A 72,089-nucleotide genomic window follows, 5' to 3' on the forward strand; every position below is an offset into this window, starting at 1 on the left:
GCATAAGCCCCGCCCCCGTCACAAGCATAAGCCACGCCCCTGTAACAGTTACAAGGCCACGCCCCCAAAACAGGCACAAGCCCGTCCATATGACAAGCGCAGGCCACGCCCCCGTCACAGGCATAAGCCCCGCCCCCTGTCACACACATAAGCCACGCCCCCGTTACAGGCACAGGCCACGCCCCATGTGACAACCACAGGCCAGGCCACCGTGGGTTGTCGGTATCCCTTCTGTAGATGAATAAATGATGAACATAACTACTACATATTTAATTAAGTGAAATTGTAGTGTGCCAAAGTGGAAGCATATTAATAAATCCTGTCATAGGCACAAGCCCCACCCATGTGACAAGCAAAGGCCACGCCCCTGTCACAGGCATAAGCCACGCCCCCAAATCAAGCCATGCCCCTATGACAGGGACAAGGCCACACCCCCATCACAGGCATAAGCCCAGCCCCCTGTCACAGGAATAAGCCACACCCCTGCCCTTGTGACAGGCACAGGCAACGCCCCTATGACAGTTACAAGGCCAAGCCCTGCCCATATGACAGGGACCACGCCCCTGTCATGGGCACAAGCCCCGCCCCAAAACAAGCCCCACCCATTTGACAAGCACAGACCACGCCCCCGTCACAGGCATAAGCCCAGCCCCCTGTCACAGGAATAAGCCACATCCCCGTCATGGGCACAAGCCCCGCCCATGTGACAAGCAAAGGCCACGCCCACAAAACAAGCCCCACCCTTGTGACAGGCACAAGCCAAGCCCCTATGACAGGTACAAGGCCAAGCCCCCGTCACAGGCATAAGCCGCGCCCCCAAAACAGGCACAAGCCCCGCCCATGTGACAAGCGCAGGCTATGCCCCCGTGACAGGTACAAGGCCACGCCTTATCACCCGTTTCACAAAGCAGGTTCAACAAACTGTGGGTCTAACCCTGAACTCTGAGTTAATCTACTCTGAGATAGGAAACTCTGATTTTTCGGTTCCAGAACAGCTGATCAGAGTAGGTTCAGCCATAGTTAAGTGCGTGCACACTGACTATGAAAAGCCAGCATTAATGGAGCCCCGATACCACGATTCACCATGGCAACGGTACACAAAAAGAGGTCCTCCTACGTCACACCAGTGGAGCTCGAAATCCTCATGTGGACGTTCAGCAAATACGAGCATGTTTTTAGAAAAATAAAGTAACATGGCTGCAGCTGCAAAAGAGAGAGAAGCGGCATGGGAAGAAACTGCTGCTCGAGTAAATTTGCAAGTTTGAACTGGCCTATTTATTTAATACTTAATCACGACCGGAAGCTAAAATTTATATTAATGTAGGAGCATCCAGCGGGAGAAAAAAACGTACATGGAAGCACTTAAAAATAAAATACCAGAACATCATCAGGCTCAGGCAGAACAGGCTAATGGCTGAACCTCACTTCAATCATATTTTAAATATTAAACTCATGAAATATCATTCAGTGGCTGTTTTAATGTGCATTAGCTTTATCCCTAACATGATGCTGACTTCACATATATTATAATTCATGTTGATTAAACTGAATTGTGTTAAAAAAAAAAAAAATTCCAATAACTTACGGCGTCTTATTTGAGTGCTCTCGGCAGTGGTGGTGGAAAATCTAAAAATGATGACTTTGACACAGATTTGTCTTTTTATTTTTTTTATCATAATTAGAAAAGACTTTTGCAAAGGGGTCAGAGCAGCACAGAGACGCAACGTTTCTTCTTTTAATTTGGTAACCGCTCAAACACACGTGTGAGACGGGCTGAATGAATGAGGAAGTCGAATGAGGGTTTTATATTCTAGAGGGAGGAGACAGAGCGAAACTCTGAGCTTCCTGAAGAAAACCTGCTCGCGACCAGGCTAGGTTCACAGACACAGTTACCATAGTAACCAACTCAGAGTTAAAGTTACCTCTCTTTCTGAAACGGAAAACCCGAGGTTTCCCTCATTTCAGGGTTAACAAACTCTGGGTTTTCACTAAACCCGCTTTCTGAAACGGACCCCTGCTCTTTTGTAAAGTGTCTCGAGATAACTCTGGTTAAGATTTGGCGCTATACTAATAATATTTGATTGATTGATTGATTTGATATTTTCTGAGTGAACCGCTGGGGTGTTGTACTATCACTCTGAAGTGAAATGAGTGTGTATCTGAAATCAAAGGAAAGGGGCTTATTTTTTAACATTTTAGAAGGCTTTAATTTTGAAATTACACATCAGAATCATCGTGACAAGTCAGATTCATTCTAATACGTATTTAATTCAATGTAATAATCTCAAAGATTTTCATGTAAATAAATGTCTGTTAAGTCAATATCTATCGCCGAACGAGGTAACACAATGGTGTTTGAGCCTATGGCCCACTGATGAAAGCCTTTACATTTGCAGTATATAAAGTATTATCACGGACTGGTGCTGTGTTCGAAATGCTATACTATACCAGTACATACTGATTTGGCCAAAATGTAGTATGAAGTATGCAATATGCAAACAAAAGCAAAATGTGTAGTATGCCAAAAATACCCGGATGCCGTACTGATTCGGAGAAAATCTCCAGTATGCATCGGACCAGTCTACCTCGCCTGCTGTATCCCACAATGCAGAGCGCTGGAACCAGTGGTGTGTAGTCTACGTGATACGCAGGTATACGCCGTATACCCACTAGGAAAGGTCCCAGATTTCCGTATACCCACTTAAAATGCTCAAGGATACGTAACAACACGTTTTAATTCATAAAATTCACTTTGTGCACTCTGTCTGTGTTACGATCATGTCTTTTGGACTATATGGGTTTCCGTCTACCGTGACATGACGTCACCTTACGTTATCAAGGAAATAACACAGTTGCTTGGCAGTGATTTCTCTGGCTCGTCAGTAGCTATGTAGCGTTTCACGTCCAAAATCAGCTAACCTTAATGTGTAGAATCACCACAGAGATGTGAAATGAAAGCAAACTCAGAAAACACTCTTTCAGTGTTTTCGTAAGTCCGCTGGCCCTGAAGCCACTGCCGCTCTGGGTGAAACTGCTAACGTTATGGAAAGTACTGACAGGGAGCTTGATACCTGTTGATTGATTGTTGCTGATACCTAGGGCTGATGCTACCGTAACGTTAAGTGAAAGTGATAGTGATGCTATTGTCATACCTGGTGAGTGGGAGTCGCATTTAAGCTATACTAACGTTACTGTAACAGCAGGGGATTGTTTGGTATATTGAGTTGCATCTAGAGCTAGCTAACTTCACTCATGTTTAGTTGGTTGATGAATGAATGCGGGAGAAGGGAGGAGATGCTGCTGCTGTTGTTGTTAGTGTGTGTGTGTGTGTGTGTGCGCGTGTGTGTGTTTGTGTCAACAGAATGCAATGTTTTGATGATACACAGTGATATAAGTTACAGGATATGCCCTTGTTCCTTTTAGATTTAAACTTGACCTGGCCAGCCCTGTGGAGAGAGAGTAAATCTCAGGAATGTAAAAGCATCCTTGGTTAGAGTGGAGAAACAGAAAGTTAGGTAAATATCAGCCAACATGCAAAGCTGGTATAAAAAATTGAAATTAATAAAGTCAATTACTATATGCAAATGAGAGTACAGTTAATTCATGGTCATCTTAAAGGTGCATTAATTTCAGACATTTACACAATTCAATTATGATATGTTAGATATCAATAGTTGTCAGAGCTATTGAAAGAGTGAAACATTTGTCTTCTTTTGTCTGCTTTTCATGCATTTGTTAGCCATGGTGTGAATATTTATTGTTAGTACTGCCATAAAACTGCCTGTTAAATCTTGTTAAGGTCTAAACTCTGTTTATAATAAATTGACATGTTGATAACACATATCCAGTCTTTCAGAATGCTCTCAATTATGTGTGGATGCATACTGTATGCGTTTAATAAGCATGGTGGGGGGTCGCTTCGGGACGGATGTGTATGAGGCTGGGCGGGGAAAAATCCACTACAATATTGTAGTATATCCACTACAATAAACTAGATTACACCACTAGCTGGAACGTCATAGCGGGAGTTGAAATGATGGACAGCAGCAGCATTCCAGCAGAAGAGGGCGCAATAGTTAAATAAGCGCCGGTAATTATTTACTTCCGGCTGGCGTAGCATACTGCAAAATGAATTTGAAAAGCTCCTCTATACTACATACTATCGCCGAATGTTGTATGCAGTATATAGCATGTAGTATATAATATGTGGTAGGTAGTATAGGGTATGGCATTTCGAACACAGCCAGAGAGGGTAGGCGGAGCTAAGCGGTTGAATTTCCAGTTTCTAACGTTGCGAGTAAACAGTAATCTACTATGGCTGAACAAACAAAGAAAATATCGATGATTACAGATAAATTTCAAAAATAAGTGAAAATCCAAAGACAAGAAACAAATTCAACGCTCAGATGAAGGCAAACAGTCTAAAAAAGAAAGCGACCGTCAGCCAGGAAAATCAAGAGTTACAACCGTGACAAAGGGATCCAACCATAGACATCTTCTTCTTCTTCTCTGAGATTATGGTGGATTGCAACTAAAGTTAAAAGGTGCATAAAGCCACTTAATATACTAGAGTGTAATACATCATGGGCTGATACTGTAATTCAATCCAGTATGTACAAATCTTAACCTTGCCACTGCCACTTCCTCTTTTCTGCACTTCCCTTTATATGACTTAACCTTAATTGATTTTTGTATGTTATAATAGTGCCTCCCTTTGACATCCATGTCCCACTTCTTCTGCCATGAGTCCCTCACTGACATTCTTATTACTGATTTGGCCTCACCTTTTCCAAAAGGAACTTTCAATATTTTATCTTCATCTAATTTCAATGCTCCCTTTGCAATCATATCTGCTCTTTCATTACCCTCCAACCAAGCGTGAGCAAGGACCCAGCAATACTCTACATTAGTTCCAATCCTTTGCAGTCTCAGCATTATTGTACATATTTCCATCAGTAAATCATCTCTTATTGTTTCTTTAGAATTCAGGCTACTGAGTGCTGCAGTAGAATCTGAAGAGATGAAGACTCTCTCTGGCCTTACCTCTTCTGCCCATTGTAATCCTAAAATAATAGCAACTATTTCTGCTGTATACACAGACAAGCAATCATTATTTTATATATACAAACTCTGGTATAAACACTCCTGATCCTACATGTGCACTTCCTGGATCTTTAGATCCATCAGTAAATATTTGCATATAGTTATAATATTTACTTTTAATATACTTTTGAACAATGTATCCAACGTTAACCATATTTCTTTCACTCCACACCTTCTTCTGCTCTACAAGTTTCATGTCCACGTTTGGCACTGGAAATATCCATGGAGGAACATTACCCCACAGTGTACTTGTTCCATACTCTAGTCTATTCAAACCATATTCTTCTGCCGTTTTATTTATCTTCCAACAAAATCCTTTACCTTTGGGTGGTTGTGAATATTCCCAACAATTACACAGCACCTTTGTTGTAGGTAGTTCCTCTCCAGCTCCCTTTAACTTAACCCAATATGCCAGCGACAACTTTGTACGTCTGATATAGAATGGTAGTTCGTCAGTTTCCACCAGCATTGCATTTGTAGTAGTTGCTTTAATCACACCAATACTCATTCTAAGAGCTCTAAACTGTATTTTTTCTTATTTTTCCAATACTCTTGGCTGCTGCTCCATACACCACACATCCATAATCAATACAAGATCGAATGAATGCCTTATATATATCCAGTAGTGACTGTCTATCTGCTCCCCATTCATAATCACAAACGGATCTCATGAGAATCAGTACTTTTTGTTTCAACCTGCTTAACATGATTCCTCCAGACACATCCAGCAAACCACAAACCTAAATATTTGAACTGTTATACTCTTTCCATATTTTGTCCGTATAACTTAAGTTGTATATGCTCTACACATAATCCTCTTTGTTCTAACCAGGAACTATGACCTTTTCCAACCGTTTACTTAAATGAGATGTAAGTGCTATAGGCCTGTAATTTCCTGCATTAGCTGGGTCTTTGCCAGGCTTACTAAAGGGTAGTACAAGCACTTTTCCAACTGCCAGGCATTACACCTTCTTTCCATATCTTATTAAATAGGTTTAATATAATTTCCATGACTTCATCTGGTAGTTGTCTAAACATTGCATAGCACATAGCACTGTATATCCACTTCCCTCTAAGGCCATTTTCAACTCAAACAATGTAAAGTCAATGTCTAATGCTAACCCCTCACTGTCCGTCTTCTTTGTTATGTCAGCATTGGCTCTTAAAATGTCTGAATTTTGTTGCTTATGTATTTCATCTAGGTGATTGCCACTGTGAACACTTTTTTCCCAATAGATCCGCTTTTTCCTTATTTGTAACTGCCATATTCTCTCCATCTATCAATACTGGGATTTTAAGGATTTCCTTTTTCCACTCACCTTTTTAATCATAGCCCAAATGTCACCCAACTGCCTCCATGAATTCTTCTTAGATCACTTAATTATTCTCCGTGCCACAGCTCTCTTCCTTTGATAATCTATCAAACTACCTTGACTCAAATGCTTTCTCAAAGCATTGAATGCACAATTTCTTTCTTTAATTTCCATTTTTGCATTCATCATTCCACCATGGAAGCATTTTCTTTTTCTCATTCACTGTGCTATTGGGAATGCATGTTGATGCAGCACTAATAATCATGGAATTCACTGCTCCTGTACAGCTATCAACAACACCCTCTATCACTATTCTTTCAGTAGACTCAATGCAACATTCTTTTAATTTTCCCCAGTCATCTTTAAAAAAACACCATCTTTGTATTACATTACATATCAAAATTCACAGAGCATATTATCCGAAAGTGATCACTCCCTATATTGTTGTCATTCTTTATATTCCATTAAATAGCTAATATTTCCGGATACTAAGGTAAGAGATCTAAGCATGAAACTGTATTTCTTGTAACATTCACTCTGGTACCTCTTCCATCATTAAGGCGAAAAAGCGCTCTCTCCTCAATTAATTATTCTGCTACTTCTCCATTTGTGTCTGTATGATCACTTCCCCATATCGTATTTTGAGCATAATACTCCATATTTCTCTTCTATCAACACTTGCTGAGATCTCCTGAAATAGTTACATTGACAACTTCATGCAAGAGTTACAAAAATTGACTAATTGAATGTTTCCTCTGGGCTACACATTTCTATCACATTCATATTCATCTGGGACATTTCATCTTCTGCATGCAATAGTATCCTTCATGAATGTTACACATCCTCCACCTTGTTGCCAGATCTATCACATCTGATTGAGGTGTATCCTGACAGGAAAAAGTCCAAGTGAGGTCTTAGCCAAGTTTCTGAAAGCAACAAAGCGGATTTTATCCACAATCTGTATATTTTCATTAATCTTTTCTATACATGTATTTATTTAATTTTGTCTCAGACTTGAGGTAGGAGAAATAACCTCCATTGTTTGTCTATTCTCATATTCTCTTATGCTGCTTACCACATTTGTTACACTGGACCTGGCAAGCTCACTTTCCTTAACTTCTTTAGCTGCGTCAGCATATGATACCTGACGCGTTACTTTATATTTCTGCACCTCTCTAGCTTGTCTTTGAACAGGGCATCTTCCAGAAGCAGCACTATATTCACCGCCGCAGTTGCAACATCTGATTTTTGCATCTTGTCCACATTTTCCATAGTCATGTTCTCCCCCACATCTGCACGTCTCTGCTTTCCTTTACATTGATCTGCTGTATGTCCTATTCTTTGACACTTAAAGCATCGTAGTGGTGCTGGGATAAATTATCTGACATCATAACTCGAATAACCCAGTCTAACTCGCTTGGGCATAACATTTTCAAATTCAAGGACTACTGATAAACCGTCTGTTTTTACCCCTCTCCTATGCGTTTGTAGTCTTGTAGCTTTAACCACCTTTCCTCATTTCACTTCCTGGATTGACCCATCCATCTTCAATGCCAAAGGTGCATCATAGATAACACCTCTAAGCTTTTCTGCATTCCCTGGGATATGAGTGCTGATCCTTTCTCCATTCAGCGTTTCTGCACTGAGAAACTTGTCTCTTTGCTGTTTATCTGTGGCACAAATCAACAGCCTCCTGGTGCTTAAATATTTAGCAAATTTGATCTTTCCCATTTCATTCTCAATTGCTTTTGTTAATTTCAATGGGTGGTGATGTACTCCTTCTTTTTTTAACGTTACCATCACTTTCCACTCCGTTTGTTCAACCTCCTTCCTAATCCCAATATTTGCAGCTTTCACTTTTTTTGGCCATGTCGCCCATCTCCGAAACGGAGTTTGAGCTTCCTGAGCTGTCATTCCTATCTTTTCTCGTTCTACCTACCTCCCTCCGGCCCATGCTATCGCTATCACCGTCCGTACTATCACCCATGATAGATACAGTCACGGTATAGTTGTTGCTAAATCCAGCCAATTTTCCTTTTATTCGATTTCTCACACTTACAAACTACAGCCGCCTCCCGAGCCCCAACCATAGACGTCTGGTTATCGTTCTGCTTAAATAGGGAAATGTCCTCCTGCAATGATCGTATGTCGCCGTTAGGTGGCATGCATCAGTTCAAACCAGTTCTTTCACTATCACTTGTTTTTATCTTTTATTGATATTTACTCGGGTAGGTATCTTCACAAGCCTTTTTTGGCTTCTCCGGCACAATGTTAATCTTTTTAATAATATTGTCATCGTTTCTTTTTGTACTCGTGTATATGTGCAAATAAAATAAAATAAAATTCACGCTGTTACCGTAATGCCGAGCCTATACGCGCACTCCAAAACAACGTGGCAGCTGGCTTGACCGTGTTATTCGAAGTGGAGGCTGCCTTGACTGAAGTTACATATCTTGACTGCTTCTATGAACAATGTTTTCATTGTCACATCAAATACATGCTGGATTTTCAAAATTCATTGATTAAACTACAGGTGCTTTATTGTGAATACCACAACCGGAAGTCGTTTTGTTTCCTCCTGCTATCTTGTTGTAAGCAATGAGACCTCCTCCCCGCCCTGCCGCGCCTCCCTCACTCCTGTTGTCAGAGGAGGATGGACTGAGGACTGTAGAAGACACTCGTGCGACACTAAACAACAAACTCAACTATCGTTACGGAACATTTCATATTGGACTTTCTTTTTTTGTTTGATGTTAGGTCGAGAGCAATGAAGTCATCAAACAGTCGCCCCTCCAGAGTGGGCAAAAACCCCTTTGTCCACGAGCTGAAATTCACCCTTGCAGAGAAAATAAAGGTAAGGCAAAGTAAGATAACCAGTGATAATGCAAATATCTATAGTTAAACATAGCAATTCTTCGACGACAGCTACTGCAAACTTGTGTTTGGAGTAAATAAACTACGACTTCATTTACCCCCCTTCTTACTGCTGACAGGAACTTTAATTATGTCCTGTTCTGTGGGCCAGTGTGTAAACGTTGTGTAACCTAAAAAAACGCTGTAAAGAAGTTACTCAAGAATCAGGTTATGTTCTGCCATGTGGGAAATGTGGTTCCTAAATGTTTTCCTTGTTCAGTGAAAATGGGTATAATGCTCAACTTTCAGTTGTCATGAAAGGATGATAAGAAACCGTGTTAAAAAAGCTTCCACTAACACTTAATATCAGGCATGCTAAGATTATAAACACATACATTTTTAAACTGCTTCTTAGCATAGTCGTTGTTAAAAATCGTCTTTAATTTTGAATGCGAAGTGGAAAAAAAACACATTTAGATCTATGATAAATCTAAAAACTAGTACTCAGAGATTAGGGCATGTGCATTCTTCCATTTTCTCATTAACAAAGTAAATAAGTAACTTGAAGTTATTTACTTCACATGTACCATTATTTTTGCAATATATTACATGTAACTGCCTTGCTTTCCGAAGTGCTCAACTGTAAGTGCTATCTGAGACTTGTGGTGCCATTGTAGGGCCAGCCAAAATTTTCCTGGATGGATCCTGAATCTTGATAGACCACATTTGCATGTCAGACATCAATCAATCAATCAATCAATCAATCAATCAATCAACTACAACTTTCAACTACACATTCATTGGCATTGGAAAGCACAAATATAATATATATAATTGTCATACTGACATGATAAACAGGGTAGTATGCACTTTCTCCCACATGTGCCCTCTGTCAGTCTACAGTTCTCTGTTGTCTTGCCTTTTCTTTCCACACAGAGTGTTTACTCTCTGGTGTGAGTGCAGGGGTAAACAAGCTCACCAAGTTTCAAGTAAACTAACCGGAGACTGATACTCAAATAGTGGTTTACTTTGTTAAAGTAAGGTTTGCCCTCTGGGCCGAACATGGAGGTGGTAGGTGGTAGGCCTATACTTTGCTGGTTGATTTTGATACAGACTGACAGCTGTGGGCACATACAAAATCAACTACTGAAATTGATGGTTTGTCACTGCAGCAGGTCGCTGGTCTTGCTGAAATACATCCTCATCAATCAGTCAATGGATCAATTGGCTCTCATGCTCAATGATTGGTGTGGTCCGCCTAAATTATACCCTGTACACACACAGCTAATTTAATCCCACTGACATTCTAAATTCATAATTTCATCTACTTCTTTGCAATTAGAAAACTTACATATTTTTTTTAAGGTTTGTAATGAAGCAAAGATGAATCTCAAGCACTTTTGATTGTCCTCTTGTCATTTTTTCTAAAGCTAGGCCCTGAAATAAGTTAAACAACCTAAAAACAAGTCAAAGTCATAGTCCCACATTCTAACAAGCAGAAAGTACACTCCCTCTGCTCTACCCCATCAAGTTTATCTGTTTCCCCATAGCTCCAGGGCCCTGAAGTGCAAGCATTCATTCATACCAAAACACACAAAGCACAAGGCTCAGACATAAAGGCACAGGCCTTCATGTCCACACCCCACACTTACTACAGGGAGTAAAAGGGTAAACCCAGGCCTTTTGCCTTTTTTTGTTTTGCATGATTTTGCCCCTGTACAATGCTTTTAAGCTGGGCTTTGTTAAGATCTGTTCAATTTGGCTTGCTGAATGCTGTAGCTAGACTTTCTTCACAAGTTATTTTTGCTGAAAGAATTTCTTTATTAGTACATTTGACTACCAGGACAGGACAGGGCTTCAGGTGTCTGTGTGTGCCACCGTCACTGTTGTTTACACTTCACACTTCACTCCCTGAATGTGGGCATGCAATCTATAACCACACAGACAGTAATATACTGTAACATTTGATTTAGAGAAAAGGAAACACTTCCATAATGCTGGTGCTTTAGGGCATTATTGCAGCGTATAAAATGGCCTCTGGGTCTGGTTCACACCTCCCACTGCCGACTTCTATTGTGGCAGTGAGATGTGTTTTTCCAGTTCTCCAACACGTGTGAACACAGTCATGTGCACACAGTCCCATGTAAACAAACATGAGGTCTGCTTTAACGAAAACTTTACATCCTACATGCCATAGACTTTGTTTACCTCTAGGTGTGTGTTTGATTTTGAATATGTGGATTTGCTATGTTGAAACACAAATCTGAATCAGCTTTATTGTATGTATACACATACAAGAAATGTGACTAATCTTGTTATTGTTCTCAATAGGCTCAATTAGAAATAGACATAGCAGCTAATAACATGACAAAACAAAGCTAAACAATTAAAAAAAAGTAACCAGCATATACGTATTAATAGAAAAAGCAACATGAACCAATACCAAATAAAGAAAATGCCTCTATACAAGTTAAGTGTATGGCTTTGTTGTAAACAAAACATTCAGGGCAATGAAAATATATACAAGTGCTGCTTAATGCATTTGCACATCCTTCCCCTTGTATCCTTTTCTCCTAACCTCAAGTAAACAGGATCAGCAACATTGTACACCAACTAGGTCAGCAAGTTAAACGGCAGTAGCACACTTTCCAGCTGAGTCACACATTGCTGAATAGTGAACTTCATTCAGAAATGTCTGCCAATTCCTAAGCTTGCTGACAAAAAATGTCTACCTGTGACATTTGATAGAGAGAGAGCTGCAATGACTGGTTCAGAGTGGTTTGGGACCACTGGTGTAATCTCAATTAATATGCATAAAAAAATCTCTAGAGAAATGGCAAATATTCAGTTCTAAAACCAAATCTTTGGGTGGATATATTTTTTAACTTCCAAAGTGTGGGGATGTTGTTAATTTCACTAGCATACATTTTCTCTTTTTGGAAAAAAAATAGTAGCTGGGACTTGCAGTTTGTAAAAGTTTCTTTCACCTTGGTCTTGCACTTGGGGGAATGCTTGTCCTTACCTGCCTGACACACCACCTCGATTTTTAACAAACAACATGACAACAGGGTAGCCCGAGGTAGCCAGGTGGAACATCTGCTTCCCTTGGCTCATTCTAAACAATTAACACGTGGCAATAAGCCTTCTACAAAGGGTGTATGGAGCAGTTAAAAGTGAGCTGGGACGCATTGCACAGGGAGTTAAATGGTTGTTGGTTGTTAAATGGCATGGCTATGGAAAAGTGGGCTATATAATGTGTCAGTGCAGGTCTAAAAATAACGTTTGAAATATGCTGATTCTGACAAAAGAATAGAATTGCACAACATGCATTAGGTTAATGGTAAATATTTGTGTTTTCAGCCTGAAAAAGAAAGCATAGTAGTGCTGTAAGGGGATGGACCATGTAATATATAATATGAGAGCCAGTATAGTATTAGTTTTAGCCAACTACCATGTGAGCTTACTTTGTTTAAAACTGAGATATAGGTAGGAATTGTACACTAAATATTTAAGTGTGCATACACCTGGCTTTTGTTCTTAGTGGGAAAGGTTACAGTCGGCATTCAGACCCGGGTCAAATGATTCTGCAGTAGACCCAGGTAATTATCGCCGTGGCTCCGATCGGCATTGATGGGAACGCAAAACCGGTGTCTCCGCTCCCTTTCCGGCGCAATGCTACGCTCCGTCGGTAACTGCTGCCAGTCCTTGTCATCTCAGCACAAACTCCGCCCGTTTCCATCCGAGTAGCGCTCGAACATTGTTCCAAATTTGTCGCCGCTGAGTTTGATAAACTGACTGAATGAGTAATAGATACAATGAAGACCGAACCACCGTAACGTCTTCACAGTTTACTAACTCTGTCTCTGCGTTTGTGACGTCAGACGGTGATACAGCAGAAAAGAGACCGACAGCAGTATACTTTACTGGCAATGGGAAAAGACAATCGGCATCTACAAGCAGTTCTTCCCGGGTCTGAAAAAACTGCATCAACGCGCTAATTTTGGTGGGAAAGGGGTCTCCCTGCTGTTCAGTTTGTTTTACACAGCAACTGTCTGTCACATGCCATCCTTACTGCATCCAAAATAATTAGAATTTTCACCCCAAGGTCTTAGCAACCACATTTTGAGTGCTTTTCTCTCCTACTTCAACCATTTTTCAAACTTACCTCACAGTCACCACCAAATCGACACCAACTAATGTGAATGTAGCTGACAGCTCGCTGGTGCTTCATTAGATGGCTCGTGTGTTTGCTTGCAGAGTGTGAATGCATGGCTAGGTATATAAATGTTTTTATTATTGGTTGTGTTTGAGGCAGTCTTGTGTGTTTATCATGCATGTTCATATTGCGATGACATACAAATACAATTTATCCGTCAGCACTAGGATTAATTGAAACTTTGTAAAGATATTTATCTGACTTTGCCGTGACTTATCAGCAGAAAATATCTGATATCACTTTTGTGCAGCCCGCCATAAGTGCATTAGAGTCTGTAGCTGTGTCCCAAATTCCAGGGGCTGCATCCTGTTTTGTCACCTGCATGTGAACTTTTAGCACGAGATGCTGCTGCTGCTGTCACACGCAATGTTGGCAAGGTAATGCTTTCAGGGCTTTTCAGTTACACGAGGCAGCTTTTCAGTGAATGTATTCCCGTTATCAGCGACACCTCACCCTGGTGTTGGTTAATGCTGTGGCAACATAAACCGACCGTCCATGGAGCAGACGTGCCACAGAGTGTTTACTTGTAGCGGCTGCACCCGCAGCGCACACAGCGTGAGGCTGTGTGTGTTGACAGGAAGTAGGACCCTTGAGCCTTCGTTTCCAAAAGTTACCGGCTTTTCACGCTGAGGCCCCTGTATTTATTATATAAAGAAACGTGTCGCTCCACCTGAACTCTCTCTACTGTTTACCAAGAGTGGTAAAAGTAGGGAGGGGGATTTATTTTGTTTTAAGATAACAGACTTAAAAGTCCCAAATAGCCTAATAGAGCGTATTTTTTCTTGTTAATTGTATATGAGCAATATGGCACTCTGCATTTATCATATAGACTATTATATAAGTTTTTTTTTTTAACATCACAATAAATAAGATATACAACCTCAAAATTAAAAAGGATTATTTCAATTTAGACTTTTTTATAAATATGAGAAAATTGTATCTTGAGTAAATTGTATCGTGAACCCAGTATCGGGATTTATATCGAATCGTGAGTTGAGTGTATCGTTACATCCCTAGACTTTGCTGATCCCCTGATTGTCCCTCAGCACCACCATGAGGTTTATATCTGTGGTTCATATTGGAATATCTTTTTAATGGACTGAGTTGGAATTCTTTCATCATTTTGATCGCTCAAATCATCTGGATCTCCCTTTCTGCTATTTTCTGTCAAGGGTCAAGTCATAGTTTGTGTCATCTACAGACGTCAATGATCTTAAAGAGTTAAAGACATTTTGATACGTCTTCAAGCCAATCCAGTTTTATCAAAATAGCTGTAAATGCAGTCATTGTTTTTTCAGTGTCTTGAGGTTCAAATACACAATTTGTTGCATTTTATTAACACATTATAACTGTAATGTTTCTATGATCACCTCCCAGTTACAACTTGTCAGTTTGTGTCTGTCTGCCTCTGTGTTTAGAGAGAGCAGAAGTGTCCAGCTGTAGTATGGGCTGAGTGGCTCCATGCCTTAATGGCCCATGACTGATTTTATGTTCCCATATGTACATACAGAAGGTGTGTGTTTGTGAATGTGTGTGTGTATCAGGAGTCAATGGGACCATTATGGCTTCCTTGTGTCTCTTGAATATTTAACATAGAACAGATGGCTTAACAAATCCATTAACTTTACCCTCAGGTCAAGAGACTTGCTGCTTTTCTCTTTAACGCTGTCCTTGTGCCTTTTGTTTTCTTTTTTACATTTCACTTTTATAGAATCACACAGTTTACCTTTAACTTCTGTTAATCAGATATAATTAAAATTAACCCCCAAATCTAGTGACTTTTCATCATAATTAGTCAATAACTATTTGAACCATGTGGAGGTCCAAAACATTCAATAATTAATACCTACACTATATTAGGTTTTATACATACAAGTGTGTTTATAGGTCTTTGGGGAGGCATGTTTTATGAAGCCTTATATAGTTTCAGAGGGGAGGGCACAAAATTCCATACTTTGCCTCAAGTGACGTCACTTGAGTCAGTGTTAAGTTTAAAAGAGGCCTAATGTATCCTGCCTTTTTGTCTCAAGGATGGGTCAAACTCCAAAAATAATGGATTCTAAAATTCCCACAATGCAACTCAATAGCAGCTTTTGTTAGACCCTCTCTTCCTACTAAATACTCAATGCCTCAAGTCTGTAATATGATACATGCATACACACATAAGTAAACTGATCTCCATGTGTAAAAATCAGCGGAGTAACCCTTTACCAACTTTGTTGTGCCTAATCTTGCGAAAAAGAGGCCTTTAGGGGTCTCCATGACATCTCAATCATTGCACTCTGACAATAATCCTTTTAGGCTGCTTTATATTAGAGTGAGGACGTGTGGTATAGGTGAGCCCAGCAATGCAAAAGCACATATTTACAGCACATTTCAAGTAATCAGCAGTGGATGTTAAAGTACTCTAATAAAACAGTAGGAATTGCTTCCCTCTACCACGCCCCAGCTCATTATCATGCCCCCTGCTGCGATAATGTCAGAGGATCCTCCCAGATGCATTTTTTAAGCTCTGATGATTAGTGCACCATGCGTCAGGCTTGGGGGTGGGGAGGCAGGGAGAGGCGTTATAGCATCATAAATCACCCCCATAACTGTTTATTTATTAATACAGCTCTGCAATGTGCACCTGAGCTCTTCTGGAGAGAGAGACACACAAGAAAGACAAGACAGGAGGGGTTAGATATGATTCCCTAGAGTGTTGACAAGCAGCACATCAATGCAAGTAGGAAAACATGGAGAGCAGCATGATAAATGAAGCAGCTGAGCGAATACACATAGGGAGGGAGTGATCGATGGCTGGATGACTGGATGGATGGATAGTTGAGGAGAGGAATTCCTGAGGGACTGGAGATTACTGTAGGGCAGGTCTTGAGGGTGATGAGAGAGTAACAAGGGATCAGGATGAAAGTGTTGGATGAACAGATCGAGCAAAGGTCTGACAAGGGGGAGGAAGGGGCTAAAAATGTCACACAGTCAGAGTTTACACTGAAGGCTGTGACTTTGTGACCCTGTTAGCACACGCATACACAAATACACACATACACACAACGTCTCTCTCATTATACAGTTAGAGGTCAGCCAGCTGACTTCTCATCTCTACTGTGGCACTTCAGATTTAATACATTTGTTTCAATGATGAGATTTACACTGTATGCCCCAAGGTAAGCCTCATACTGTTGGCAGAGTTGCCTTATCTCATTCCCTACCTTACTATTTATACAGTAAAACTTCACTGATGTTATGCAAAAGTCTTTGTATGATATATACTAAGAGGTTGAGCCGATCAGAGTGTTACATTTAACACAGGCTGTAAAAACTTAAAATAACCTAAAAAATAAACGTAAACATAAATGTTACTTGTTATTTCATAATGTAAATCAGAACATACACTGCAGATGTAGTCTTCTGTCTGGTGTCACTAAAGCTGTGTTGCTCTGCCACTCAAAAAATTCAAAGAATGTCTCTTGTTATACATAGACATTATCTAACTAGCTCTTCTGTTGAAGGTTAGAGTTCAAAACCCCAGAACAGTACTGTTCTGTCTCTTAAATGTACTATATATAACCAATGGTAGGACTTCACTCACAGCTGACCATTCAAAGCACTCTGAGCTGCATTCAATTTTACCCCATTCGCACACATATACACTGATGGTGGAGGTTAATCGGGTTCTAATTCTCATACAAATTCACAGACAGTCTTTGAATGCATTGTAGATATACAGTATGCTTGTGATATATGTAAGTATGTATAATAGCTGCAGGTGTTCCTAAACAGGAAAGTGTGATTAGAGCATGACTTCTTGAGTTTGATTGATGAATGTTTGTTCCTTCCTAAAGGCAGCAAAGGAATGTGCTTCTCCTCCTTTCGGCATTGTAGAACATGCAGGCATACTATTCTGCTGTAAAAGAATGTACAGTATGTTAAAGACCCAACATAATTATTGTTTGACAGGTGGCTTTGAAACCCAGAGAAATGTTAAACAATGATGAAGTAAGTTAGTATTTGTGGAAGTACAGTAATAGGGTTGTCAAAAAAACTTTGATACAATACTAGTAAAAAAAAAAAAAAAGATACTTGATACCTGAAAGTATTGAGTATCAGATATACTGTTAATAGTAATGGAAGGCTTAATGAGCCGGATTTTCTTCAAACATATTTTAAAGACCCATATTAGCCAGCTTTAATAAATTTGTTTCAGTGATGAGATTTACACTGTATGCCCCAAGGTAAGCCTCATACTGTTTGCAGAGTAGGGAATGCCTTATCTCATTCCCTACCTTACTATTTATACAGTAAAACCTCACTGATGTTATGCAAAAGTCTTTGTATGATATACCAAACGGTCAAGCAAACCCAGACATTTCTAAATAGTTTTCAAGATAAGCCTCTTTAATGCAATGTCCTTATCAAGAATGTCCTTACAAATTTTACATTTTACCTTCTACATGATGGTGCTGACATAAAACATAGAAATTAAATAAACTAGAAATTTGTTCATATATTTATTTTTTGGAGGATAAATTCTATAAACTGTAGTGGTTCTCTTCTAGTGCCAGAGACAGGTCAAAGTTTTCACTTAACCTGTAAGCATGGCTGAAGGGTCTTGGGCCATTTCTAAAGAATTTAAAGCACTTGGTCTTCAGTGCATAGGGTTATGCTTTTAGGGCATGTCCATCTCCACTTTTTGTAAGTTAAATGGTACATAATCATTTAATCTTTTGCTCGCAGCAGCTTTGGGTTGTCTGACTGATGATCTGTTGTTATTTTAAAGCTTTGGTACCTTTTGGTACTATCAAACGTAAAAAATAACAGATTGTATCATTTTTAAATGTGTGGTATCGAGAAATATTAAAGTATCGAAAATTTTCACCACCCTATATGGTAACAATGTCACTGTTGAGGAGCTGGATAGACAACGATGGACTCAATTGCAGAGATCTTCAAGTACTTAGTCTGAAATTTGAACCATTAAAAAACTCATCAATATTACCCTTTTCAGTGACTTAACTCTAAGAGCAGATGTTTTTTTTTGTTGGATACCCCGCCTAGTCTCGGCTCACAGTGATGCCTTCTCTTGGGCCTCGGTAATACAAGGAAAGAGTAGAAGGGTTTCTCTGTTCACTTCTTACAGATGGTGATTCCATTATTAGATTTGTCAAAGCCCAAAATGTAATTACCTACCGTCTTTAAGGGGCTAAACTCCTGAGCACTTTTGATTAGTTTCTGTGTTGCTACTGGTTTTGGGTTTATCCACTATCATTTCTATGCTAGAAAGGATTTCTTCAAGTGGGATCTATATTATTAATGATAGCTAATGATTCGGTAGTTGCCTTAACAACAGTAGAAAAAAAAGTAGCAGCGAGCTGCTCTTTTTTTTAACCGTAGGCTTCAACAAAAAAGGCAGTGCGGTGCGCCTCACGTTTTACAGCCTGCAAAACGCGCTCTGTCTGATCGGGCCCTTAGTCAATATTTTCTAAGTATGCCTGTTCGCACCATTAACATGTCTCTCCATTGACCTCTTGTGATCCATTTTATTTCCCTGCACAGATAGCCTCAATAATCTTCATATGTCTATTAAAAAACATCAACTGATTTGTCCTCTATTTCAAGCAAAGCCTACTATAATGCTTACAATACTTTTGCGCATGCTTGGAATGACATGAGTAATAACAAAGACAAAACATGTTCAGCAGAAGAATAACAGGTAACTGGTTATTAGCATGAGAACTGAGTGATCTATTCACAAGTGAACAAGTTTGTAGAAGGTTTAAACAGGGCCTTAAACTCCTTCTTTTCTTGTGAACCTGCAATTGCTTGACTTCAGTTGGTACAGGCTCCCACTGTCCAGGCTCATAACAAATGTGGACCTTGCTTTCATCAATTGTGTTAGTTATATGGTTTTTACTGTTTATGTTTTACAAATTGTTTTCATGCTGTGTACTTTAATGCATTGTTTTGTTGTTCTATTACTCTTGTTATATAGTATCTGTTATCTGTTGTCTGTTATAAATACTTAAAAGTAAATGTATAAATCTCTCCATCTCTGCTCTTTATCACTCTTTAGATCGGACTGATGTCTGTTACAGTGTTTCCTGTGCGTTTGCTGCTGGTGTCCTTCTTCATGCTGCTGGCATGGCCCTTCGCCTTTACAGCCTCCCTAGGACGCTCTGAGTTTGTCATTGAACCACAGTCATGGTGGAGAAGGTGTGTGCAAATGCATATTTGTGTGTGTCGGAAAGTGTGAAAACGTGAATGTGCTACTAAGACTTATGGGATCACATAGAAATGTGTGAAAATGATATGATAAACAGAGCCTAACAAACAAGCACTTTTGTCAACTATAGTCTTATATGTGCTGATTGTTTCTTGGTGTAAGCTGGAAGTGATTTACATGTCTGCTGAATTAATTTCTTGAATAAACAGAATCCAAAGAAGTTATATTAACCATTTGAGATTGAGAATGTCCAAATAACAGCAACTGAATGAACATGTAATTTTTGAGGATATTGATGATCACATATATGATATAGGACATATAAAAAAGTAATAGCAGATATGTAGAAGTAGATATGACGATGAAGATGAGGAGCAGTGGTAGTGGAAATATTTATGAAGGTTGTAACTGAGGTTGGAGATGATTGTTGCTGCAGGAAAGGATTTAGTCAGAAATATCAATTTATACTTTTAAAATTACTGAAAACACATTTTGCATCAACTGTGTGTCCTTTCTCAGGGTTATAGACGTGTGTCTACGAGTGATCATGCGAGCAATGTGGTTTTGCGGTGGTTTTCATTGGATCAAAGTAAAAGGGCAACAGGCGGCGCCCTCAGAAGCTCCAATTCTCACTGTGGCACCACACTCCACCTACTTTGATGCCATCCCAGTCACCATGACCATGTGCTCCATAGTTACCAAACTGGAAAGCAGGAGCATTCCTGTCTGGGGCAGTGAGTAATACACCTTTCCATAACCTATTTGATCCCTACATTTAGCTTAGCTTAACTTAACTTAACTTAATTTAGCTTAACTGTTGTAATAGTTGTAGTGCTACTAGTTTGTTTTCCTGACATGTATCCCAAATTGATTTCTTTACTATTGTCCTCCCAGCTCTGATCAGCTACATCAGGCCAGTATTTGTGTTTCGGTCTGACCAGGACTCCAGAAGAAGAACTGTAGAGGAAATAAAGCGGAGAGCTCAGTCTGGAGGGGAGTGGCCTCAGGTAACCTAAAGCCATGGAAAGCTTATCTTACATCAGCTTGTACTGCATTGGAATATAATAAGTCAAACAGAGTCCACACAAATCAAAGCCAGTTGAAGAGATCAGAGAGGAAGAGCCAGATGCATCTGTTTGTGTTTGTTAATGTGCGCCTAAAGTGTTTGTTTGTTCCAGATCATGATATTTCCAGAAGGGACTTGCACCAACAGGTCGGGGCTCATCTTATTCAAGGCTGGTATGTGTTCAGTCCACTTCTTCCTCTAGGCATCATGACATCGTCGTGTGTGTGTGTGTGTGTGTGTGTGTGTGTGTGTGTGTGAGAGAGTGTGCGTGTGTGAGAGAGTGTGCGTGTGCGTGCGCGTGCGTGTTGTTTGTAGCTCAACATGTTTTAAATCTGAATAAAAACTTGAAAAAAAATGAAATTGCAGCACAATAGACTTAGAGACTTAGACTTAGACTCAACTTTATTGATCCCTTTGGGATGACTCCCTCTGGGAAATTCAGTCTCCAGCAGCTTATACAGTACAATACAATAGGAAAGAATCAGCACACAGAGGGTAAAAAATAAAGATCAAAATATATATATCTATCGATATATATATATATATATAAAAAAGTACAAAATTAGATAACAAAATATATAAAATATACACTCTTAGAAAATGTACAAGTAAACAGTGGGTAATAGTTCAATTAAACTAAATTAGGTTATTGCACTGTGGTATTAGGTTATTGCACTGTGGTGAGAGATTATTGCACATTGACAGATTTTTATTGCACATATGACCCTTTGAGAAATAAATAAATATTACTATTGAATAAAGGAGGATAACTACTATTAACTTTGTGAGGTGAATTAGTGGCTACCGCTTGTGAGAGAGTCTGTCCCTGTTACCTCCTCCCCCTAAGTGAGGAGTTGTACAGCCTGATGGCATGAGGGACAAAGGAGTTCTTCAGTCGGTTAGTCCTGCACTTTGGAAGGAGCAGTCTCTCACTGAACAGGCTCCTCTGGTTGCTGATGACGGTGTGCAGAGGGTGGCTGGCATTGTCCATAATGTCCAACAGTTTGTTTAGTGTCCTTGTCTCTGCCACCGTCACCAGAGGGTCCAGCTTCATGCCGATCACAGAGCCGGCTCGCCTGATCAGTTTATCCAGTCTGGATGTGTCCTTCTTGGATGTGCTGCCTCCCCAGCACACTACAGTGTAAAAGAGGACACTGGCAACCACAGACTGGTAAAACATCCGCAGCAGTTTGCTGCAGATGTTAAAAGTCCGCAGTCTCCTTAGGAAGTACATCCTGCCTTGTGTCTTCCCGTACAGGTGGCTGGTGTGTGTTGACCAGTCCAGTTTGTTGTCCAGACACAGCCCGAGGTATTTGTAGGAGTCCACACTCTCCACCTCAGCTCCCTCTAAGCTCAATATTAAAAGCTACTCTTAAATTTAAATAGACAGCAATCCTATGTAGGCCTATAATAAATTAAGGGTGCTATATGTAACTTTCAGAAATCCTCATTCCTAGTGACACGGTCGTCCGTTGAGGGAACTGCAATCAACCTTCTTGTACGCGCACACACAAAATTGAGCATGGCCAATCTCAGAACTCACCGACTCTGTTTACTTTTCACTGACGAGTAGTGTTTATTGACAAGTATCATGTTGACCAGCATCATGTTGTCCAAAATCAACACTGTTTCTCACAATACTGAAGGATATATAACACCTATGGTTGTCATAACATTAGCAAGCATGCTAAGGTTAGCTAACTAGCTCTAACGTAACTACACTGCATGGATCTGGCATTGTGCTTCGTGACCAAATGGCAAATTACTCAATTACCAGCCAGATCAGCCCCAGGAGTCTGCGTGAGTTAGCTGATGTTATCCACTCGACGGTGCTTTGCTACGTTGCTTAACTGGCAAGTTGTCTGCAATAGCAGACAAGCTAACTGTAGGTAACTGCTAACTGCTTGTTGCCAGCTTACAGCTGTCTGGCTAACCTTAGCCTAGGCAGATAATGCAATGATATTGGCAAATAGAAAACAATCGGTAGTTATACACATTTGCTTTGTTCTGCTACCTAATTTACTGTTGGCCAAAATCAACGCCGTTTGTTATGTTAGCTGGCAAAGTTATTTGTCAAGCTAGATAACTGACATACACACTCAGATAGTATTTTGGTTGTCATAATGTTGAGCATAATAAGGTTAGCCAACAACATAAATACACTGCATGACTCCGGCATTGTGTTTCATAACCAAACGGCTAATTACGCCAGTGAACCAGCAAATCATCACAAGCATTAGCGAACATTAGCTAGGCTGCACACGTTTTTTGTTTCTATGACAACAATAAGTTGTGGGACTGTTTTGATCCCCAAAAGCAATCGAAGGTCTCTCCATGATTCGCATACCCTGCCGATGTTGACTCTGGTTTTCCCCTGACGTCGGTCACATTCCTGTTTGGTCGGACGGGCTTCACTAGATAAAACTTTTTTGTTTTTATTCTTGTGTGTAGTTTGTGTTGGTGTTGTGGATGCTGGTTGTTTGTTGGCACTATCCTTCTCCATTTCACAGCTTGCGTTGTCTCGTGTTGTAGTGGTGGAGAACGAGCTCTCGGCAGAGGTACTCACGAACGCGCAGATACGTCACATCCTCTTGTTTCGCGGAAAAACCATCCCAAGTGCTTATCATTAAATCAGCCCACAGGCTTTTAGAGGCAATGGAGGAAGTTGCGGAAGGTCTCAATTTATCAGTTCCTCTATTATCCCTTCACACATTGGCAATAAAAAATGATATTTGATTGATGAATTCATGTAAAATCTTACATGAATAACACACACTTTTCACATTAATAACCTTATAATAACTTCTAATTCCACAAATAAAAGAGTAAAATCAAGTTAGTTAACTTGGTTGTGGTTCCTGGTCATTTCCAACCAGGGGTTTGTTATGTGTTAATGGAGAAGCTGCATGTGCTAACTATGTTCTTTATTTATTTAAGTATGCCTGAACTTGTAAATGATTATTAATGCATAACGTTGACTGCATAGCTGCCAACTCCAGGTGTACGTGTCAGGGTAATAATAATTTTCTGACGGCCAAGCAGATTTGGGTTCAGTTTCTTGCTTAGGACACCTCAACAGGACATAAAAACTGCTGCACCCAATCTTTTTGGGCTTGTTTTCACCACACATTTGTGTGTGTGACAGAGAGAGAGAGAGAGAGAGTTGTGTGTGCATGTGTGACTATGCTGTCAGCCATTGTTCCCCGCTTGCTCTGTCTAATCCCCTTTCTTCCTGTTTGTAATTCTGTCATTTCAAGTTCCCCCATCGGTCACATTCTGTTTTGTGTGTGTGTGTGTGTGTGTGTGTGTGTGTGTGTGTGTGTGTGTGTGTGTGTGTGTGTGTGTGTGTGTGTGTGCGTGTGGGTGTGTGCGTGTGCGTGTGTGCGTGTGTGTGTGTGCGCGCGCATGTATGTGGGTGTGTGTGTTTGTCCAGCTTGATCTGTCTGTTGTGTTCTGCCCTCTCTGTATTTGTCTTTTCTTGTTCTAGCTCTTCATAGCTAGCTCCCAGCACAACAAATGTGTGTGTGTGCATGTTTTTAATGTGCATGCTGAATGATGTGCTTTGCAGATACCTCCAGTCTTTTTTTTTTTTCAAAAGGGCTTTTAGTAGGGCTTTCACTTTTATATTCACCCTTCTCTCCCAGTCCGTCACCTTGCTAATGTCACATTATTATTCAGAGGATGGAGACAGTGACCACTCTAATGTCCTTCATCTCTCATGTGCAGCCAGACCAATACGTGTGGCCAGTATTTATGTATTAGAAAATAATCAGTCATTCATCATGTTTGGAGGAGGGTTTGTTGTTCTTTAATGATGTTCTTTTTTCCATCACAGTGTTTTGATCTTATTCAGCACAAAGATGCTCTCTGGTGGGAAAAAAAACTGTTTTACTTTACCACACTCACAGGCATCATATTAAAGTGGCCTTGACACCAGCTTGCCTTAAGGACCTATTAACTATGTACACATTTACATATAATTAAGCTTAGCGTAGTAAATATGATTTTTGACAGCATGATGGCTTGAACTTGTGATTCTCCCTTCAACACAATATGTTATGCTGTTAGCCATTGCAGATAGGCATATTTAGAAACCATACAAAAGTAGGTGTTTCTGGATTCCTTCAGCTTTATGGATTTTTTTTGTTAGCCACAGCTTGTAAAAATATTGGAGCATTTAGTAGCTCTGTATCTTCCTGATGTGTAAAGAGGCAACCTTATGCTAACACGTTTTTACAGTAAATTGTACTGCCCCAAAAAAGACACATTTAAGTCTTTAAGGTTTAAACTCGATTTTCATTCATCCCATTCAAAACTCAGACAGTGGCTTGAATATGGTTCTGCTGGACATTAATACCGTATGTAGCTTCTTTCAGCTTGTCTCTCACCAGCAGCGCATAATAGAATCTCATTCAAAAGCTTTCCTGCCAGGGCTGGAGGTTACTTTGAGGTTGTGAGCTTGTCACTCATCTTAACCAGTACACGGCCCAACCCAATGCATTGTTCTGTCTTTGCCATGTTTGAGTCACTTAAAATGTGTAGAAAAAACAGGACAATATTTGCTAATACTATATTAGAAAAATATCATATATTGGTTAATACAGTTTCATTTACTTGTGTAAATAATGATAAAAAAAATTGTTCTTGTTACTGACACATGCTTTTCTTTTCTATTGGCTTCTCACTGCCTCCCTCTCCTCTCCTGTCCACATTAGGTGCTTTCATACCAGGACTCCCTGTGCAGCCTGTGATGCTACGCTACCCAAACACACTGGTAACCACACATTATTTCAATCTTTTCCTTACCTGCTCCATACCTGTAGCCTTAGACATATAAAGCTGACTCCCTGAATACACCATGTACACATACTGACACACACCTGAGATGTAATGGTGTTTCTTGTGTTGAATGACTTCATGTTCTACTCGGATGATATTTCATCCCCCTCTTCTATCTATCTCTCTCTCATACATACACACACATACACACACAGGTGTCATGTCTCACCCTCGGCACTTCTCCTCACTCTCATGAATTATACAGTTCTTATTACCAAGTTTTTCTTGTCTGTTTCCTGAGAAAGCTTTTTTCATGGTTTCGCTTTGAGCTGATTTCAGTCAAAATGCTGACTTTATGACAACCTGAGAGACTGGCAGTTTGTACATCCAGTCCAGAATCTTTAAGAATACACTATAAAAGTGTTTCCATTACATCTGTTCAGAAGCTGTAGAGAAAGTTTGCAGAAAAAGTCACATAAGATATAGATTTTTAATGGGGCAAATCAAAATATGTTAAACTTTGATTGAAAGCACATGTGTATAACGTGACAATGAAGCAGATGGCATCAGTTGAAGGTAGCCAGATGTCACGCAAAGCCTAGTTTTGGATATCATTATAGTTGTTTTGCTACCTTAGTCCAATTCAGTGCAGAAAATAATACAGTAAAGTTTACTGTTCACTTTGCCCTCTTAAACATGATCAAATGGATGAAGGTAAATGTGTAGAAACATACAAGGATGAGAGCTTTGTCATCATGGGTCAAAATCAAAAGACAGACAGCAAATCTTGCTCAGCAAGCATAGCTGTGTTTTGTTTTTTTTGATTCCGTTAAAGCAGCTTTGAGGATATTTTATTAGATTTGGCGACCCCTGTTGACGTTATGACTGGTCTCATTAAGATCTTGATCTGGCTGGCTTAGAAGCGAATAAAAGAAGGATTTAACTTATTTTAATACAATTTATTTCAAGCCTTGCTGTTTGCAGGAGTTCTTATCTCTTTTTTGACACTGCCCTGTGTTCCCTAAAATACAATTTTCTCTTCTTTCCTTTTAACTGGCCAATGTACTACTCACTGCAAAACATTATCAAGAAATATGTATTCATTGGCTCTTCCTATCAGCATTCCCCAAACCACTAAGTATCAGACCCAGGGACAAGCAATAAGAATGATCATACAGAACTAGTCAGTCTTCTTGCTCATGCTCTGGTTTGCATTTGCAGATCAAAAAGAGGATTCAATATGAAAAAGGGACTGATTGAGTTAAAAAAAAAGAATTCCCATCCAACACTTTGATTGTGATATCTTAGGAGTGCCTGAAGGGAATTTTATTACTTCTGATTTACTTTTTTTTTTTTTCTCTGTTGGAGCAAATGACACTAATTGCAACTGATACGTAAACAATCTCCCTTTACTTTACCCCTCACTCCTCTTCGGGTTTCTTAGTGAGAAGAGTCTACTGACAATCAAATGCTCTTCAGTAAAAACATACAGAGAAGAGAGAGAGTAGTGGCCTGGTATTATTAGGTCCTTCCTGTAAATAATTGTGGTGCCTACCCTCCGGTTTAACGTAGGAAACTTGTGCTGTTGTTTTGCTTTTAGGATAATATATTCTTTCAACTATTTTCAATATGAGATAAGCCCTTTGTCCTGGCCACAGTTACATCTTTATTCTGAGTCCTCAACCCCAACAGATGTTATTACTTCATTTTTCTGATTTCACCAGCTCCCTCTAACGTTTTACTTGACAAACAAAACAAACAGCAGATCACGTAAAGGTAGAGAAGCTGTAGGAGAAGGACTTGCTTTTGTGTTAGTGTTTGTCCTGAGCCATTTCCTGTGTATCCTTCCTTTCCACAGGATACTGTTTCATGGACATGGCAAGGCCCCGGAGCGTGAGTGTTTCTGTCTTTATGTCAAACACCTACACTCTTACATGCACCACAAACCATGACACACACACAAGTGCGCTTCCACTATTATTACCCATACCTTACCAGTGACATGTTTTAACAATGGACTTGGTTAGGATCAGTCAGGAAAACCTACACCATTTCCAGTATTCATCAGTATTCATCCAGTATTGAGTACTATGTCAGTCTTTTATGTGTCTTTCTCCTTATTATACTACCTTTTCAAGTATATAAAAAGCCATCACTTCTTTCCTCAGGTTCAAGATCCTATGGCTTACTCTGTGCCAACCTCATAATCCCATGGAGATAGAAGTGAGTGATTTAATATCCGTTTCTTCAATCTTCTTTTCAATTTGAGAGATATGTTAGCCTGTATTTAAAAAGATATTCTCCATCTAATGACTCCTTAGTACCTGCCTATTTACACGCCATCAACTGAGGAGAAGGAAAACTCTACCCTGTTTGCCAAGAATGTCAGAAAGCTTATGGCCAAGTAAGTGCGTGTTGCATTGAATTGTGGGATTGCATACGTGTCTGTGATCAACATTGTATTGTTTAAACTTGTTTTCTTCTGATATTCGTAACACTCAGTAAATACATGAAGGTCCTCATGAACCGTTCCGTTTGTCCTGATAGAGCGCTGGAGGTCCCGCTGACAGACCTGTCCTTTGATGACCGTGACATCAGTCTCTCACATGGCCCCATGCAAATATATGACTACAGCTGCCTGCTTGAGTTTAACCAGCTGGTGTGCCGCTTGGGGTGAGTGGAGGGAGATGGGCCGGCTGGGTTTACTGTGGGGAAGACAGGTCTGATATAAGACTATGAGGCACTGAAGGTGAAAAAATGACACCTGGTGGCAGGGAAGAAACACGCACAGGGGGATAAAGATTAATATTATTAAAACAATTCACAATAGATTTTATATCCAGGAATTACAAATAGATAGGAAAGTTGCTAATCATTTGATTATCTGATTAGTTCCAGAAGATTACCTGATTAGTTTTTTCTATTTAAGAGCTTTTTAAAAAGTTGACATCAGCATGATTTTCTCAGTTAACCACATAAATATGAAGATACCAAAGAGGTATTATTTCTTTTACCTTCTTTGCTAATAAACTCCAATATGGGGACAGTTATATATCTAAAATCATCAGCAATGGTAGAAGGAGTGCAGTATGCATAACCAAGTATAACATCCTGAGTACAAAGAAATCTTTATATAGCCATATGTGGGGCTCAGAGATGGAGTGGGTCGTTTACTAATCAGTAGACCTGCAGTCCTTTCCCCAGCTCCTCTTGTCCTCATTTTTAGGTATCATTGTGCAAGACACTGAGTCATATGATCAACAGAATCTTATATTAGCCTTTCTAGTCTTCCTAACATTCAGAGTTCTTTATATTACCTATCGACATTCATCTGTTCACTTTCATGTGTAGTTTGGGGTAAACTGCACATATAAGTGCAGCCATTTAAATCCATATGATTCTGTTGAATCATATGACTCTCCTCATCATGTTTAGGAATACATTTCATTTCATTTATTTTATTTATAAAGCACATTTAAAAACAGCTGCAGCTGACCAAAGTGCTGTAAAAAAAGCCAAAAACCTTATAAGATCAATCACAGAAGAGTCAAAAACATCAACAAACAAACAAGGTATAAATATCACGTGGTATAAATAAAATATTGAAAAATATTGAAAGACATAAACGCAGTTATAAAGCAGCCTATTCGGAACAGGAATGCTAGTCTGTGAAAGTGTGTTTTGAAAGAGTCGACAGGGGAGGCGGATCTGATTGAAAAGGGCAGGCTGTTCCACAGTCTGAGGGTCATGATGGCAAAAGCGCAGTCATCACTGAGTTTAAGTCTAGAGCGAGGGACGGCCAGGAGGCCCATGGTGACGATCTGAGGGGCCTGGAGGTAGTGTAAGGGCTTAAGAGGTCTGTGATATAGGAGGGGGGTCGTCTTTTCAGTGGTTTAAAAACAAACAGTGCAACCTTAAAATCAATCCTGAAGCATACAGGAAGCCAGTGTAGAGAGGCCAGAAAAGGAGTAATATGGTCCCTCTTCCTGGAACCAGTCAGAAGCCTGGTTGATCCCAGGATACAGGGAAGTACAGTAATCGAGCCGGGAGGAGACGACAGCATGGATAACTTTTTCTAGATCACAGAATGTGAGGAAAGGTTTTATTTTGGAAATGGTCCGAACCAAAAATGTGTTGGGAACGTGGGCCTCACTTATATTCTACACTATAATGTTATTCATAAGTTGTGGTTTATTGAAGTAGAAAGTGCCTTTAATGCAGAAAGTAGTTGGCCTGTTAAGATAATTTCGAGAGCCAATGCAGAGATATACACTCACCGGCAACTTCATTAGTCACACCTGAAAAATCTAATGTAATCCAATACACCAGGGGTCCGTTTCAGAAAGCAGGTTTAGTGAAAACCCTGGGTTTGTTAACCCCGAAATGAGTGAAACATCGGGTTTGCTGTTTCAGAAAGAGAGGTAACTTTAACTCTGAGTTGGTTACTATTGTAACTGTGTCTGTGAACCTAACCTGGTTGGGAGCAGGTTTTCTTCAGGAAACTCAGAGTTTCGCTCTGTCTCCTCGCTCTAGAATATAAAACCCTCATTCGACTTCCTCATTCATTCAGCCCGTCTCACGCGTGTTTTTGAGCGGTTACAAATTAAAAAAAAAACTTTGCCTCTCTGTGGTGCTCTGACCCCTTTGCAAAAGTCTTTTATAATTATGATAAAAAAAATCAAAAGACAAATTTGTGTCAAAGTCGTAATTTTTAGATATTCCAACACCACTGCCGAGAGCACTCAAATAAGACACCTAAGTTATTGGAATTTTTTTTTCTTAAACTAACACAATTCAGTTTAATCAACATAAATTATAATGTATGTGAAGTCAGCATCATGTTAGGGATAAAGCTAATGCACATTAAAACAGCCACTGAATGATATTTCATTAGTTTAATATTTAAAATATGATTGAAGTGAGGTTCAGCCATGAGCCTATTTTGCCTGAGCCTTACTTTGAAAGATGTTCTGGTATTTTATTTTTAACTGCTTCCATGTATGTTTTTCTCCCACTGGATTGCTCCTAAATTAATATAAATTTTAGCTTCCGGTCGTGATTAAGTATTAGATAAATAGACCAGTTCAAACTTGTGCATTTACTCTGCTTCTCTCTCTTTTGCAGCTGCAGCCGTTTTACTTTATTTTACTAAAAACATCGTAATCGCTGAACGTCCGCATGAGGATTGGTGTGACGTAGGAGGACCTCTTTTTGTGTACCGTTGCCATGGTGAATTGTGGTATCGGGGGTTCCATTAATGCTGGCTTTTTATAGTCAGCGTGCACGCACTTAACTCCGGCAAAACCTACTCAGAGTTGATTGAACTAACTCTGATCAGCTGTTCTGGAACCAAAAAGCCAGCGTATTTTAACTCAAAGTCAAACCACAGTCCGGGGTTAGACTGAGGGTTTGTTGAACCTCCTTTCTGAAACGGACCCCAGGTCAGCCATAAGATTTGCTTTTATGTTGCCTGTAATGTACAGGCTTTTTTTAAGCTGTCGTAGAGGTGTTAATTAAATTATATTTCAGTGTCAAGGTCATAATTGGTGGTGGGGCTGTACTGAGCTGCATTATATACAGAGGTGTTTCTAATACTCTAGCCCCCCCATGTATGTAAATAGGGAGGACAAAATAAGACACGTGTGAATTTACACAATTCCAACTCAACAAAACAAAAGTCAACAAAAACTACACTTCATAAAAGCAGAATCAGCAGCAGTGCTGTTGTGTTGAATTGCATTCGATTGCACAGGTGTACCTAATGAAGTGGCAGGTGAGTGTATATCTAGTAGTTAAACAGAGTTTTTTTAGTTCTTTGATAGTATGCAACTTTATGTGTAATTAGTACAGTTTAAGTCAGTATGCCCAACATAGACTCTTCGCCAAATGTAGCAATACATTTCTCTCACTACAACTTAAAGACATTTATCCTCTTAAATCTTCAATATGCTGTGGATAGGTGTGTGGAATTATTGCAGGCTTATCATAAAAAGGTGACCAACCTTATCCTCATTTTTGTTGCGGTGTTCTCTGTATCTTAACAGGCTGAGAGCAGGAGCTACATCTAAATCGCTGGAGGAGCAGGCCAGAAGAGCCAGAAAGCTGCAGGGAGAGAGGGTGGGTTTGGAGGACTTTGCGCAATTCCTCAACCTGCCAGTTACAGACGCACTCACACAAGTCTACAGCCTCTTTGATCAGGTAAAAATATAGATTCAAGGCTAAATAGAGCCTTTTTCAGTTATTAAAAATAATCACATCAAATATTCAGCAAATAACATTTTCATGCAAGATCATATGTTACATTTTTACCGGTATTCACTTACATCATTTTGTTCACAGCATGAAGATGGTTTGATTGACATCAGACACTACATTATTGCTCTGTCTACCATTTATCGACCATCAAAGTCAATGGAGACCCTCAAATTAGCCTTCAGGGTGAGCACATATACTACAGAATCGTGGTTTTATGTCATTATAGTATAGTATAGTTATTCAAGTATATGTTTCCGTGCAGATGTATGAGAATGAAGAGAACGGGGAGGTCCTAGAAGAGGAGCTCGTCTCCATCTGTGAAATAATGTTAGGAGTTGAAGAGGTGGAGCTTTCTGGTTTGTTTTTATCGCTCGATGGACCCGATACAAAGAAGATCACATTTGGTAAGACCTAGTGTTTGTTTCTCATTAAGCATCTTTCGACTCTTTCATTTACAAAATAAAAGGTATGTGACACCTTTCTGGAGATGATTGACAGCCTCCATCGGTGCGTCCCTGCTCCCTCTGTGCTGTCACCATTGCATGAGATTTCTTCTTGGCTTCACTGAAAAGGAAAAGCACCGTCTGTCGTTGATTTTCCAGGGTCCTTTAAATCCAACATCTGCCTTTTTCTAAGAGTCTCTTGTCCTATAAAATAATTTCCCCCTTTAACATAACACAATCTATCAGATTTATCATCTGCCCATAATAGAAAATGCAGGGTACAAATAAATGGAAGCTGCTGATCTCCTCTTTTATGGTCTTCATAGTAATTATACCTATGCCTCTTAAAGTGCGAAACACTGTACTTTAAAATTGACGTAAAGGCTATCCCACAAAAATAAAAACTTAATGTTGGATATTTAACATATTTTCCTTTTCCAGATGAACTTCGTCATTTTATAGAGCAGCATCCATACTTTGTCCGGGATTACATCGATTTTAAAAACCATCCAGGCAAAGTCTGCTGCGACCGACCGAAGAGCTGCAACGGCCAGAGCCACAACAAAGATGTTTGAAGAATGGACCCAGTCACTCAAGTGACCTTCTCAGCACAACAACTTCTCCAATGCAGGTTGCCTACCACCTCTGTGCCTTCAAATGTTGGTAGAGAAAGAGGACCAGACAGAAAGTAACAAGGTTTTATGGATAAGGATGCATTAGTATAGCAAAGATATGCAATAAAAATAACTTCACTCAGTTTTCTTCTGAACTTTTTCCCTTTCTTTTTTTTTTCTCATATTATGGTATAAAGAAATTCTCTTTTCTGCCTTGCAAATATATAATTTATTTTAGTTTTTAGCTTTATATCTATTAAGACGAGATATTTAAGAGATTATCTAATAAAAGGAGGGTTATTACTTAGCCATTGTTTTATTGAATCTGTGTTGAAGATTAGCAGTGTCACATACTGTATAGACATTAGCACAAAGCCCTATGCTGCTGCTCTTTATTTACATAGTAGGCTATACTAAGAAAATAGGAACTTTATATCAGGTAAGGACGATCAGGATATACACCATGCTGGGAACTTATTACACCAAACTATGACACAAATAGAGGGTAAATTACCAAAGTGAAAATGCTACTTAATCCAAAGACATCATTCATTTACTCAAGCAGCTGTTTCACTGCCATAAATATACTAACCAAGAACTCTTGGATCAGTAAGTGACTCATTCTATTTTGGTTGTTATATGAAGCCTAGTCAAATCATACAACTTTTTTTATGCTTTTTTTATTGATTATATGGTACGAAATATTGTGTGATTTGCTGAAAATTTAATGTCTATATTGTTTAATAGTTTTTCTCCACTTTCAGGGAAAATCATTTCCAAATGGTGATTTTTAAAAAAAAATGTTTTTTAAGGGAAATAATTTATTTGGAGGATTGTGAAGCTTTTGGAGCAAATCCTGCCTTTAAACCTCAAACAGATACATATCTTTATACTGCATTTTCAGGTTTCTAAGTCTGTGAATTTTCCCTGCAGGTTTAAATATTGATATTGATTGTTTATGCTGGACTGACACATTTTGTACTTTATGGATGCAATGTTCCTGTAATGTGTTATTTCACTTGAATGCAGAATTAAAAGGTCCTTGCTTTTGTTTTACAAATGAACTGCCTTCAGTTTTTTGTTGATGTCACCAACTGTCTTTATCCACTAGGTGGAGCTCTGCTTTTACACATTCTTCTCAAGATGGCATGAATGTTTTAAAACTCAAAAAATGTGCATTACTTGTATGAATCAAGTCAGTGGTTTTCAAATAACAAACACTCATCTTTCATTTCTACTTTTAGCTTTCTTTACACAATTAGTTGTAGAGTGTGTTCTTTGATAATCACAAGTGCTCCAAGGGGAAACAAACGTTCAGGCTGTTCTTCCCTTGGCTTGCTTTTATAGTGCTTTATCTTTTCCACAGACTCCACATGGTGGTGCTAGCTCTCTAAACTACACACCCGAGAGCCCATGCATCACTGCCCACCTGATGGACAGGAAAAGCATTACCTCATCCTTTCCTTTCATTCCTTCAGGTAAAAATAGACAGATTAAGACTGGGCTTTGATGAGAAAAACCTACAGAGGAGGTGTGGAAGCAGGGAGAGAGGGATAAAGATGGAGGAGAGAGACTAAATGGATCGTTCTGCTCCAAATCCAATTCCTAATAGCTGGAGGGAGGGTAGGTGGGAGGAGGGAGAAGAAAACAGTCAAAATAAAGAGGAGAGGGGGAGTGGAGATATCACGTCTAACAATTAAGACCTGCCTTCAGGGTCTAAAGAAGAAGCTTTGTTGAGAACATATAAATTGCTCATTGAGCACTGGCTCTCTGCAGTCTCTCTCAGATACTCCTGCCTCAAAGGAATTTGCCATAAAGACAGCAGCTGCAGCCCACCACATAGGAGGACTGGAATCTGTTCTCAGTATTTGGGGATCCATCTTCAGCCATCATCCTGGCAAAGCAGAATCCCCCCTACTGTAAACACAAACCTGGAGCTAATCCCAGTGACTGTAGAGGAAAACATCCCAGTTCATCCAGTGGAGATCCCTCAATGGTTACTGTACTATACAGGGTTAAAGATCCAGCTCAGCTTTGTCTTTTTTTGTACTAGCCAAGTTGATAAGCCTTTTCTTAGCTGTTGCCTTGAAATTAGCCTGCTTTTCTCTGAGCGAGGTTGAGGAGGTGTTATCTTAAATCTTATATGTTTTTAATACAAGATAATGTTAAATGCTTAGTAGCTAGTTACAAATTAAACTAAGAAGTGTTTGAATAGTTATCTTAAAGTAATGGAGATATAGTTAAGATGGTATTTTAAGTATTTATAAGTGATGAATAAGTAATTAATGGTTAAAGACCGGCTCCAGTCATGTTTTAAGACATAAAATGCTCTGCTTGAAATAATAAATTGTGTCTGATGTGTTTTTTTCTGCAAAATTAATTTAATAACCTTGTAAAAAACCTCCCAAGGCATCTCCTCCTTCTCCTTCATTAAAAATTCCCAAATCTGCAAACGTTCCTCCTTTCATAAACAAGCCAAAACAAAACACGTCTCTGCCATCGTTTAGTGGCAACTTGTTGAAACTTAGCTTGAAATTGAGTAATTAGTAGTAGTAACGTTAACTAGTCAGTAGTGACTTTGCAAAAATTATGATGACGGCTACAGCTGGCGAGCGCATCGCAGAAGTGGTTGCCATAGCGTCATCCTGTCCATTAACGGGATTGGCTCTTAGGTTTGTGACATCTCAAACCTACCAATGTGAAAATGCGTTGTTGAGCCTGTCCTTGGTACACTGCAGTTTAAAAGCAGACAAAAATAATGGATGAGTGGTGAAAAACAAATAAAAGCTTTAGATTAGCTGAAGGTAATGAATAAATCATTGAGGATCATCTCCTTTCACATCGACCTAGAATTAGAAGCTACTTTACTTTGCTTTCCCTGCTTAATACCTGTTCAGCTGGCATTATTCAATTGAGCTTTATTTCAGAGGGTTTAAGCTGTGACCTGATTCTGTTTGACAATTCACTGAGAGTGTGAAATGTATTTTTGGGGGAGTGATTGATGACACATCTGAGCAAACTTGTCTCCTGCCACTCACTCAGCTTTTGTGGTTTCATCATGCTCATCAGCCCACTGAGTTCATTGACAAATATAGAACATTAAATTATTACCAGAAAAAAAATATTTTTTTACACTGGCAGTTAGTTTACACCCAGAAAGTGAGTCAGTGATGAGTTAAGAAACATGTCACAAAATTTTAGGAAGAGGTCCAGTTCTCTGTTTCTATTAGGAATGACAGGTCGTGTAAGGCTGATAAGCAATGTTCCCATCAGGAATAAAATACTGTGACTGTGAAAATACTGTGACTTTCTGTGACATTTAATTTAAAATCAGATGTAGTCATCTGAAATTGGGTTGAATAGCTGGTTAACAATACTAATACCAAACTGTGGTTATTTTTTTGGGATAAACTTAATTCCTGTGTTGTCTTCAAACAGCAGGATGGATGTGATACAGTATTTGTGAGGCTGTAGTTCAACTGAGCTAATGCCAACATCAGCATGTTTTCATTGCTAACTGCCAACATTGGTGATTTTCAAACAGGTATAATTCTTACCATGATCATCATCATTGTTTATGGTTTGCTATGGAACACAATTACAAAACCTATAACTAAACCGACCAATCTACTGGATAAAAGTAAAAGTAAGATCGTGCCCTTTCGCGATGCCAGAATTGGGAGCATATTACTTTACGCTTTCCATTTTAAAGGACTTTCACAGCTTCTCCTTCCTGCAAGATGAGTAGTCCCAATGTTCCTATAAAAAAATACTCAGACACATGAGCCAATGCAGCATTGAGAACCACCATCTAAAAAAACAGTGTAACAGCTCACATTGGTAGATGTAAGGGACCAAAACAGGGTCAAATGGACCAACAGTGAAGTGTATGTAGAGTCCCCACAATTGTTTGGTTATAACGCACATTTTCTGGGGTTCATGATCGTCTGTACCACATTTCATGGCAATCTAGATTTGAGACATCTCACTCTGGACCCAAGTGGTGGACTTACAGACTGAATGGGGCCTCCTGAACCTTTATATTTACTATGTTCTGGTTTAGATGTAAAGAGCAGTGCAGCATCTGAAGGCTGCCTGTGGATTTTATTTCTCTCTTACTGTAGTCTGACTGGCTTGGGCTGTTGGCCTCACACAACAGAATTCTCCTCTTTTGCCTCAAGAGGATTCTGTGCACTGCCTGCTCCAAAACAGGGTGATGTAGGTGTTGAAGAAGGGGTGCATGCTATTAACAAATTCTTCTGAGTCACTGTCCATGTTTTTATAGGGCAACATTGCGCATTTCGGCACATTCCTCCCCAATGTTATATCCAAACTTTTTTTTTTTGACACATCAAATGTCAGAAGCAAGAAAAAAACAATTCTTAGAAAGAAGCACCCTGCTGTTTCAAGCACAGGGAAATAGCCAATAAGCAAACGCTGGTGGCATTGCGGCTTCTGTATAACTTAATGTCGCTTTTTTTATTTCCATTGACATTACAGCTATGATAAATAAATAGTTGTATTTTGAACGCACTAGCTAGAGGTATTAACATGCTCAATGAGTAGGTTTAGAATTTAAAAAAACTGCAGATGATGATAAGCAACTCAGAGCCATTTGAAAAGATCTCTCAGTAAAACGCTGCTGAAAATGGATATGTGCATGTGCCTGCTCTCTGAGTGCTGCACATTGATGGTTGATAGTTTGAACCCATAGAATATTTCCATAGAAGTGTAATTTACCCTTTATGTTTTTCTTCTATGTTGTATATATGCGGCATTAAACATGCACTTGATCAAAAGGCCCTCACAATGTAAGACACACTGTGCTGTATTGAGTCCATTAGCCATTGAGACAAGCAGGAAGGCAACACTTGAAATGGAGAGATGTAAAGAGAGCGAGATTGTGGCTGAAAGGTTCAAGGCGAGTACCAAGAAAATAAATCAGAACTTGGCTGATGTGATTGTCAGTGAGAAAAAAGAATACACACCTATCAGGTAGAACAGTCTGTGAACAACATGTGAGAGCAGCTCTCTATAGAGGAGAAAAGCCAGGACAAGGACAATTACAGTAATGAATAATGTTACAAATGGAGATGGGACATTACATGCCTGGATACAAACTCTTTTAGTTAGGTTGAAGTACACCTTTTATCATGTTTTCATCCATTTACAACAAATCATGGATCCTGTTCTCTACTGCTGACTGTTTTTTTCAAACCATGCTAGTCTTCAACTTACATTAATTTCTATACTAGATAGAAATACCTACTTACTAAGATAGAAAATTAATAAAGTTGTGTCCACATACCATGTATTGTTTAGTCTAGATAATTTTTTATCCAGTGTAACATCATGTTGATTCAAGGCTTATTGAATTGCATTAAAATAGATTTTCTTTTGTTTTTAGACATGCATGATACAATACAATATATCAGGCTTTGACACACAGGAATTACTTGTTGGTAGAATCAATTCATTGTGGGTTTCTGTTTTTAGTGTGGTTTGCTGACAATAAGAAGATAGAATAAAATAAAATAATTTATTTTTGACATTGAATGGACAGATTTTTTTGTCAGAGGTAAGTCGTCCACACAGAAACTATGCTGATGAATTATTTCTAAGAATGCACAACCAGGCTTTCCTCGCCTATCAAACAAATCTGTTGACCATTGTACTTTTGTTTGGAGATGTGATGTTGTGTTGCTCTTTAGATGTCCATTTTGGCATTTGTGGAAGCATTATCATACTGAAGGAGTTACATGAATGTTTGGAGAAAAGAAACAAAAAGCTTTTCTTTTTTTATTCTTTTTTTTTTAGATCTTTGCAACACAAAATAATTCCTTTTTTAAAGTTTTACATTGACTAGACATTACTATTAAGGTATTGTATATTTCTGGTGTTGAATACAACAACATGCATGCAGGATTTGTACTGCTGATTAGAATGCGGATGCTGGTCTAATTTATCATATCCAGTTAACCACATCCTATTCAGGAATGGGTGCCAAATGGACAGGTCCTCATTTTGCCTGCAGCAGACTGTCAGTAGGACTGAGGCCTGTGTGTGGTTGAATATGTTAGTGTGTGCACGTCCATCTTGTCTTCAGCATCAGTCCTTTTCACTGCAGCCATAATTACCAGTGTCTGAGGGTAACCAACAGTGGCGGATCTCATTATGCCATGATATGGGTCGCGTCTGCATATACAGACACACATACACTGCTTATTTACATATGAATGCATCCAGTTTTGCACACAAACCCACACACTCATCTATCCACCCACACACACACACACACACACCAACACAGCATTTACATATAAAAGCATTAATGTGCGACACACCCGTTACATGGTACGCACACACAGCAGCCTATTCATACATGCATCTCACACATATGGGCTACTCATAAATTTAGACACTTCCGTCAGAAGGCCCTCGCCAGCCGACAGGGATATGAACCCAATATAGCATCCCAGAGATAAGCCAGTGACTCTGGAAGCAGAACTAATATTATTTGCACGGTGTCGAACGTTTATCTGGCGCCGCCTGCAAAGTGATGGTTCGGTGTCACTTTTGTTTAATAATGATGTGCCAATAGTAATATGCCTGCTGGCTGGAAACCTATTACAGTTCAAAAGATTATCCAAATACAATCTAATTTGGAATATTGCATTTTGACAGCCTGTGACTGGAGGAGGTGGGATGGTAATGTGATATTTTCTTTCCTTTTTAAAAATTCCAATTAACATTTTTAATGCTCAACAAACCAATGGTGACTGCAAATATGCAGAGGTGTTTGACTGTGCCAAATCTCCTGATGGATTTTAGACAAAGGAGAAGGAAAACTTAGTTTTGCACTATGTAAACTTTTAATAGGGTGAGTGCCATGTTTGGGCTCTCCTGTCAGTTGACTTTAAATTGACATTGTGAAAAAGAGATAATCTCTACATGCACTCTCGGAGAGGAAACACTGTCAGACTGTTAAACTGCCGTACCCTATAAACACGAAAAGACCTTGTTTTACATTCATGTTTCTTACCAGAGATGACAGAGTGGTCTTCTGCTGTCACACAAGCGAAGCAATATTAAAAAGAATTAACATTTACAGTCAGTATTGTGCAGTATTTCATAAATTCTGCTCATCGACAAACACTGTTGTAACTTGTTATTGTAAATTAAAGGGTATACTACTTACCACCAATATGACTTTACTGGCACATGTCTTTAAATACACTTAAACAATCTTATTATCAGTTTTCTTTCATAAAAACCAAGGTAGATCAACACAATCGATCAAATTGTTGGGGTAGGGGAACACTTTTGGCAGGTTTCAAATTCAGGTTATTAAAATTAAATTCCACCTCAGATCATCCGACATTGTTATACTGTATGCCATCAATATTTTATGTTTAATGTATTCCTGGAGTTATTTCGTGATTAAGTGTTTTAATCTTTTCGGTTATGCAGACTTCCCTCAACTTCTCTCATCTATGGTACTTCTTCAGCTATTGAGTTCCTGTTCTTCACTCAATGATTTTTGACAACCACTAGAGAAGCTGTGAGTTGTTGCTTCAATCACAGCGGATGTGAGGACTGAGCATTTTAACATCTGGTAGAATTATGAGGTTTTATCTGACATTTAAGTGTCTAGTGCTTTACATTTTTAATTCAGTATAACTTTGTCTATGGCTTGTTTCTGCTCATGCCGTGTGTTTACATGTCTGATTTATTATTGACTGAAAGTGCAGTGGTAAACACCTGGAAATGTAAGCTGTGACTTCATGAAGAGTTTGTTTATAGGTTTGTTGTTCAGATTATAGTAACATAAGCAACAATGACAGGTAGCAACATTTGTATGAAACTAACAAACAAATAAGAAGTTATTTGCACAGGAAGATGACAGATTTTTAAAAAATGAGCTTTGCAGGACCAAAGCTGATGTGTTAAAGCTGCAACAAAAGAATGAGTTCTTTGGTTAAAGCACATATTCTGAATATATATTTCAGATCACCTGAAGTTCAGGGACTGACAGCATCCTATTAGCAAATGCAAATCAACATTGTCCATTTAGTTTAGCTTGGATCTTGACCAAAAAAAGAAGCATTAAAGTCGAGGTGAAATGAAAATGTCATTTTAATCCTTTTAGATCACATCCCCGGTAATATTGTGCATCTATTTGACAATATAGGCCATTTCTTCATATTCTTATATAAAAAGCCGATCATTTTTCTTCCTGTAAAACAAAATATCACGTGTGCCTACGTAAGATAGGACCAACCAATTTCAACCAATCAATCTGCAACATTTAGCCGCAGAGCACCAAGAACCCTCGATTAGTTAGCTAGCTACGGCGCTGTGGAGAGCGTCTGTCTACGGCCACTTCTCAACGATCAAATCAAATCCCTCTAAGGATATGTCCCGCCTGCACGTCCTGTTTCACTCGGAAATACGTCACAACACGGAAGCTAGATACTCTCGAAATGCTGTTTCAGCTCGACTTTAAGTCCAACTATACATACCTACTATTAAGAGTAATATTGTGATATTGTTGTGTTTCCATTCTGATCTAATCATCACTTCTTTGATGAGTTAATCGCGGTTCACCTTACATATGTTTAATTTCTCTATGAACAACCATAAAAAATCATTGATTTTGAAGTTAATATATTGTTCTCAATTTCTTTGAAAGGCTGTTCACTCTAATTGTGTAAATAAACAGTCTGATTGGAGGATATATCAGCTACCAATAGATTCAACTTATTTGCAGATTTTCTTTTCTCCTGGGAGCCTGTGCTATTGCAACAAAAGAAATGGATGATGAAACAGGGTTGTAGTCTGTCTCTGTGATCTTGTTTCATGTTCAGAGCCTCAAACATTAGCTAGGTTGATACGCTGTGGGACATAGAGAACGTCGCTTTGAATGTGCTTAGAGTATATTGGAGGGCTTTTTAAAGTGGTACAGATTGTATGAATGCTATGGTGCATAACTGGAGGGTCTCTTGCAGAGATTACACTGGATAGAAACATCCATTTTCTGACATGGCTTTCGACTTGTTACTATGCATACTGTCAACCTCCTGCACACATACTGGGCCTCATTTACGAACAGTGCGTACGCACGAATCTGTGCTTGAACTCTGCGTACGCACGTTTGACGCACAAATCTGGGATTCATCAATTTGTTCTTATCTAAATTTCTTCGTACTCTGCGAACAAATTTAGAACTCCCTCAGACCATGCGTACGCACAAATGATGAAAGAAATGTCCTCGGAAATGTTAACACACACCCTTTTAACTAAATGTATACTATATTAAAACTTCAATTATTGAAAAAAAAAGGCTTTAATAGACAACAATAATTGAAATTACTAATGTATGGACCAAACGTAAATGCCGTGTCATCCTCATAATTTATTGTCATATAATTAAAATCTTCAATTATAGCAGTTGAGTTAGTTTATTAAGTTTACAATAGAGTAGACCATATGAAAATTTTCATATTGAAGTGTAACACTTTTGTTACAATTGTTTCTATTTCTGCTGATGTGAAATTTTTCTTTTCACCTTTTGAGGCCATCTTTCACGTTCTTTCAGCTTCTCCGTAACACCGCTCTCTTCATGCGGCACCAAACAGATGTCCTTATATGGAGAAATAGAGGCGTGGCAGTATGCTGATTGCAGATCGCGGACACGCGCCTGTTATATTGCGATGCTTGGATAAGAACAGGCCATTGCAAATACTTATATTGAGTTGTGGCAGCAGAGGGAAATAACAGACATTAGCATGGTCTACCATAAGTATTTCTACAATTTTGAATAGTTTATACCTGCTGTTGCTTCACTTGTAATGGAGCTGTATGCATGTTTAGTTCTCTTAAAACTAAAATGTTAATTTCGACCTGAAGGCATGCAATGACAAATGAGAGGGATAGTGAGACTCCCTGACTCTCTGCCTCTCATCGCTTATGGCTAGCTCATGATTCATATTTCCTCTCCAGCTCTTGTGTTTTCCACAATGGTCACATCTGTGTGGCACAAACAATTCAATATTCTACTTTTGTGTTTTTGCTCTGTCATATTCAAACTTCAAAGGCTTTAAGACCATTTTAATTGCAACAAATGTAGATGATTAATCTTTGGTTGGTGCCCAAATGAATCCAAGCTGCACAGGATTTTGAGGGAAGCACATAAAATCCCCCCCAAGAGGCACACAGAACACACATAAGCAGATTGCTGGGATATTAAGAGACACATAAATGCACATGGCAACAGATGCCATTGTAAATATGGTCATAAGAAACTAGCAGAGGAGGAGGAAGGAGGGGGGAGATGGTGGAGAGGGTAACAGCAGTGAGTAGCAGGCAGTATAAAGGGAAACAGCAGCAGGATGAATGATTGTCAGGTGATAAACATCACCTTAATGACTTGTGAGAACGTGATTTGTGGTTGTATGAATCTGCCTTAATTAACATCTGTCTCTTTGCACAGGAACAGGGAATTCCCAAATATAATGTAGTGTGTGAGTCCTGCAGGCACGTGACGCAAATAAAAACAGTACAGAGGACTGAGAAGAGGGTGGGAGTCCTAAAGGCTTGAGCAGATACTTCTGTTTTGCTCTTTTCATAACACACATATTTTTAGTTCCTTCACAGAGTTTATAAAATGTGCTTTAAAGACACAGAATTGAATTCAGCCACACATTCATCCTTTCAGACACTGATGGCCTAAGTGCCAATCTCCAATCAGGCTATGCCTTCGCGAGCAATTTGGGGTTCAGTGTCTTGCAAGGACACTTTGAGCTGTGACTGCAGCAGACAAGGATTGAACCACCGACATTCCGATTGAGAGATGACCGACTCTACCACTAAGCCACAGCCGCTCATTGTAACACCTGCTGATTTGTAGCCACTGAAATAGCGGGGCTATAATGATGGTTGGTCAGTTATTTCCTCAATTTAATTGTGGCTATTCCTCAACAAATAGGCGATGGATCGCCAGACAAATTGAAACAGACCCTCATTTCTCCCCCAGGATGAATGGGGATCCCTGATCTTGGTAACCCCATATCTCTATTGCCTAAAATCATAACTTCTATTGTTAATTCTATTTCTAGGCAGTTTAAAATATTTTAATATAAACAACAGGAACTGACTGGATAACATTTCACTGTGATTCTACGATATGAAAATCTGCAAGTGATACGGCTTTACGTCAGGATATATTTCCAAAACAATTATCTGTTGGTTTGGTTCAGAAATCCCCTTAAGTCCAGAGTTCTGTTTACTGGGAGATAAATCTTGTATACCGGAAATATCAAAATGTGAGCTCTCTTTAATCTCTGTGGGCACAATAATGGCCTGTTGAATTATTCTGAGACACTGGAAGACACCAAAAGTCCAACAGGTGAAGGAATGGGCTAATGCAATGGCTGACTTGGCATCTTATGAAAGCATGCTGAACAGATTAAGTGACACTTGGGGGGGATGGAGTGTCTCCTTGGGACAGGTTCTGGAGTCACATTAAGTTGGACAATTTATCTGGTTAAGATGTCACTTATTTTGAGAGACCCTGTTACATTGTAATATTTCTGTAATATGCTATAATTACTGCTGTACATTCACTCATATCTGTCACCCTGTTTGTGTTCCCTTGAACCTTGAATATGCACCTGTGCGCCCATGACAGTATAACTGTATCCCTTTGTCAAGACCGTGAAAAGCAATACAAAAATTTGAATTCCAAAGATTATATATTGGAGATATTTCATATACTTGTCATACATTTGTAAACAACAGGAAACACAATTATCATATTTTTCACATATCTGCAACCATCAAATGCTTGGACTGAAATAACAGCCGGAAAATACAGGCAGTTTGTTATCAAATACAGTTATTACAAAAACACAAGTTCACAAGCAAGAAATATTAAGAATTGTTTGAGTCTTTGGATATTATTGCTTGTTCAGGACTCAGATCTGCTACTAATTGCTTGTTCATGACTTGGTTCCTCTATTATGATTGCTTGTTAGAGGGACTCTGTTTAAGATTGCGTGTCAGTGACCCAGGTCAGGATCTGGTCCAAAATAATGGGCTCTTTCTTAAACCATGCAAAAACCTTCTAATAATGTTATTTTATGAATGTTAGCATGCTAACAACAGCAGGTTAACTCAAATTTGTCTCAAATCAGCGCTATGACTGGAAGATTGTAGAACCACAAGCTTGACTGAAGAGCGTAGTCTTGTTAAACTCTAACTGTATCTTTGTTTGAGGAGGAAACATTTTTGAGGACCTGTGAAATAAAGAAATATATATATTTACAATTAACATTTTGTATACAGGGTTGTAATCTTTGGGAAATAATATAATCCTACAGACTAGATTTTTTTTTTAAAAACATATCCTTCCCTGTGGATGTAGCCTACTGTATTTAAGTCTGTCTTTGAAATTGCAGTTTCAGAAAAAACACAACATGTTTTTGAGTCTGACAGTTGTTGTTTTTTTCTGCTACTAACCATCACCACCTGCTGTACATAACAGCATGCTGTCACCTCATCTACATTGTCACTTGTAGGGAAACAAAAAAAATGTATCACTAAAGTACAAATACAGCCAACACAGCTGTTATTGACAGTTATTACGCTTATTTTTATTCTTTTGGCAACACATCTTAACCTCATGACCTTAACCAGAGCACACTGCACATTAACCATTGTGGATTCAGTTTGGTGTTTATTTATGTTTGATGCTTAATTTTGATGTTTCTGTCTTTCCTTTTATGAAAATCCTGTATCTCATCACAATGTTCTCCCTGGTGAATGTCTAATGTAAAATCTTGCACCACACCAGTTTTTGTCCCAAAGAGTACAAAACCCCACACACCTTCTGAGAGAAATGAGAGACAGCTTCTTATCTCTTTTACCCAGCAGTTGCGATGTTACAGTATCATACCAATGCAGCAGACTCCCAGGCATCCACAGATACATCACCAACACACTCACTCGGATGGATGTGTACACCAATCAGTCGAGCAGACAGCAGCCCAATCCTTGGCTGAATGGTTCTCTCCCACAACTGTGTGACTCACACTCAGAGCTTTGCCATCAGTGGAGCGTATCAGCCTCTATCTTCACAGGAAACACTGCTACGGTTTCCACTTTTCTATCTCATTATGCACTTACATAAACTTGCTAATAAACCCAGCATGCTTAAATCAGCCATGCAAACATGCGTTTGAAGTGTGTGAGGAGCATGTTAACAACAATGACAGAAAATAGTTCCTCTAAACTGATCTGCACTGATGCTGGCTCATAGGCAGCCATGATGTGTTAATGATTTTGCCACAGAAAGATTTTGCCACAGAAAGAAAGAAAGAAAGCTAGCATTATTTATAAAAAAAATATACCATTAAACTCATAAAATCATTGTGTATTAGGAATGATATTTAAATAACTGACAAAGTGAGTTATTTTAATTAACAATACAAAAAAAATGTTAACTGCAAAGGTCACAGTGACTATCCATTCATTCATTATCTATACCGCCTATCCTGTCAATCACAGGGCTGACACACAGAGACAACCCTTCACACTCACATAGGGACAATTTTACAGTCACCAATTAACTTAACAAGTCTTTTGATTGTGGGAGGATCCCGGACGACCTGGAGGGAACCCACCCATGCACGGTGAGGCTTAAAAACTTACAAAATGCAACATATTACAAAATATTACTGCACAGCTTGTTATGGAATGCTAAGGTATCAACACCTAAATGAGCATGTGCATAAAAGGTCTGTAACAAACACCAACAGCACAGAGGACAAGTTGTGACCTAGAGTACATACTGTCACATAATGTATGAACATGGAGTGTCCCTCCTGTTAGTGTGTGACTTGGGAGACAAGATGGGATGAGTCACACTCGCAACTGTGACTCATCTCCTGAGAGTAACACAATGTACTCATACATACATAAACACAGTTGACTCACCAAGGCACTAGCACACAAGCACACTCCTGCACATACCCACCGCTTCTCCTCACATGCCTCATCTCAGTATGAGCACATTTCATACAGGACATTTAGTACTCACTTTTGCAAACTCTGTCTTATGTGTTATGTGCTGTCTTTGTCTTTTTCTTTGTGAAAACATTTGTCATTATTGTTATCTCTGTAATTTACTTTGTCACTGACAGTTAAGCAACCCCCCGAAGAAGGCTATTTGAAGAATTGTCCTCTGAAATGTCACCTTTTTAGGACTTCAGAAAAAATTACTTGGCCTTGCATTGCATGGCTTAAACCTAAGTTAACTTAGCCAAAAGAGGTTGGAATCTGCTAAATTGATAAAAGAGAAGCAAACATTGCTAAAAGTTGGGTATGCAGATCACAAGTTTATTTCAGTCATTTATTTCACCCTAGTGTCTTAATTCTCATTTCATTTCAAAACAGTGAAACATCATCTCATGGAATCAGTGCTTGATAACTCTACATTTTCTCCAGTTATTTGCTCTATTATTCAAAATAATTATACTAAACTGGAGGATCTGATAAACTAAGTGGCCTCTAAGGTGCCAGTGCAAATTCCCCTCACCTCAGTGCTTCACTAGTTGCTTGCAACCACTGCATATGCCTGGAAACAAAAAATGTGATTGGTTTGAAAATAAAGAGAGGGGATGTGCTGGGCCAATCAGAAAAGAGTCTTTGTTCCTCGTTGAAAATAGAGCACTTTAAGCCCAACTGTTGCCTGGAGACACAGATTGTGGGCAATTATGGAGCCAGATTACAGTGGGGAGAAAATAGGTGATATTGTCAATGGAGCACGAATTTGAGCGTGTGTGGACGTGTGGGTTTGGGGAAAAGTGCATGTGTATGTGGCCGCTCATGTGTTCAACGCAGCGGGTTGTGCTTTAGTAGAGATATGTGAAAATGTACACACTGTTAATGATTCTTTAAATGTGAGGACCTTCCTGAAGGTGCCTTGATCTGGATGTAGGTGTATGTGAAAGGAGACACAGGATTGTGTGATTGATGCTATATCACCATCTTGTTGTACGCTATAAGAACTATTACAAAATGTTGATAAAAATAAACAACAAAACTATCAACTGGGGAGTTTAAAAAATGGAATTTTATATACATTTAAGAATTCTGCTCTTTTTGAGTGTTGAAGTGGATATAACTCACTGTATTTTACAATACAACACTGTGCACTTTACAAACAGTCTATAGTCAACAACAACATTCCTATCCTGTAGTACAAGGTCTCTGGTTAAAGATTCGGGGCCTCATACCATATATACTGTACATAAAAATGTGATTTTTGAAAAACCCTCTCCAGTGAAAATCCAGTTTTTAACCTTGTAAACATCTCCATGTGGTGTTTTTCATGTGCTACAAGACATATCAGAGACAACATACAGTAAGAATCGCCATGGCTGGGCCTGTCTGCTTTTAAACTGCAGTGTACCAAGGACAGGCTGAACAAAACGTTTTCAGATTGGCAGGTTTGAGATGTCACAAACCTAAGGAGCTAGTCCTGTTAATGGACAGGGTGATGCTATGCGTATCATAATGTGAAACCAACCACTTCGGTGATGCGCGAGCCAGCTGTAACCGTCATCGTAATATTTGCAAACTCACTACTGACTAACGTTAACGTTACTACTACTATTTACTGCATTTCAAGTTAGCTAAGTTTCAACAAGTTGCCACTAAATGATGGCAGAGACGTGTTTTGTTTTCGCGAGGGAGGAGAAAGTTAGACATGTACGTAGTGGGCAGGGACTATGTAGATTGGGTTATTTTGGGGCATTTTTAACGAGGGAAAAGGAGGAGATGCCTTGGGAGATTTTTTACAAGGTTATTAAACGTATTTTGCAGAAAAAATATATCAAACACAATTTATTTTTCAAGCAGAACATTTTATGTCTTAAAACATGACTGGCATGACAAAAAAAAAAACATCTATTCAGATCAGTTTGTGCTTCTAAGTATTGAGAGCTGTTTAGAGAACCTTGTCCATGCCTTAAATAGCAGACCACACAACGCTATGATATTGCTTCCCCAGTGTGTGATTTAGACTTTATGCTGACCTTGGTGGAGCAAAACCTATAAACAGCAACTACAGCATCACAGTGCTGTCCTGTTGGCTCCCACATATACACAGATGTTCAACTTTAACTGCTGGCTTGATGGCGGAACAACATCACGCGCCCTTCCGTCTTTGTACCTTTCATACAGAAAGATGAGGCAGAATGAGGGCCTATTATCCCTGCCTTGTCCAGGCTGTGTGAATTTGCTGGTGCCTATGAAAGAGGTGGACATACAACTTGGTGAACTGCTGTAACTGGCGTGGTAATTGCTAACCTGCTAACCAACTGGGCCAGCACTAGTCAGTCTATGTTTTCTCTAATTTACTGCTTTCTGCCTTTGACATTTAGCTTGAAAACAGTCAGCTAACAAACTAATTTGCTTCTTAGCGTAGCTTGGTTACCAGTTGGACAATAAGTTCACATAGTTTATTCCAAATACTTTTTGTATTTGTGGTTTACCCAATGACTGCAACCACAGTTTTTTTTGTGGAGCAGTTTAAACTCCAATAGATGAGATAAATAAGAGTTGACACTGCAACTCAGCTCTCCATTCCCTAAAAGGTCAGTACTGTCAAGACAGCTTGGTATCCAAAAACCAACGTGAATTAATGTGTCAAATTTAAGAACTTAACTGAATATTTGCACAGATTAATTTTGTCTCTATGAGCGGATCCTCAGATCATAATTTTAAATCCGGGTGTCCAGAGCTTTATGTCTAATTACATTACTTTCACAAAACATTCACAACCTCCATTTGAAATATTTGCATGCTAGGTAGGGATCACTTTTAAGGAGCGGGCTGAACATTTTCCACTTTCGACAGTGTTGTGGGTACTTTCCCCTCTTCTGTACCTGGCGCCTTAGTGACTACGTCCCCTTGAACCCTGAATCCCCGGCAGTTTGACCTAGACTCTCCTGTTTGTTCACCTGGCCTCAGCCTTTCTTTTAAGTTGGCCCTCGGGAGGATCCATACGACAACCCCCATCGCTGCCAGGGCTGAGCCGAAACAGGTGAGCCCGATCCCAGCCGCAGTGCTGAGGTGCAGCCCCCTGTTAAAACTGACAGCCTCGGTGTCTACAAAGAACAGGTCTCCCTCTCCGAATGATTCAATCTTGTGGGGAGTTGAGTACCCAACTGATAGGCTGGCGATTCCTGCAGTCAGGATCAGCAGACCCAGGGCCAAGGACACCTACAAGGAGAGTGAGAAAGAGATAATTGCAAGAAGTGTAAATTTGTGCAGTCTTTAGTTCGCTTTATGTGCTCAGCACTTTTCACTTCTTGCTAGGAAAGGTCATTTTGTTGTTTGTGATGCAAAAATTGCCAAATGGGCAGAGGGCTTAAATGCAATATCTCACCTTTACAAATATCATCATACTACTGTGTACACTTCATCTTGCAGAGAAAACTGTATACAATTCAATGTATGCCCGATATTACATGAGTACACAATAGAGAAGTTTATAGGAGGTGGTGAATCTCATCTGTGGCAGGTGAAAACAATTTAGCAGGTGGTCTGTGGGGTTGTTGAGTCTAATCTCGTAGATTTTCATTTAAATAAATGTCTGTTTAGTCACTATCAATCGTCGAAGGAGGTAACACAATGGTGACTGAGCCCATGGCCAACTGATGAGAGCCTTTGCAATTGAAATATATAGTATTATTATGGACTGGGCGTCTGTGGCAACATTCGCGGAAAAAAACACAAGCGGCGCCCAGTTAGTGACACGTTTTCCATCACCCAGCAGTGGTTGGTCTGCCAGAGAGGGTAGGCGGAGCTAAGTGGCTGCTTTTCCAGTCTCTGCAAGTATTGTGAGTTAACAGTAATCTACTATGGCTGGACAAGCAAAGAAAAGATCAATGACTACAGATACAACTACAAAAATGAGTGAAAATCCAAAGACAAGAAACATTCAACGCTCAGATGAAGGCAAACAGTCTAAAAAAGAAAGCGACCGTCAGCGAGGAAAATCAAGAGTTACAACCATGGCAAAGGGAGCCAACCGTGGACATCTGGTTAAATTGGGATCCAAGTGCCCATAAATAGAACAAAACTGAGAACTAGAGATCATAGCTTTAAAATAAACTAAGTACTATAAAACAGAAACAATTTTTATAACTAAATCTTCAAGTATTGTTGAGGAGGTGTTGCAATAATGCATTTTATAATATGAGTTTCAAATTAACACTTCATCAATGATAAAAGCAGTTACCAAGGAAGGTAATGGATATAGTTCTAGTCAGTAAGTCATCAAAACATCATTATAGTTACAGTACTGAATATAAAATGAAGGCTATTTTTCTACAATGTTGCGTTAACATCTTTATATTATGTTGATTTTTGTTTTAGAATTATTCATAAAATTATCTCAGCCTACTAACAGATTTATTTGCTCGCTACCACTAATAGTAGGTTTTGTTAAGCAAGCTAAGTTTGTAATGTTATGTTTCATTAACAATATGCCAAAAGCGTATTGCATATATGGAGAAAATCCATCCTCTTAAAAGGTTTGAAACGTGTTTTATGCTACTCTTAACTATTTTCATTAGACTTAGTTCAGAAATGATATAACAAAACCTCTACCTCTGAAGGGTAATGGGAAACACTTACTGGACGGAAAGACTAAATGACATACAGATATACACTTAGGGGCCATCAGCTTACACTATATCTGTGAACAGTTGATTCAAGTTTGAACAACTGTGACTGATATTGAAATACACAATAGTGTCTCCATATAATGCATGAAATTTTACTTAGCACTGGAAACACAGTGACACCAACAGACACAATGGTTTCTACTGTCTATCTGACATGCATTTCGTTATGATTTGTTCATAGGTTTATACCTGTTTGGAATTTTGGATTATTTCCTATAAAATACCCATCACTTCCTATTACATAAAGTACCATTTTGGTCTGGCTTAATTAGAAATGACTTATTATTTGTAAAAATGTTTCTAATGTGATATCACAAAAATAGAGATTTAAAATCTTTGGAATACTGATGGGTAATGTAGACAAAATATAGAGTGTAGTTGTACCTTCCAGACAGCTGAGTTCCACCATAGGGTTGACCTCCGGCTCTGGACGACCCCCTGAGCATCTATGTCTCTCTCCCACATAGAGGATGAGCACTCCTCATAGAAGTGATGCAGATAGGAACGAACTCCAAACTGAAGACAGCTTGAGCCTGCCTGGGAGGTTGTTGTTCATAAAAAGATCAAAATACACAAGAGAACTAATCCTTTGGGATTATATTTGCCTGCATTGCTCTTTCACATTTGAAGATGGCTTAATTGATACTTAAGAACAGTCCCAAAACAGTAAAAGGGAAGAAGAAATAAGGTATGGGAATGAGGGGGTAACAAATGTGTTGTGATCCTATAATTGGGCGACATGACAGAAAACAGACTTGGTAAGTTTTAAAGTTCAAGACACATACTGCTGTTCTCAAAGTATTTCCAGTGTACAAACATGAATGTTTAACCCATTTTTTGCATTGTGACTCTATTTTTCCGATCAAAACAAAGATGGAAGCTGTTGGCTACCCAGATAAAAAACAGAGTATGCAATTTGGGTAATTGGTAAAAATAATCTTTCCGATCCCGCAAAGAATAGAATATGGTTTCATCCAGATTTTCAGAAAAGCCTGAAGTGTCTGAAATAGACCAGCATGAAACAATCTACATTGTTTAATTTTATCTTTTAGGCCCTTTTTACATTTGGTATCAACATGTGTTTTTTCTGAACGGATCACAAGTGGACAACCTTAAGTTCAGGTGTGAACACGCCCAGGACGGATTGGAGATGTATTGAGATAGACCAAGAGTTTTGTGACTTCAGTGTTACCCTAGTGCTGATATTGGTATTCCAATTATTTCAACAAATGATTTTATCACCAAATGTAATCTTTGTTTTTGGATGTAATCTTTGTTTTTGGATGTTTAATCCATCTAACAATCTCAACTGATGTATAGAACCTATAGTACAACTTTTGTGTTATATCATTACCATCTTTTGTCATTTTCTTTCTGTTCAGGTAATTAAACCACCTGGAAAAAGCATGAAAATATGGGGGGAAGCTCCCTTATTTTAGGGCAAATCTGGGGTATGTGGGCATAATTTATATGGAAGACTGTATTTATGGGTGTTAGTTATCATTAGAATTAGGGGTCCCATTTTATTTATCGCCAGTGTTGTTAGGCAGCAGCACCAGCAAATTGCCAGTAGGTTTCAGTGTCGCTACATGAGCGGTGTATGTGCAGGGAGAGTCAAAGGGAAGTGTTCCGCGATCACGCCAACAAGATGAAAACAGAAAATGCTGTGTAGCTATCCTTATACTAACATTATGTTTTTGCATTCTGCTGGTATACTGGTAATAATATTTAGGTATCCTGGGTTGGGGCAATGTTTACACTATACTTTGTTGCACTTCTATAATTGTTCATAAAGATGGTAGTAACTGTGTTAGCCAGTGAGCAGCTAATGTGCGGTCTGTGTCCGCCACCGTAGTAGTTGTAGCTCACGGGGTAGTAGCTTTGACAATGAGCCCCGGTAGCTCATATTAGCTTGATGCATTGTTTTTGCATAATTGTTTATGTATAAATAGGGTGTGATGCAGCGCAAATATTATTTGTATGGAAACTAATGAGACATATTGCCCACGAGAGAGTTTGAGAGGTGGTGTAATCTCTTATTTTTAGACATTGTGGTATTTTAGTTACTGTTTATTTGATTCACGCCAGAGAATGAGATTCTGTGGACAAGATGAAAACAGAAAACGCTGTGTAGCGTTCCTTATACTAACTAACATTATATTTTTGCATTCTGCAGAAAACACTCATAAAATGTGGAGCACCAGATTAAGCCTGTGTGAAATCATTCTGTGCACCGCTACACATGGGATAAAGTGTCGTTTCCAGCAAGTATTTTCTTGGTTACCCTGTATGTGCAAAATATTTATTCTGAAATTTGTGGGCTGTTCTCTTCAGCATTACCTAAACATATTACACGTCCTCTGTACATCACAATTGGATGAAACCGAAGCTCACCTCATTCCCATAGGATTCTCCCCCTGAGCCAGAGACACAGGCCTCAGAGCAAAGCGCCATCACACCTCACAGAACCTGTACACCTACAGTGAAAGATACAAAGACAAAGTGTAGGTAATACATATTCAGAGTACTAAAGAGTGTTATATGTTTACATGTCAGCTGTGAGGCTGCTGCAACACAAACATTGTTTATCTGCTGAATATGGATTTCCCTCACTAAAAGCCTCCCTCCTTTCACAGACTGCTCATAAATCTTGGCCCGTGTCGTCAGGTTGCCCCAGTTATTGTTGCTGCATGTGAACGATTGACGGCTGCTGCGGCCCTGAGATGGCTCTATTACCACCCACGGATGAGTCACACATATGCAAGTGTGTGCACACTCTATTCTTCCTCATACGCTTATGCACACACGTCTCTCTGTTGTTATTCTCTTGAGGTGGTTTAATTGATTTCCTTCATTCTCTGTCTTCAAACAGTTTCTCTTAGTGGCCACACATGCCTGAACTCAGTCTGTGCTGTACACTATGTTTAGCCAGACAGCAATTTCACACATAAACCTGAAAAAAAACTGTTATTATCAGAGAACAACCTGTCCAGGTAATATTGCTTTTTCTTACCCTCCTCCAAGGCCAAACTCTTAAACCTGGCAGGGTGAGTTGTTGCCAGCTTCTTTCCAATAAAATAAGCTTTTTGTGAGTCCATGTGATTTGTGTTTACAAGCCCTGGTCTACTTGTAAATGAAAATTGTGGGGATATAAACAAAACATCCGGAAAGGTAAACTTCTCATGCCAACAAAAGGACTGCATGTGAACTTACTTAACTAGTTTCAGTAAGCTGTCATAAATAAAACCTAAAATCCTGTTGTAGAACATTTACAGCATTTACTTCAAATATTTACATAACAAGTGCTGAATAGACTTCATCAACTTAAAGTCGAGGTGACATGAAAAATGTAATTTTAATCCTTTTAGATAACATCCCCGGTAATATTGTGCATCTATTTGACAATATAGGCCAAAAAAAATACAGAAAATCCATTTCTTCGTATTCTTATATCAAAATCCGATCATTTTTTCTTCCTGTAAAACTAAATTTCACGCGTGCCTACGTAAGTTAGCACCAAACAATTTCAACCAATCAATCTGCAACATTTAGCCGCAGAGCACCAAGAACGCTCGGTCAGTTAGCTAGCTAATGCGCTGTGGAGAGCGTCTGTCTACGCCCACTTCTCAACGATCAAATCAAATCCAATTAATGACATGTCCCGCCTGCACGTCCTGTTTCACTCGGAAATACGTCATGATATGGAAGCTAGATACTCTCGAAATGCTGTTTCAGCTCGACTTTAAAATCTCCTTTTTATACTTACTTAGTTTTTTTCTTACAAAGAAAGTTATCTGAACTTTCTGGTTTTATTCATGTCTTCATTTCTATCTAAAACTCTAACTTCATACAACCCTATTTGTAATGATACTTTAAAATAAATGTGTGGGGCACTGATTCCAATGATGCAGAGTGTAAACACATTTTCTCGAGTACAGTACTCTAATAACATAAGGTATACTGCCTTTCTTCTCTTCTTCAAGTTCAGAAGGAAATGTTTGTTTTTACTATACCCTCTATTTGTCTGCATAGTTTTTAGTTTTCTCCTTTTCAAATTTTGATTTTAATTCCTAAAACACATGATACATTTATATTTAATATTTAATAACATATTTGTAAAGCTAGTTGTTCCTGAATTTTGAATGTGATCCTATCTTTGCGTTTATTTTTCAGATGAATCATCTAAATAAAAATGAATTAAAATATCTCTCAACTTCTCATGGCTGCACCAGTAATAAGAATGTGGTTTGTATGTCTCTAATTTTAAAATATGACGCACAGTTTTCTTCAAATGGTTTCACTTTCTTTCCTTCTATCTAACTGATTAAACTCTGCTGTACTTTATTAGATGTAGGCCAATGTGTTAACGTTGGTGTTGGTACTTAAGTATAAGATCTGAGTACATCTTTCACCAAAACGGTTTAATATGGAAATATGCTTCTGAAAAATATGAGTTTCTGTTTGGGCTTGGTATCCTGGTCTCATAGAGCTGTTTAACCTGACCGCTGTCCATGGTGCTAATACATTTGCCTGAACTCTCCTGACTGACAGCACACTTAAGTTCATATCGACTCCAATAAAAAAGACGACTTTTAACCTTTTTTCACGTATTAGATGCTAATCACCCAGGAAGATGCAACAGGGTTTCTTAGTTGTAGCCACATTAATGTATGATATATGTTATTGCTATTTGCATTATCCGCTAATAGTGATAAGATAAGCCATGTCTTATTCAGATACGAACGTGAATTTCGTCTTAACTTAGCGCAGACATAAACCAAACAGCAGTGAGTCATCGCGGCCATGCAGCTTCAGTCCATTTCACACTTTTCCCCCATCTCACTTCATCTACAGCCACTCAATTACTTGTTGTTTTACGCCATAACTGCAGCCTTCTCTTTTCGCTCTTATCGGATTTATATTGACCGTAAGACTCTTACCCCCTGGCCGGAGTGCTCGCTCTTCTCATTGGGGATCCATGTGCTGTCGGACCGGTTGATCTCTTACGCTCCTGCTGATGTGAATCAGCTGAACGGAGTCACTGAGCATGCGTGAGGATGAAAGTAAATATATATAAACTATGGAAAATGTATGACATCTGTCTGTTTACCCATAACCCCTTTTCAGCAGACGAATGGTTTTAATACCTTTTTTTCACTTTCAAACCCAGATACGTGTAATAGCATCAACATTTGTATTCCTGGAAAATATAGGTGTGTCTTTTGGTGTAATTGGCCGAAAAAATTCATAACTATTATTTTTTTCACCCATATCTCCAAGAAAGAGAGAATTTAATTATTACATCTGTTTAGAAAATTATTCCTATATGTTCATCATTTTAACCTCTATTCAGTGTAGTATATATTTTAACCATGGTCTGAGTGAATATTAGACTATGATTGGCTGCAGGTTATCAATTACTCCTGATAATGGACACCTTCTAAGTAGTTCCAGTGACACTGTCTGTTCATTTTTATATACCAGTGCGCTAGCTCAATGGCCTGCACACATGCACGTTGTAAACTTACTGATAGCCTTTGGATCTCATTAGCAGTCATCTCGCTTACCATTCGCTCAACTCGATATTTCAGGCAGTAAACATGTCCTATCTTTTTTGTGAATATCTTGACATTCGTTTGGGGCCAATGACATGTTAGTGAAAGATAACGTGTTAGCCTTACTGTTAAAGAAACGTTTAAAATATATAGGCTATGTCAACTGTACGCAGTGTCTTTGACTTTGAATCTTGATAGCATATTGTAGTTTTCTGACCATAGCTAAGCCAAAGCATTCTATGAACTGAGTTGACGAGAACTATTTACCATTGCCAAGTTGTAGCTAAGATCTGAGAGAAGTGATCATGGTATAAGTAGGACAATGACCTTCTGCAACTGTCAGACACATATCTGTGAAGGTTCTCAGTCACCCAGGTCATGGTAATTCTAAGCTTAATCCAAAAGGCAACTGGACTTGGTTGAAGTTCTTGAAGAGGCTTCTTCAGTTCAAAACAGACTGGTGGACAGAGCTAGAAGAGGCTTATATTTCTTGCTCTGTCCACCAGTCAGTGAAACGTCATCAAGAACTTCAACCAAGTCTAGTTGCCTTTTGGATTCAGCTTAGTGTCAGATGCTGGGGGACTAGAGAAATAAAATACACAAACAACAATGAGGAATCAGTTTCTTTTTTTCTTTTTTTAGTCAATCTCTTGTAACGTCCCCCAACCTTATGGAATATTACATTATTGGTGGGGATTGTATGTCCCTGATTTGAGATGTTTAAAAATCTCATATGGGTGTAATCTTTTTAGGTCCACATATTGTTTTGTCTATAAAGGATCCTAAATTCCAATGCAGTGATTTAAAGTCTGTTAGATAAATTTCTACTTATGACATGACGAATAAGTTAACACAATCAGGATTGATCCTATGACCAACCAATAAGAGCCCTTGCATTTGCCCTATTCTGTGGTATAATGAACTGTGTTAAGTTGTCATTCCCCAGAAGAATCAAGTCAACACAGCAAAAATGGGTTACTGTTTTCTTCAGTCTCTTCTTCTGGGCTTTATGTTAAAAGTCACTATGGCCAAACTTAAAAAAATAATTGTAAATCTAAAAAAAATAATAATAAATTTGACATTCAGATGAATGGACAAAAGGACCCTGTTTGGATCTGTTTTACAATTAAGTCCATTGACACAGCTTGTTTTATCGTCATAGCTCTTGCTAAAGAGAATGACATTAGATCTTTAAGTTTGCTACTTGAAGTCAACATGTATGTATATGAAACATTTAATTTTATATTAATACATTATTACATTTTATCAATGTTAATATTAATTAATTAATTTTATCCCATAGCGCTCAGTTTTGGGACTCATTTTATTCTCAGTTTAGATGTTTTCATCCAGCTTCTTTATTTTTACCTTCCTTATAAGGCCTCTGGGAATGCAAACAAGAATCATTTCTGCATATGTAAGGCAGGCTCACTTCAAGGCATGGTACATAAATGGAACAATGTTATATACTGTATATATATATATAAAACCTTACTCTCTCACAAACACTCAGACACAGAGACTTACAATCCAATATGTGCCAAAATGTGTTCAGTAAATATTTAAGTGTTTCCTGATGATGCATTTCTTATGCAGACTATCACAACAGTTCCCAAATGAATGGAAAACAAATATGATTATTCTCACATATATGCAGCTATGTGTGCATAGTGGTTCATCATCCTTACATATTTGTAATTTGGACACAGTTTGATAAGCAGTTAAAGGCAGGATAAAGTGAAAGAAAGATGGTGAACTGCTCTTGTTTGTTGAACTGTTCTTGTTTTTTTTGGGGGGGGGGCGCGCTGTGGCTCAGTGGTAGAGTCGATAGAGTCGGTCGTCTTTCAATCGGAAGGTCGGAGGTTCGATCCCCAGCTCCCTCAGGCTACATGTCGAAGTGTCCTTGGGCAAGACACTGAATCCCAAATTGCTCCCAGTGGCATAGCCAACAGGTTTGAATGTGTTAAAAGATTGACAGTTGGCCACTTTACGTAGCAGCCTCTGCCATCAGTGAATGGGTGAATGTGATATGTAGTGTAAAAGCAGCTTTGAGCTTTGAGCAAAGACTAGAAAAGCGCTATATAAGTACAGTCCATTTACAATTTAACCTTCATCACATACACACACTCTCTCTCTCTCGCTCACACACAGACATAAAGGTTTTGTATGAACTGTGCAAACTGTGCTCGATCAGAGAGAGGAAAAAATATCCATGGTTACCAGTCCTGTAGGTCAGACACAGGAAGTGAGTGCTAGGTGTTGATTGGCTGATAGATAATTACACTTCCCCTTAAGACGATGTGCAAACAGCACCTTTTTCATCTACTCTATTCAAACGCTGTTGTTAAGCATTATCAGTCATTTCAGCTGCATGCCTCGCTGCCCTTATTACTTCCTTCATTCACCAGGATGTGAGAGTTATCCTTTGGTGTGATAAATTATGCATTGTGCTTGTCTGGTATCTTAAAAATAACCTGTGCATCATCCCACACATGCCTATAAAGCCACTGTCAATATCAGGCACATCCAAGCCATCATGTTAATTAGCTGTGAGAAGCCTTTAATTTATTGGCCCATCAAATAGAAATAGTGAACCTTTTTCCAAAGCAACAATATTTAGGTTTGATGACTAAGCTGACAGTTTCAGTCTTTCGTTTTCTCGACCTGTCTAATCCTTGTCAGGGTGGTGGGGATGGTGGGAGCTATTCCAGCATATACTGGCAGACACTTTTTTGACAAGCTACAGTTCAGTGGAGTGCTAATCCAGATATGGAGACAAACACTTAAGGAACATTCACATTCGTCCTTGTGCCTGTCTTCTTACATTATTTTGAAACACTGCTTATTCATTTAGGTAACTCAGTTATTGTTATTAGAGCTTACAGGATTAGTTTGCTTTTTGGGGGGATACAGATAAGTTGTTTTGCTCAAGTTACATGAAAAGATAAATATCACTCTTAAGTCTGTGCAGTAGAAATGTTGCTTGAGCCACAACTGGTTAGCTTAGCTAAGCATAAAGCCGGAAACATGGGGACACTACCATGGGTTTGTCTAAAAATAACTTAAACGTGTTTGCATAATGTCAAATTTGAAGAGTTTGAGCAATATTTTGATGGTGTTACATGGGCTTATGTAAGCAGATATTTCTTACACTTGGTTTTGGTGCTGATAAAACAAATGTGTAATATTTTAATGGATATCTCTTCCCCTCTGTTGGCAGTCTTTGCTCTCAGCTAAGCTAAGTTCACTGGCTGCTGGCTACGGTAGCCAGCAGCTACATACCGTTTACCATACAGACTTAAGAGTTGTTCTTATCTCCTCATTCCCATCTAAAACACATGTGCTTTCATTTCGAAGCTTGCTTTAGGGCAATTTTTTTTTCTCTTCTCTATCTAAAAAATTGACATATCTTCACAAAAGGCATCTTGAAAATAAATCATTCTCATTCATTTTTGTACAATAGGCTTGTTGACTAGGCTTGTTTTCCTTCGTCCCTTGTGTCATCGCTCTTAGATTTAAGGATAAAGTGATGTTAGATAAGTCTATCTCCAATACAGGCACGCCTGTTAAATCCACTTTATTTATTTATTAAAAGCAGCTAATGCAGGCACACGGATAGGTATGCAGCCAAGTTCTGTAGCCATGCTTTTAGTAAACACACGTTTTAATTGCAAAATAAAGCACAAATTTCCTCTCCCTCAGGGTGTTATATGAAGCGGAGCTGCTGCAGTGCTGCAAGCAGGGTGATGGAAGTGCATAGTTCAGAAGGTCACTGGATGTGTTTGTGGGTGCTGGGCCGGGGAAAGGCTGCGTTACATCACGCAGAGCGTCAGATAATGGCACATTAACATGAATAATGCATCCCATGTTGACAAGCGAAGTGAAACGCACAGAGTCTAAATATTCTATAAGGAGAGAAATTCATAGAATAGAATAGCACTTTGGGAACTAATGGGCCGTCAGGTGTCACATCCTATGATAAAGAGGCAGAGGAATGTGTTCATGTGTCTGTTTGAATGTGCTGATGTGGGCCTGCAGGAACGTAACTGCTCGTTACTGTTCAATATGGGCTATAAAATATTTTCTTTAAAACCCTTTTTAAATGTATTCTTATTGTAGATTTCAAGCTTCTCACTTTCGCTTGTTAGAATGGAAAAGTCTGTTGTTGTTATTCTTCAAAATATTATAAGTCGTGCATGTGCTAATGGAAGTCAGAAGGCACAAGCATAAAAATAAGAAGTAGTTTATTGATCCTAAAGGGATTTTATAGCATTACAATTGCTCACTATAAGAAAGAGTGAGAATAGAATTAAAGTAATTAAAACAAATATAAAACAAAATAATTGAAAATACAATAAAGTCCTTACTAAACGAATGCAGAAATGAGAATAGTAATAAAGAAAATATGAAATACAGCTGTCACGAGCTGTACATTCTTTTACAAGACTTATTGAAGATGTGAATCCTAAATGAAAGTTCACAAATGTATAAACTGATATCTAGGGAATGTTGAGTAATTTCCTGAAACAGCTGTGCACTGTGTTAGTTATAAATATTGCATTTCTTTGGGAATTTTTTCTGCTTCAGATGAATACATTTAGGTTCTCTGCGAGTACTTTCGCCAACAGATTGATGCATGTGCGATTTATTCAAAATAAGAGCTGAGACCGATGTTGCAAGGTTTAACATTTTGGCTCATGATTCACCCATTCACACACACATTCATACACTGATGGCAGAGGATGCTACGTACTTGCCCAACTGTCAATCAGTTATCACATTCATACCCGTTGGCTATGCCACCGGGAGCAGTTTGGGGTTCAGTGTGTGGAGTTCATGCATAAATCACAGGGACTATCTATCTATCTATGTATCTATCTATGCATCCATCTATCTATCTATCTATCTATCTATCTATCTACCCACCCACCCATCCATCTACCTATCTGATTTCATATACAGTATTACCCCTCTCACGTCTCGCCTTTGCATCTCAGACAGATTGACCCACTTCCCTGCCTTCCCCCGGAACAGACTGTGCCTGGAGGGGAGACTGGCCAGGACATAAGGCCACTGCAGAGCTGACTGGTTCAGGGGTCCATCTCAATGGGTTCCTTTTCCTCCCCATCTTCCCTCAAGTCATTACAGCGGCAGATAGCAGACAGGGGGAATGGATGGGTTTCATTCCAAAGCGGCACTTCCACATGTCTGATCATTCAAGGTCACATCAAGCAGATCAATAAAACTACACTGATGTATTGGGAAGTGGATTAGGTGTGCATGTCTTGGAGTTAACACAGACGCACACCCGCCCAGGGTCAGACACAGTGTGTTATCTCAGTTCCCAAATCTGACACTAGATGTCAGTGGAATGCAGCACAGGGCCTTGTAGACTTGAGCTTATCAATGCAAGTTCCTTTGTTCCTTGACTCCTTCACCGCAGAAAAACAATAACCATATTTGAAGTCATTTGTGTTTTTCAACAAACCATCAATGCAGCTGCTTCAACTAGAACACCTCAAGTTTACACTTGCTCAATAAGTTATACACTCAAGTTATTTTTAGCTTTTTCTCTGGTAATTTGAAAACAAACACAAAACCAATTGAAGCATTTCATATGAAGCTACTCACTGACTGTTTTAAGCAGCAATATCTAAAACATCAAATGTGTAGGAAGGAAAAATAGCTTGCCTTTTATGCTCATGAGGATTAAAGTTAAGTTGTCATGTTTGTCACAGGACCATCTTTGTTTATGTAATGCAACGGAACAACTACATGAATATTTAAAAGTTCTATATGTTGTTATGCATCAATTACCCTCTATAAAGCTGCTTGAAAGATACCCTGAATGCACCAGTGGTTTCCATGAGGCTAAGTGTGTCATCAATATGAAACTTTCATATTAAATGGTGTCTTCTGTCAGACTGGGAGATGTCAAAGGCTCACAGAGTTTCACATTACAACACTGGAATATTTCTATGTTGTGGTATAAAATCATTATTATTTGTAATGTTTTGATTTAGCCCTTATATAGACAGGTAATCTCCTTGAGATCGTGGTCTCATTCTCAAGAGAGACCTGCTTTGACAGCAGCAACACACAGAGTTACAGACATTCAATGCAGAGATACAAAACAATAAATAAAATAAAATAAAATCATTAAAGTGATAAAAAAATGATCACATCAATTTTCCTACATATCATTAGTATAGTTAGAAAGCTTTCCATATGAACTAGCATACACAAATTCGATCCTACACAGCCCCACCTCCATGCCCTAAAAGTCATTAATGTATCCCAGTGTAATATTATCACATGGCTATATTCCTCCTCGCTATCTAATCTAATTCATCAGCCTAATAGGTCATAATTAATTGCTCCATTATTAATCGAGTGATGTCATACCTACCTGCCTGAGGGTAAAACGAACTGTCATCAGCAACGCCGCCTAAAAGCATCAGTGTGTGTGCTGGATGTGGCAATCATAGTTTGGGCTTTTGCCTGATACACGGCGCTCAGCTGTGTCAAAAGCTCATCAGACTCAACCATCTACAGATCAAATTTATCACTGCTCTGCGTGACCATATGATTACTGCTGATTACCTCGGGTCAAAAGGTTCAAACATCATTGAGGAGGATATTACACCGCAGTGGGACATGAATATTTAACTGTCTCATTCTGGTGATGCTCTCTCTTTGGCTAACTTGAGCCAGAGGAGATAATGATTAGCCTTGCAGACAGGGCTAACGACCTGGGATGGATTAGAGTGGATGGCCATTGAATATGCCAATGACATGGAGTGGACAGTTTTGGTCATGTGAAGAAGTCAAGCACAGGCTTTTATTGAACTACAAATGAAAGTCAAATTACCGTAGCTCAAGGCATGATGGAAAGAGTCCAATGACATGAGTTTGTTTGCTGCACTGTAAATAGACATACTAGTTTCTCTTATGTTGCATTTCTGACAAAGTGCCAGCTCAAATATTTTTTTCTGGCCTGCAGAATTCTGGAAACTGTAGCACAACAATGAATGTTGCCAAGATGTCGCCAAATCAACAAGGACTGAAATACAAACTCCATAAATAATTCAATGGGAAAGTTAGAGGATCAAATTTTTATGAATTTGATTTGCTATTTCCATTACCTAAAAACTATTCTGCCAAAAGGGCTTATGTGGTTGAGTCCAAAGCTCATTTTAAAAGTTGAAGTATATTACAGCAACTTCTGCTTACGAACTTTGCTGTGGGTCTGTACAGAGACAATAACAAGCTGAAACAAACCCTTAGATCTACATCATAAAAAACACACTGTTTGAAAAGTAAAGACAGCCATTAGGCATACATTACCCCTGTAAAATCTACCTCAGAGAGATATATAGGGACATATTCATGCACATGCATAAACAAGAAATGTATATTTTAACCACCTTGCCAGTGCTGGCTCTGGATCATTGTTAACCATCTGCCCCTTTGTTTCAAGCAGCATTGTAACCTTTCCCAGAGTGTGTGTGTCTGTCCATGTATGCAAGTTAGTGTGTGTTATCTCTGGCGTACACACATGGGTTTATATCCAGTGTGTGTTCTGGCTGCCAAACGTCCATTTGGTTGGGGAGTATTGCCAAGGTGAGGTGGAGGTCAATTCTACACAGCTGAATCATTGAACAGCACTGAGCTCAGCTGCTGCCAAGTCTGGCACAGCAGAGCACAACACAATGTCATCATCTGGGTACAAACCATCTCAGAGAGGATTGTGCTTCTAAATTTTAGGTGTGAGTAAAGATTGGCACCATGACATGTTTAATTTTATAGAAATTTGTCTATTTATAATTTCACTTCCCAGACAGTTCTGTTCTCAGTCTGAGTTTGATATGAAATAAAAAACGACATGTCCTTGTTTGTTTTAACACAGAGTTGGCGGTCAAGGCTGTTTTTTTTCTGTGTGGGGCCAAAGATGCTCAGTCCCCACTGAGCGTTCCTGCTTTCATCCTTGGATGTGATCAATAATGGATAGAACTCCCACAGGCAGGGATTGCTTGGAAAAAAAACTTGGAAAACCAGCCTCAATTCTGCCAGCCCCGGAGCGTTGCGCCGGAGACAGGGCCGCGCTTGGCCGCCAATTAGCATCAACATTTTACAGTTGCTTGCTGGGTGCAAATGTTTTGAGGCAAGCTCAAAGACACACACACACACACACACTCTGACAGACACCTCTGGAGAGTCGCTGACCTACTCCCCTAACCACTTTATTGATCTGTGGGCCAAAGATGTGAAAGCCTATCGAGGTCATCATTAATGATTCATCATATCCAGAAAATGTCAAATGTGGCTTGGGAGCGTAAACATGAATGCATCAGATGTTATGGACTAATAAACATGTGAGAGCTTTGAAGAAATCCTTCATGCATCTATATAAAACATACGTGTGAGAAGAAGGGATACAGAATATAGACGGTTATCAGATAGGGTGATGAAACCATTTCATCACAAGTTGTTCTGACTTTGTCACTCACTTTTCTCAGGACTCCCACAGAGAGCTATATGTTATTCTGAATAATCTTCCACTCTGCTTTGTGTCTGTCTTCTGTGCGGGCCTCCAGAATTGTGCAGAGGATGGGTATCAATGGGACCAATATAAGAACTGTACATGATTGTAAAAGCAAGGGGTCTTTGCTTATTTGATGCTTTTAGTCCGTCCTTTGATAAATATTGTAGCACACACACACGCGCACACACACACAGACATGAACATACAGTGCATTAGCTATACTACTGAGACCCACACATATGCGTGCTATCACTCAGGGACAGATCGAGCGTAGCAGCCATGCACTCTGAGACATTTGCAGATTTTTTTGCATCCATATTTACACCAAATACACAGAGAAACCAAATAAACTTAGATGCCTCTTATTGTGAGGGTTCCCTGCAGCTGTTGCAATGATTTGATGAATTAACATCATTTCTTTCTAACAGACTGGCTTGTGAACGTTCTGTAATTTGGAGCCCTCCCTCCCAAGCCTTGCAGGCAGGGGCTCCTGGGTCCAGCACAGTGGTCCATTCTAAAATTCAAGGGTTAGCATTTATGGGTCGGGCCTAGCACAGGCCAGCCTTGTGCGGGAGACCCAGACATCACCCCAGCAGTGATCATAAATTTGACTTTATGAGGGGGAACTTGCTCAGCTCTAAAAACTGAATTTCCTTTTAAGGGAGAACAGCATTACATCCTTCTTTTCACTTTGTGAATTGCCTCACTATTGCGAACCCCAACCCTAAATCTCTCCTTCGAGGTGACCGTGTAAAGGTTTGCATGACAGTCTTTGAGTCAGAATGGCACTGTTTACAGTGATGGAAATGCACAGAACGGTTCAGCAATACATCACCAAAGACAGTACAGAGAAAAACTGCAAGTAAGCAAATAGCGATGTAACAATTCACAATAAAAAAAAAAAAAGTGGTGTTAGGTTTAGTGATACACTCACTAACTTTCCCCCTTCAGCAGATGAACGTGAAAAAAGTCTTCTTGTGTCGAACTCTGGAGAGTTAAGGTCAAACATCCAAGAAATCAAAGAGAAACAGTCTGCAGAAATTCAATCATATAAGGAACGTATGTGATATATAGAGCAAAGAGACCCTGCAGGTCATTGACCAGGAATTAGCAGTCCCTTCCCTTGATTTTGTCTCTTTCTCTCCTTACCACTCCACAGTCTGAGCTCTTATTAGACAGAGCCCATATCTCTGACTGAACAATGACTTCATGACCCTGCAGTTAATTATCTGTCTGATCCACACTATAGAGAAGAATGAATGAGCTCCAACTTTGTGTTCCATACATAGGCCACACTAATGTTCTTTCCATATACGCAGGCACCGGCAGAGTCAAGAGACAGAGCTATTAGACCGATGTAATGAGTTTACGTATGAGTAATGGCCACACACTTACTTGCACAGAGAACTCCCTGCACGTTGTTTCTAAATAAAATCTTCTACTGATCCCAGTAAGAAAGTCTTGCTATAATTTGCCAGGTTGGTGAATTATTTGAGAAAACAACTGCATGTTTTGTCTTATACCATGTTTGCTGATACAGCCAATGCATGCTATGAAATGTGTGGGATGCAGTCATGTACACCAGTGTGATCTTCTTTGTCTGATCTAATACTTGTACACTATATTGGCCTGAAATGCCGTAATGGCCCCAGCTGTGATGCAGTGTATGTGCTAGTCCTGCATCAGTGCTTTTAAACACCTCAGCCATCATTCTGCAGCACTGGTGTTTATTTAAATGGATTTGGCCTGCTTAGGCCATAAAGAGAGAGGGCATAAAACACTGAGGGCTAGTGAATTACCAGCAATAAAGCTGCGAGCCGAGCCTGTTGATGGAGTTAAGCTGAGGTGGGCCAAACTAGGCCATACAGGACTACCAAATCCCCAAGCTTGCCTCTAACAACAAACTGAATTCTTGCTAATTGTCTCTCCTTGTCATGCCTGTTTACTCAAGCCTCACCACTCTCTCTGCCATAATGGATTCAGGGGCCTGACAAGCCATGTTTGATTGATTTCTCTCCCTGACCACTCAGTGGGAAGGACTCCTGGCTGCGTGCCAGCTGTACAGTGGGCTGTCCCTGGTGTGTGTGTGTGTGTGTGCACAGATGGAGCCACTATAGCATAACCGCCACGCTATAACTCTACAGTAGGATACTGCGGCGTACAGCGCTGTGCCCCGAGGGTGTCATTAACATTTAGAAACAGCCCCAGCATCAGTCACACTGCCTCTGCTTAGGTGTGTTTAACCTTTCTATATGGAGGGATACAGCAGCCTGAACAGAGGAGATTTAACAAAGAAATAGACATGCTAGAAGGGAGAGAAGTATTAACATGTAAAGAGAAGTTTAACAGAGGGCACTACAAAGGAACAGCATATTTCCATTTTTATGTTTTGATATGATTTTGAAAGTCAAAGCAAAGTCATAAAGGTTTTATTTATATCCTGAAAGATTGGAAAAAGTTGGCACAAATTTGAACTTTTCTGTTCTATTGAGTCGGACTCTGTGCTTTTTCAGGTTAATGTGTGTCAGGGCTGATCAGTTGTAATGATGGATGCAGGGCTGTCATACCCAGATCACCTCAGTTAAGATGATAGATCAAGTCCACAGTGAGGTCAATCAAAGTTCATGCCTCTTGAGCTAATCTTACATTTTGTAACCTCAATATATTATAAATGTATTCTGCTGTCTTCTGTTGTTTACTGAAGTCTTAATAGGTAGGCAGAGCTGATGGCTTAAATCACTGTTTCTGTTAAACATCTGCAAGATATGACTGTGTTAGTGTTTGTGAGAGAGAGCCAGGAGCAACAGAGAGGGACGAGAGAGAGAGAGAGCGGGAGAGAGAGATTCTCATTATCACTGAATAACTAAGCAAGCCATGGCCTGCAAATTATGGAGTGTGACTGTCAAACTTGTTAACATTATGCGCAGATGTTGTGGCAAATCGTTTGGCAAATCACTTATATTGATATTGAATAAATCCACATATTGTATTTGGCTTTCAGGTAACATTTAGAGGACATGTTTCATCTTTGAGAATAGCTGTATAATTAGATCTTTTAAGGCACATTTTCATTGATTGATTGCTGTGAACTTTCATCTAAGTCATATATGCACAACATAGAAGGTATGTGTTGTTAGTTAAAGTATGCACCACAATTAAAGAGCACTACAAACACCACAAAATATGCCGGTTATGATGTTAACCCAGCAATCTAATGGTAAATTATGAATCACAGTTATATAAAAGGACATTAGCCAAAGCTGTCCGCTTACACTGATTGATAGACCGCACTAGTAGTGGCAGTCAGGGTGAAATATTGAGTGTGGGAAGCTGTGAGCATGTGTGCATGAGTGTGTTTGGAATTGCAGGCGATGGTGTTTTACAACGATTATCAGAAAGGTAAATCACCATATGAGGTAAGCTTACATAATGATGAATGTAATGTAGCACATGCTGTTCTGAATGTCAAATATAGGAAGGTATATTAAATTGTAATTACGATTAAATCTTTATCGGACTGCAGGAAGCATAATTTCTGTGCTAGGTGCTGAGTAATAAATAGGTCCTCCAGTAATGTTCCTGGTTCTGAACAGGCTTATTATTATTAAGCCCGTTACAAAAGATTCTTATAAGCATTATTATTCTATTTGACAGTCACTAGAAAGAAAACTCTTAAAAGATCAGTCTGAAATATTTATGGGGATCTATTGGCAGAAATGGAATTTTGTTTAGTTGTCATTGCTTTAAAACCAACAGAAATTCATGTATTATTTCAGTGAAGCAGAACAGTGACAATATGAGCTATGAGCTATGAGGCTCTGAAGATCTGAACGATGGCTACTTCCCCTTTTTGAACAGAATGTGATTATAAGTGCTGGTGTGAGTGACTTGGTGATATTCGCGATGAGGCATATTTGAATATATTTGGGATATTTTTGTAAAAATATCTGTCTATTTGCTCATTTAAATATGAGCCAGTCACGTACAGAGTGGCTGTGACTCTGTGGTAAAGTCGGTCGTCTCTCAATGGAAAGGTTAGAGGTTTGATCCCTGACTGCTACAGTCACATGTCTAAGTGTCCTTGGGCAAGACACTGAACCCCAAATTGCTTCCGGTGGCATAGCCATCAGGTATGAATGGGCATAGATGTGATTGGAGATTGGCACTTAGGTCAGTGTGTGAATGTGTGTGTGAATGGGTGAATGTGACATGTAGTGTAAAAGCAGCTTTGAGTGGTCACAAGACTAGAAAAGTGCTATATAAGTACAGTCCATTTGCCATTTACAGAGGCGCTTTGAGGCAGAGGCAATTTGCCCCTGGAAAAAGCCAATGTCAGTCAAAGCTGGTGTTCTCTGTAATTAATAGAAGCAATAATATTTGAAATTGGCGCCATAGCTGTGGAGAAAGTTGTACAAACAGCTCAGGGTTTCGCCCATTCTACATTCTTACAACACCCAGCGTGCATTGCGCCCCTCCCTCTGAAAGGAACGGCAAAACGAGAGACGCTATAGAGTGAAATACTACCGTTTTCCAGTGAAGGACATTGATCACTGCAGACAATGGCTCAGAGCGGTACAGAATCCTGCAGTCTACATTTCAAACCTGACGATTTTGAATGAGACATGACATCAGAGGCAGGTGTCCTAGATGGAGGAAGTGTAGTTTAGCGAGCTCTCTGGCCTCCACCACGTATTACACAGTCTGGCGGAGGTTTTCCAGGGCTCATTGGATAAGCGTATAGCGTCCTTCAAAGCACAGAGCAAAATTGCATTTTTTTCCTACCATAATGGCATTAGCTCCCCACAATAGCATGTTAGGAGTGAGGTTGAAAATTGTCGAACTGTCCCTGGGTGTGTTGAGAATTACAGTTTCTTTTTTTCCCCAACTAAAAATGTGGTTTTAATCAGGCCTTGCTTTGCTTAGGGATGAAATTAGATAATTTTTTGGTTCAACATCTCAAAGGATTGGTATCACCAAGTGATACATGACCAGCATCAAACCACACCTCTTCTTTCTCTAACTGTCTACAAAGTGGGACTCAGTCTTACTGGGCCTGCTCTTCCATTTTCCACACTGGCAGCAAAAGAAAATGATAGATAGGTGGTGAGACAAACCAAATCACTGAGAGAGGGAGAACAAGGACACTAGCTGTTTTGCCTGGACGTAAAAGGAAGAGCAAACACCTGGAGCCTGAGCCTTTCCAAATAGAACTTGAAAGGAAACATGGGAGCATTTAGTTTGGGCAGGAAGAGGAGGGTGATATAGAAGAAGACCTGGCAGATTGAGGTGCTGTCCTCTGCAATCTGTCATTGCGAAACAAATGGTTAAAACTGCCATTGCCAGTACTGCAGACCACAATTTATCTTGCCAGGTTAATAATGATAATCCTTTCAACCAGAGGACCATAATTCTACCACTTTAAATGGATAAATCCCATATTGATTTTCTTTTTGACTTAGTTTCACATGCACAATAACAGATCTCAGCATGTCGCAAGTTTACAAAAAGCACATCTACACACAAGAGTATACTTAAGCCCAGCCTGAGATTCTTCATGATGTGCTCACGGCAGTTTGAAGAGCCAAACCAAGACAGGCTGTCCTAAAGGGCTTGATTACAAATGCTGCAAGCTCTTTGCTAACACAAACAAGAATCAGTTCAAAGAATGAGTCTAATTAAAAGTGAAAACATTAAAGATACTTTCATCTTCTGGAGCCTTTATCAGCATTTGATGAGCAAAGAGGTAAATGTGTTGGTTCTGAGAGAAATAATGCTACAAAAGTTCTTGATTCGTATTTTTCTTTGCTTTGGCATAACAGTTGTGCAAATTGGAACTTGCAGTTTGTCTAAAACTTAACAAACATCAGTAGCATTTGAAATGTGAAGTCTCTGTGGCAGCAGTGTATTTCAGTCACATGATGCAGCGAAATACATGAAACAAATTACATTTAAGTCCATATGTGCAACTAACAAGTGTTAAGCATGGATCGTTGGAACCTCTGCATAATTCACAGGAATGTGACGGAAGCTACATACTGGAAAGATGTGAGATCACAATTCTCGTCACACCCAAGTGTGAGTGCACGTGTGTTGTGTGTATGTGTGTATGTGTGTGTGTGGCCTGAGCACGAAGACAACTTTGATTGTTTCTGGATATGGAATATTTTCTCTTTGATGAGCTTTTGCTAAAATCTCTCAGACACCTGCTGTCATGCTTCTGCAAGATAGTAAGATGACATCATTTCTGGGCACACACGCGTGTGCACACACACACACACACGCAAAGCTAAAGGTAAATGTGTTGAGATTTTTCAGATAGACTCAGGTCGAATGCTCTTGATATATTCCCTGGCTGCCTGAGCCTGACTGTTT

The 72,089-nt window shown here is 39.3% G+C and overlaps 2 protein-coding genes across 2 annotated transcripts; one reads left to right on the forward strand and one right to left on the reverse strand.

Moving 5' to 3' along the window:
• The first annotated feature begins 9,076 nt into the window (after positions 1-9,076).
• Positions 9,077-33,901, forward strand: lpcat1 (lysophosphatidylcholine acyltransferase 1). Its single transcript, XM_069681496.1, has 14 exons — positions 9,077-9,270; positions 19,556-19,695; positions 20,225-20,439; positions 20,600-20,712; positions 20,884-20,944; positions 25,487-25,545; positions 27,409-27,443; positions 27,719-27,773; positions 27,872-27,954; positions 28,098-28,223; positions 31,595-31,748; positions 31,890-31,988; positions 32,068-32,209; positions 32,690-33,901. The coding sequence occupies exons 1-14, from the start codon at positions 9,184-9,186 to the stop codon at positions 32,821-32,823; spliced, it is 1,503 nt and encodes a 500-aa protein (XP_069537597.1). The 5' UTR covers positions 9,077-9,183; the 3' UTR covers positions 32,824-33,901.
• A 13,343-nt stretch (positions 33,902-47,244) lies between these two features.
• On the reverse strand, positions 47,245-56,618 carry nrsn1l (neurensin 1-like). Its single transcript, XM_069681624.1, has 4 exons — positions 56,558-56,618; positions 54,012-54,094; positions 52,002-52,154; positions 47,245-50,148 (listed from the first exon to the last, which is right to left on the reverse strand). The coding sequence occupies exons 2-4, from the start codon at positions 54,069-54,071 to the stop codon at positions 49,747-49,749; spliced, it is 615 nt and encodes a 204-aa protein (XP_069537725.1). The 5' UTR covers positions 54,072-54,094; positions 56,558-56,618; the 3' UTR covers positions 47,245-49,746.
• Between the last annotated feature and the right edge of the window lie 15,471 nt (positions 56,619-72,089).

The sequence above is a fragment of the Semicossyphus pulcher genome, unplaced genomic scaffold, assembly GCF_022749685.1.
Source record: "Semicossyphus pulcher isolate SPU_LCO1_2020_fin unplaced genomic scaffold, fSemPul1.0.p SCAF_5, whole genome shotgun sequence".
NCBI lineage: Eukaryota > Metazoa > Chordata > Actinopteri > Labriformes > Labridae > Semicossyphus > Semicossyphus pulcher.

What these genes read in the sequence shown, in the direction of transcription:
- nrsn1l (XM_069681624.1), bottom strand. Translation starts at nt 54,071, where the DNA reads ATGGCGCTTTGCTCTGAGGCCTGTGTCTCTGGCTCAGGGGGAGAATCC. An exon ending in GAGAATCCTATGGGAATGAG is followed by an intron (nt 52,155 to 54,011) that starts GTGAGCTTCGGT and finishes ACAACCTCCCAG; the next exon opens with GCAGGCTCAAGCTGTCTTCA. An exon ending in GGAACTCAGCTGTCTGGAAG is followed by an intron (nt 50,149 to 52,001) that starts GTACAACTACAC and finishes CTCTCCTTGTAG; the next exon opens with GTGTCCTTGGCCCTGGGTCT.
- lpcat1 (XM_069681496.1), top strand. Translation starts at nt 9,184, where the DNA reads ATGAAGTCATCAAACAGTCGCCCCTCCAGAGTGGGCAAAAACCCCTTT. An exon ending in CCCTTGCAGAGAAAATAAAG is followed by an intron (nt 9,271 to 19,555) that starts GTAAGGCAAAGT and finishes ATCACTCTTTAG; the next exon opens with ATCGGACTGATGTCTGTTAC. An exon ending in CCCTCAAATTAGCCTTCAGG is followed by an intron (nt 31,989 to 32,067) that starts GTGAGCACATAT and finishes GTTTCCGTGCAG; the next exon opens with ATGTATGAGAATGAAGAGAA.